The sequence below is a fragment of the Euleptes europaea genome, chromosome 1 (genome assembly GCF_029931775.1).
Source record: "Euleptes europaea isolate rEulEur1 chromosome 1, rEulEur1.hap1, whole genome shotgun sequence".
Taxonomy (NCBI): domain Eukaryota; kingdom Metazoa; phylum Chordata; class Lepidosauria; order Squamata; family Sphaerodactylidae; genus Euleptes; species Euleptes europaea.
This window is the reverse complement of record NC_079312.1, coordinates 12,673,706-12,744,185: the sequence shown is the minus strand read 5'-3', so window position 1 is coordinate 12,744,185 and position 70,480 is coordinate 12,673,706. Positions and strand designations below refer to the sequence as shown.

Sequence of the window (70,480 nt, the reverse complement as noted above, 5' to 3'; positions counted from 1 at the left end):
AGACCACCAAGGAGTACCAGGGTTGCTGTGCAGAGGAAGGCACTGGCAAACCACCTCTGTTAGTCTCTTGCCATGAAAACCCCAAAAGGGGTCGCCATAAGTTGGCTGCGACTTGACAGCACTTTAATATGCTTTCCATTTATCTTGAAATTCTGTGCCTGGTCTGTTATTCACACAACTTGTTAATTTTGCCAGTACTGCATACTCTGCTAGTTTACTTTCCTAGTCTTCCCGCCGTGGACAATCATCTGCTTTCCATTTTGTTGCAAATATAACTCTGGCTGCCATTATTATCTGAATAATTCTTCCAAAATTTTTGGAAGATTTCTAGGCAAGATGCATAACCATCGCTCTGGACAAAAGTCTACTGTTAGGACAGAATTTCGAGAAACAGAACGGCTTCCAATTTGCAAAGGTGTCAGACAAGGATGTATTTTATCTCCCTGTCTATTCATTCTCTATGGAGAACATATCATAAGGGAAAGTGGATTAGATTTAGATGAAGGTGGAAGTGAGAATTGGTGGAAGGAACATTAACAATTTGAGATATGAAGAAGAAGAGTTGGTTTTTCTATGCCGACTTTCTCTGCCACTTAAGGGAGAATCAAACCGGCTTACAATCACCTTCCCTTCCCCTCCCCACAACAGACACCCTGTGAGGTAGGTGGGGCTGAGAGAGCGTGACTAGCCCAAGGTCACCCAGCTGGCTTCGTGTGTAGGAGTGGGGAAACAAATCCAGTTCACCAGATTAGCCTCCGCTGCTCCAAACCACCGTTCTTAACCACTACACCACGCTGGCTCTCTATGCCAATGACACCACATTACTGGCAGAAAATAGTGAAGACTTGAAACGACTCCTGATGAAGGTTAAAGGGGAAAGTGCTAAAGCAGGATTACAGCTGAACATCAAGAGACAAAAGTAATGACTACTGAGGAATTATACAACTTTAAGGTAGATGATCAAGAAATTGAAATTGTTAAAAGATTTTCTATTCCTTGGCTCCATTATCAACCCAAAGGGAGACTGCAACCAAGAAATCAGGAGATTGAGACTGAGAAGGACAGCCATGAAGGAGCTAGAGGAGATTCTTAAGAATGTGTCACTGGTGACCACCAAGATCAACATAATCTGTGCCACAGTATTCCCTGTTATTATGTACGGGTGTGAAGTTGGACAGTGAAGAAAGCGGACAGGAAGAAAATAGATTCATTTGATACACGGTGTTGGAGGAGAGTGTTATGGATTCTGTGGCCTGCCAAAAAGACAAGTAAGTGGGATCTAGATCAAATCATGCCTGAACTCTCCCTAGAAGCTAAAATAACTAAACTGAGGCTATCATACTTTGGTCACATTATAAGAAGACAAGAGTCACTGGAAAAGACAATAATGCTAGGAAAAGGTGAAGGCAGCAGCAGGAGAGGAAGACCCAACCTAAGATGGATTGATTCTATAAAGGAAGCCACGGCCCTCACTTTGTAAGACCTGAGCAAGGCTGTTTATGATTTGATGTTTTTGAGGACATTAATTCATACGGTCACCATAAGTCGTAAGTGACTTGATGGCACTTAACACAGACACACAGGCATTGTAGTGGGGTCAAGGGATTCAACCCCCTTTCCTTTCTAGAGGCCTTCTGGCCCCACCTGCAGGTTGGCAACCCCACCAGGCAAGTAACATTCCTTTTCATAGGGTTGCCAACACCAAGATGGAACATTCCTGGAGTTTTGTGGTTGGACTCTGGGGAGGGTGGGGATTGCGGGAAGAGAGAGCTCATCAGGGCATTAATGCCATAAAGTCCACCCTTCAAAGCAATTCTTTTTTTCTTTTTTTTTTACAGAGAAACTTCTATGTAGTTTGGAGGTCATTTGTAATTGTGAAGTTCTCCAGGATGCACCTGGAGGTTGGCAACCCTACAAGACAAGAGACAGCACATCTCTCTCTCTCTCTCTCTCTCTCTCTCTCTCTCTCTCTCTCTCTCTCTCTCTCTCTCTCTCTCTCTCTCTCCAGGCAGTTAGCAACTATATTCCCAACCATTTCCCAACTCTTTCTCTTGCAACAACAAACCCAGGTTTGAATAGGGTTGCCAGCTCCCTCTTCGCTACTGGCGGGAGATTTTTTGGGGGGCGGAGCCTGAAGAGGGCGTGGTTTGGGGAGGGACTTCAAAGCCATAGAGTCCAATTGCCAAAGTGGCCATTCTCTCCAGGTGAACTGATCACCATTGGCTGGAGATCAGTTGTAAGAGCAGGAGATCTCCAGCTACTAACTGGAGGTTGGCAACCCTAGGTTCGAATCCCCGCTTGCCAAGAAAGGTGGTTTTGGGGTCAGTCGTCCTTTCTTTCTCATGAGTTCCCTTTGAGCTCCTTGATGGAAAAGCAAGGCGGGATGAACGTTTGCTTAAACAAACAATACAGACGTGCTATTTATGGGTGCAGTGGGACAGCAAAGAATAACTGGCAATGCCCAGGAACTTTGCAAAGCTATGATCCTAGCAGCACAAGCTACAATAGCAAAAGGCTGGAAAGAAGCAAACAAATGGACTTTTGAATGTTGGAATGATTATTTATATGAATATATACAATCAGATATTGTTGCACAATTGGCTAAAGATTCACCGTGGGATAGTAAAATAAGGGAAATAAAGGACAAGTGGTCTCTGTACCTGAATTGGATAAAATGCGAGGAAGTCAACCCTAATACAACTAAGAAATTTAGGAACTTGTGCTCCTGGTTAAAGATTTCGGTGTGAATATACATACATACATATATATACATATATATATATATACATATACATATATATATACACACACACATACATATATATATATATAAACACACACACACACATATATACATACACACACACACACACACATATATAAAAAATACTTCATATATATGAAGTATTGTATTGAATCAGAAATTAAATGCAAAGGTGACAATAAAGTTATCAAAAAGATAGAGGAGGAGAGAGGGGGAGTCAACGTAAATATATGAATTAATTACTTATATGGAATAGAGAAATATTGTTTATATCATATAATCATCTTAATGAATGATAGAAACTACTGTAATATAAAAAACAATAAAAAAAGTTATAAAAAAAGATTTCGGTGTGAAAATGTTGGGTGGGGGAAAAAAGGACAGCACAGTATGGATTTGAATAGAATGTATAACCTAATAAAGTTAATTAATTTTTTTTTACTTAAACAATGACAAAAATAATAAAATAAAACAGATCCGCCGAAGCATTTTGTCGCAAAGCAGCCTCTTCCAGCCCTCTGCTAGCCGCTCAGGTTCCCCGAGAAGACGCCTGCGGTCCGGAAAGGGTTAAAACCGACGGGGGCGGCTTGCAAACGCCTAGAGGAGCCCGTGGAGATTGGAGCAGGAGGGGGGAGGCAGGTAGGAGGAGGAGGGAGCTGCCTGGGTTGCTCTCCCTCCCTCCCTCCCTCCCTCCCTCGCCCATCCCCGGTGGAGGGGGGGGGATCAGCCTGGCAGATCGTGGCTTTCCCCGGGTCTCTTTGGCTCTGCTGGGTTCCCGCGTCGAGGTGCAGCTTTTGCAAGGTGAGCGGTGGGGATCCGGCTGTCCTTTGGAAAGTGGGGTGGGGGTGGGGTTCCTCCAAAAAGGAGGAAAGGAGGCAGGAAAGACCAGGCAGGCATCCTTCTGGCCTCGAGCCCCCCCCACCCGCGATTTTGGAAGGATGCTATTCCAATCGCCCTCCATTTAGACTCTCAGGCCATTTACTCCTGGAAGGTTTTGCATTGGATTTGTCCCTCTCTAGATGCACATTTCCCCCACCTGGATTCTCAAAACTCTGCATGGGGGCTTATTGTTGAGTTTTGAGAATATGGATGGGGGGGAAAGTGCATCGAAAGAGCGGCAGATCCAATGCAAAACCTTCCATGAATAAATGGCTTGAATAAGAAATGGTTCCATAAATGGTTCCATTTATTCGTGGAAGGGTTGGGTTTAAATAATATGGTTTAAATAATAAATGGTTCCATAAATGGTTCCATTTATTCATGGAAGGTTTTGCATTGGATCTGCCGCTCTTTCGATGCACTTTTCCCCCATCCATATTCTCAAAACTAAACAATAAGCCGCCATGCAGAGTTTTGAGAATTCAGATGGGGGAAATGTGCATCTATAGAATGACAAATCCAATGCATTGGTTTTGCATTGGATTTGTCACTCTATAGAAGCACATTTTCCCCATCTGAATTCTCAAAACTCTGCATGGCGGCTTATTGTTGAGTGTTGAGATTGGTTTTGCATTGGATTTGTCACTCTATAGAAGCACATTTTCCCCATCTGAATTCTCAAAACTGCATGGCGGCTTATTGTTTAGTTTTGAGAATATGAATGGGGAAAAAGTGCATCGAAAGAGTGGCAGATCCAAAGCAAAACCTTCCATGAATAAATGGTTTAAATGTTTTGCAACCCAGGAAGATGCAGGGATTCTTCTTCAGTGCAGGCGGCGTCTGTCAACAGGCAAAGCTTGGTGGTTCATCGAAAGCTCACTTTTGCTTCCCCACCTTCTCATTTCTCTGGGGCCATTTATTCATGGAAGGTTTTGCCTTGGAGTTGCCACTCTTTAGATGCACTTTCCCCCCATTCATATTCTCAAAATTCAACAATAAGCCCCCATGCAGAGTTTTGAGAATTCGGATGGGGGAAATGTGCCTCTAGAGAGTGGCAAATCCAAGGCAAAACCTTCCATGAATAAATGGCCTTAGTCATTCCTCCCCACCACCACCTCGCTGGCTCACCTGGATGCATGTTTCCGTATTTGGGGGGCATATTAAGAACATTAGAAAGGCCCTGCTGGGATCAGGCCAAAGGCCCATCAAGTCCAGCAGCCTGTTCCAGTGCTGGATTTACGTATAAGCTAAACAAGCTATCGCTTAGGGCCCCACTCTTGGGGCCCCCAAAAAGAATTTAAGGGGAAAAAAAATCTGGATGCACATTTCCAAAATATTAAGATAATTCACAGTAGGTAGCCGTGTTAGTCTGTCTGCAGTAGTAGAAAAGAGCAAGAGTCCAGTAGCACCTTAAAGACTTTTTTTTGTTAGTCTTTAAGGTGCTACTGTACTCTTGCTCTTTTCTACCAAAATATTAAGTTTGTTATGAATAAAAAATCATTTGCACTTAGAGCTTAATAATTATTTCACTATTAACATATTTCTTCTTAATTGTATTTCAGTTCAACAATTACTTTGATAAAATACGTATTTTGTTATGCGCAAATGGTTTTAGATACCTATTAGGTCCATAAATTACCATATAGCATATATTCAACACAAAAAAACAGCCACAATTTGTTGTTGACAAAGGACAGCTGGACATATAAAGGGCCCCATTACCTTCCATTGTCTCATCATAGGGTTTTCATAGGAATTGTCTCATCATAGGAAGCCCCAGCCTTCAATTTGCAAGATCTGAGCAAGGCTGTCAAAGATAGGACCTTTTGGAGGACTTTCATTCATAGGGCCGCCATGAGTTGGAGGCGACTTGACGGCACTTACACACACACATTAACTTCAAAAGCTTAGGGCCTCTTTGTTTGATTTTTGAGTATCTGACTGTAGTAGCTCTGTTAGATAAACGATCAAATTTTTTTTTTTTTTAGGAATTTATTAAAATTAGAAAACAGTACTAGATTCGTTTAAATGTTATGAAAATGATATTGGTGATTAAATACATTATGTTAAAAAATGATGACTAAGTAAACTATGTTAGGGGTTAACAAACGTATTTTCTTTATACTTCCCCTACCCTTTTTCCTTTCCTGTATCCCCAGATAATTTCAAAAATCAATAAAAATATCTATTAAAAAATAATAATAAAAAAAGCTTAGGGCCTCATCAAACCTAAATCCGGCCCTGGTCTGTTCACACAGTGGCCAGCCATGTGCCTCCAGGAAGCCCCCCCCCCCAAGATTACTGCAGCAGCACCATCCTGCGTCTGTTGCACAGCACCTAATAGATGTTTAGTTTCTAACGTTTTGTAGATTACCGTATACGGTAGCTGCGCTTTACGACGGCAGTGGTAGCGATGAGCCATCTTCTGGATGTGGAGTAGGGATCAATGGGGGCGAGGGGGGGAGGTAGTTGTGAATTTCCTGCATGGTGCAGGGGGTTGGGCTAGATCAGGGCCGAACATGGAGTTTCTCTGGAATGGCAACTGGCTGCAGATGGACCACAAATTTATCCAGTTCCCAAAGCGCTCTCTTGAATCGAAAGGAAAGCCTTTTTAAAGGCAAGTTAGTTTTGATTTGCACTGCTCATATTTCATGGTAGGCTGTAATATCTCCCCTGTTTTTTGCACTGCATGTGGGGTCGCGTAACTGAATGTGGGGGTCGCAAAAAAAATTAAATTTTAAAATCAATTTCCTTATGATTTATTATCAGTAAATGTTTAATTTGGATGCCTATTTCTACCCAGGGTCGTGTAAAAATTTCTTGGCCGAAAAGGGGTCACGAGTGGAGCCCTGATAGGGACCCAGCATGGTGTAGTGGTTAGGAGCGGTGGACTCTAATCTGGAGAAGCGGGTTCAATTCCCCACTCCTCCACGTGAAGCCTCCTGGGTGACCTTGGGCCAGTCACAGCTCTCTCCGAGCTCTCTCAGCCCCACCTACCTCACAAGGTGTCCGTTGTGGGGAGAGGAAGGGAGGGAGATTGTGAGCCGGTTTGATTCTCCTTTTAAAAGGTAGAGAAAATCTGCATATAAAAACCAACTCCTCCTCCTTCGATATTGGGTCTACCTTAACAGCATTACAAGAAGAGGAGAACATCTGTGAAGTGATACGAGCACTTGAGAAGTGCCACAAAAACAAAACGGGACTGGAGAGGAGGAGGGTGAGGGGGGGACATGATTGCTCTCTTAAAGTATTTGAAGGGCTGTCACTTAGACGAATCAAGCCTGAACTGAGCCTAGAAGCTAAAATGACTCAACTGCGGCTGTCGTATTTTGGCCACATCATGAGACGACAAGAGTCACTGGAAAAGACAGTCATGCTAGGAAAAGTGGAGGGCAGCAGGAAAAGAGGAAGACCCAACAAGAGATGGATGGACTCAATAAAAGAAGCCACAGCCTTCAATTTGCAAGATCTGAGCAAGGCTGTCAAAGATAGGACATTTTGGAGGACTTTCATTCATTCATAGGGTCGCCATGAGTCGGAAGCAACTTGACGGCACTTAACACACACACACACTTAGATGAGGGCAGGGCGCTGTTCCTGTTGGCAGCAGAGGATAGGATTTGCAATAATGGGTTTACATTGAGGGCGGAAGGGTACTGGCTGGATATTAGGAAAAACATTTTTTTACAGTAAGAGTCGTTCGATAATGGAATCGGCTGCCTAGGGAGGTGGTGAGCTCCCCCTCACTGGCAGTCTTTAAGCAGCGGCTGGACAAGCACTTCTCAGGGATGCTCTAGGCTGATCCTGCATTGAGCAGGGGGTTGGACTAGATGGCCTCTATGGCCCCTTCCAACTCTGGGATTCTATGATTGCTTTATAAGTTTGGGAATTTTAACTTTTTAAAAAGGCCAATGTGGGAGGGGGCATGCTGGGAAATGTAACATCTTCAAAACTTTTATGCTGGTCCGTTAATTCAGATACGAATGCTGTTTTCCACATTCTCAAAATCCAGTCATTTATAGGAGGTCACTGTTTCCACCGGGAAGCGATTCACTGCCACGCTTCTGTTAATAAACTATTTCTTCCTTGTCTGAGGTTAAGGACAGTATAACTATAGGTATGTGTGGCAATTTGTCCCCGTAGGCTTGTCAATAATATTTTTTTTAATTTTAACTGTTAAATTGTGTTTATTAGGCAATTTATAATTGACCCCCTTCCCCAAGCCCTGTTTAGGTGTTATTTTACTTATAGGACACCTCATGGTAAATCACACAGGCTATTTTAAAAACCAGCAGATAAATTACAATCATGAAATATTTGAAACTATAATAATATTAGAACTAAGAAGTTCCGAGAGCTATTGGTTTTAGTTAGGGTTGCCTGCTGTGGATTGGGAAATTCCTGGAGATTGGGGGGTGGAGCCCTAGGGAGGGTGGGGTTTGGGGAGGGGAGGGGAGGGACATTAGTGAGGTATAATGCTATATAGTCCACCCTCCAAAAGTGTCATTTTCTCCAGGGCAACTGATCTCTGTAGTCTGGAGATCAGCTGTAATTCCAGATCTCCAGGCCTCCCCTGGAGGATGGCACCCCTAGTTCTAGTGATTGTTGTAGCAATTTTTTTTCAGGAAATAAGTGAATGGTTGTGTTTTCCTTTCCTTCAGGGAGAAGCCCTTCCTGTGGGTCTTGAAAGTAACCAGCTCCTGTCTTAATGACTTCCAGTGGGATCTTTCGAACCCAAGCCTTTTAGTGAATGAGCTGACTTTTTGGGTCTGAAGCCAAAAGCTAAGGGGGTTATCGCACTTGTATTCCCAGCGATGCATTAAGAGTTTGAAAACGTTATAAAAAATACTGTTCGCACTCTGTTTGGCCCCTTTAGCTGTGAAGACGTCTTCCAACCATTTATAAGCCGTGGTGTCCAAAAACCCTTTTAAAGCGATGTTTTTTACAACATTTTCAAACTCTTAATACATCGCTGGGAATACTAAAGTGCGGTAACCCCCTACATCTTTTCCCCGCAGGAGGAGGCAGGAAACGAATCCACCCCCTTCAAGGCGGAAGTCATGTCTCAAGAAGGAGGCGCGGCGGCAGCCGTGGCCCCCCCGGTTCACAACATGTTTGCTCGCGAGTTGCCTGCAGGAATTAAGATGGAAGAGGCGCATCTCACGAGCAAGGAAGAAATGGAAAGCAGGGAGAAGGCCGCAACTTTTGAGCGGGCTGGGACTGCTGAAGAGAGAGCGCCGCGAGCAATTAAACAGGAACCAGAAGAAAGGTTGGCTCAGCACTGGGAAGCCCAATGGCAGGAATTTCTGAAGGCCCTGCAGCCCCATCCAGCAGGATGGGGCGACCCACAGGGGCCGTGGGATGATAACACTGCCGACGCGTTATCCTTGGTCACCTTGGAGAAAGATGGCGACGCCGGCCAGCCTCCTCAAGCGGAGGGGGCGGTCCAAATCTCCCCGACCCACGAGGGAGTCCTGGACGATGGACGTGGCAAGAAAGCGAAGGGGGGCGCGCCGGGTGACGGGAACGTCAGCGCAGAGATCCAGCGCAAGCGGTTCAGGCATTTCTGCTACCGGGAGGCCGAGGGGCCTCGGGAGGTTTGCAGCCGCCTCCGGGAGTTGTGTCACCGCTGGCTGAGGCCTGAGAGGTGCACCAAGGAGCAGATCCTGGAGCTGCTGATCCTGGAGCAGTTCCTCGCCGTCCTCCCTCTGGAAATGCAGAGCTGGGTCCGGGAAGGCGGGCCAGAGACCTGCGGCCAGGCGGTGGCCTTGGCGGAAGATTTCCTACTGAGTCAGGAGGAGCATTGGGAAGAAGGGGTGAGGACATTGTCGCGGGTTCCAATAGGGGGTGCCACTGGTGGGGGAGGCCTCGCGTCATAGCAGGAGACCTCCCAGCCTTAACCCCTATTCCTCGTCACCATTGGACAGGCTGGCGAGCGAAAATGGGGGTGAGGTGCCTTTGGGGTGGAACCAATGCACGATGTCGCTTCCGGCGCAAGCCCAGAGGTGACTCCGTGGCGTGAGATGCTCCGGTAGACACCCCCAAACGTTGTGGTTGAACCATAGAGTTCCGGTTGAGCTCTAGAGCGTTGCCTCGGCGCGATGATGTCACTTCCCGTTTTGCTCTGGAAGCGACCTCACGCGCTAGCGCGACGCTGAAGAGATTGGTCCTGCCCCCTACATGGTCGTGCCGGGCTGCCAGCTACGGTTGCCAATTCAAGCGACCCCAAGTTGTAACGGAGCCACTAAAATGCTTGTCATGTAGTCTGTTGTTTCTGCTGCTTCAGACCCTCAGAATTATTATCTGTTAGAGACTTCTGATTTGCTGTTACAACCCTGGGCTTAGGTGTATGGCCAGAAGCTACCTTGCTATGTCAAGCGATTGATCAATCTCAGTTTCAGTACCTTTATTGGCATACCAAGGACAATCAAAAAGAGTAAACCGAGCCACTATACATCATTTTACCTCGCCTCTTAATTACATCGCCAAGAAATTTGGCTGCAGATTCAATAATCTCAACTTCGGGAGGATAACAACAAGTTAATCTTACTATCGTCGGCTTGATTGGCATAGTTTGATAGAAAAGGATCTAAAAGGGCAGCACGAATTTCGCAATAAAATGGACAGTACAAAAGAATATGGTCAATATATTGTCGAAGGCTTTCCCGGTCCAATACAAGAACCAATATGGTCAATACTTTCTATCTCCCCCATAACACAGTTACACACTCTAGCGGAGTATGGAATTTGCTTGTATCTTCCAAACAGAATGGCAGAAGGGAGAACATTAAAACGGGCTAGCGTATAAACTCTCCGAAGATGGGGAGCAGTAAGACAGGAGAAGTACTCCGGGATTGATCAATCTAGCTCAGTATTGTCTCCTCTGATGGGTAGCAGCTCTCCTCATTCTCAAGTGAAGAAATATCTTTCCCAACATCTGAGCTCTTTTAATGTTTGCCATTGCCCCTGCGTAGCAACCCTTGGACTTCCTTGGTGGTCTCCCATCCAAGTACTAACCAGGGCCGACCCTGCTTAGCTTTTGAGATCTAGTGACACCAGGCTAGCCTGGGCCATCCAGGGCAGAGGATGTCATATCGGGGAGAGTAGATGGCATGTGTCTCCTTCCTTTTGGCCTCCATTCTGGTGTGCTGTCTTGAGTAACCAGAGTCTCTCTGGTGTTTCAGGTACTTCTTGGGTTACCTGAGGAGGAGCAGTGGGAAACCGCTATGGGTCCGCCATCCTCGGCCATCGAATTAGGTCAGCTTTGCCAAGGAGTCAAGGAGGAAGAGGACGAGGAGGATTCCAGCTTGTTCGGTAAGAGTCTGCGTTGGGTGGGGCATACCGGTGTTCCCCGCTCCACCTTACCTGCACTTTCTTCCACGTTTCCTTCCATTGTTGGAGGATGTACCTGTTGAATCGTAAGAAGACTCTTCTGCCCTTAGACAGGCCATCTTATCCATACCTCAATTTTTAAAAAATATACTTTTTATTAACATTTTCAAATTTAACATAAATATACCAATTCACAAACAGATTGGGCTTTTTCCAGGAAAACTAATTAACAATTTTAAATAATAGTATACATCACACCTTACTTCATCTATATGTATATAAGCTTTCTATTCTTTACACTTCTAGTCTTCTAATTATTCCAGATTCCAAAGCTCTGATTTCTAACATTATAAACCTTATCTGTTGCTTCTATTTTAATCTTATTTTTACCCCTCAGATAAAAATCTCTTATTCTATACTTTCAAGTTAGCATAATCAAGATAACATTTCAGTTTCCTTTGAAATTCTTCTATCATTTTCCCTTTCAGCATGTTGGTTAATTTGGCGTACTTCAATTTTATCTACCTTTTTTCATGCAAAAGACCCGAGGGATGTGATTCTGCAAACTTCTCTTAGCTGCGTGTGTGTTTTCTATGTAATTTCTTCTGTGTGCCTGATTCCCCTCTACATTTTTTCACACATGCCTCATTTTGCATTATATTCTTAGCCTGGAAAAAAGGGGTCAGAGTTACCAAAAAAATTGGGCTGGGTGTATAAAACGGTTTCCTATTTCTTACAGTTCTACACTTTGTTACAGGTTGAGTATCCCCTATCTGGACATCCGATATCCAGACTTGTCCGAAAACTGAACCTTTTGGGCCGGCTTGCAGGCAGATCCAGAAGGTCGGACCAGAACCAACGGGTTGAAATTAAATCAAAAGAGTTTCCGTCTAGACATTAGGAAGAATTTTCTAACCGTTAGAGCGGTTCCTCAGTGGAACAGGCTTCCTCGGGAGGTGGTAAGCGTTCCTTCCCTGGAGGTTTTTAAGAAGAGGCTAGATGGCCATCTGTCAGCAATGCTGATTCTATGTCCTTAGGCAGATCATGAGAGGGAGGGCACCTTGGCCATCTTCTGGGCATGGAGTAGGTTGTGTCACTGGGGGTGTGGTGGGGGAGGTTTTTTGGAATTTCCTGCATGGTGCAGGGGGTTGGACTAGATGAGCCTGGTGGTCCCTTCCAACTATGATTCTGTCTGCGCCACCTGGCCTCTCCTGACTTCCGAGTGGGTGGGCGGTATGGATCTGACTTGCATCTACCCCGCCCGGCCTCTTCGAAGTCTGATGAGATAGTTGCACCTTTGCTTTCTGGTGGTTCATTGTACACAAAATTATTTAAAATATTGTTTAAAATTACACGCAGGCTATGTGTATAAAGGGTATATAGAACATAAATGAATTTGGGTCCCATCCCCAAGGTGGGGATCTCATTATGTACATTGAAAAATTCCAAAAGATACCAAAATATGGAACGATCCAAAACACGGACCACTTCTGGTCCCAAGCGGTCCAGATAAGGGATACTCAGCCTGTATGTATTTATTTATTTACTTCATTTATACCCTGTCTTTCTCCTCCGTGGGGACCCAAAGCAGCATGTGACTGGCCCAAGGTCACCCAGCAAGCTTCTTTGGCAGATCTGGGATTTGAACCTAGGTTTCGCAGTTCTTTGCCTGACACTCTTTCCACTACACTGTACTGGCATTGCCAAAATTATATTTTCTCGCTGTCTTTGTGGCTGCTCTCTTCTTTTACAGCCCAAAGGAAATGTTTACTAAAAAGTTATGTCCCTCCCCCCCACCCCGGTATCTGGTGTCCGGCACAGTGCAATCCTACCAAGAGTTTTATGTCTGTGGTCTTTATGCATGGCTGTTTCCCTTGCTGTTACCCCTCCAACGACTTCAGGTCTTTGTGTTGATTATTCATGCTGTTTCTGACCGTTAGAGGTCACCTCGCCCTGCGTTTCCCTGTGTTTTCAAATTAGAGGTAAAACAGGTCTCTGAAAATGTGGGCAAAACGCGGGGAAACGCAGGGGGAGAGCGAAGGCGACCTCTGATGGTTGGAAATGGCATGCACAGTCAACACAAAGACCCAATGCCGTCAGTGGAGTGGTAGCGAGTGAAACAGCCATGCATAAAAGACTCGTGTCTTGCATTGGAGTAAGCGTGTCCCCTATATCGACTTAGTGAAATACTTTTGGGGAGGGGGCTCGTGTGGTGTAGTGGTTAAGAGTGGTGGCTTGGAGGGGTGGACTCTGATCTGGAGAACCGGGTTTGATTCCCCACTCCTCCACATGAGTGGCGGAGGCTAATCTGGTGAACTGGATTGGTTTCCCCACTCCTACACACGAAGCCAGCTGGGTGACCTTGGGTGAGTCATTCTCTCTCAGCCTCACCCACCTCACAGGGTGTCTGTTGTGGGGAGGGGGAGGGAATGTGACTGTAAGCCCGTTTGAGTTTCCCTTCAGTGGTAGAGAAAAGTCGGCATATAAAAACTCTTCTTCTTCTTCAGGGAAGGGCTAACTTCATAATAACTCTTTCTGTCATCTTTCTCTCCCGGGTAGTCAATGGAACAACACCCTTGAGGCTAGATTCTGATTCATCTCTTCTCTGCACCGCTCTGGATCCAGCTCAGGTAAGGATGGGGCCAAGGCAGAGAGAGGAGGTTGCCGAGGAGACAGAGGATGGCTTGTGATAAGCTTGGAAGTCACCGGATGATTTTTTTGGGGGGGATGCTGCTCCCTCAGTGTCCTAGGACAGGGGTCTCCATCCTGTGTGCCCATGGTGCCCCCACCTGTTGGCTTATAAGTGGCTGTACAGCTGCCATTTTGATTTTGCGGCTTTTGTCACCCCGTGCCCCCTGCTCCTTCTGACATGCCTGCTTAAAGGAGTGGCCGGACAGAGGGTTGAGGTCACTCGGGGGTAGAGAGCATTTCCCCCTTTGGCTCGTTCCTTGTGTTGGCCTGACCCCCAACTCTCTGGGTCTGCTGCCCCCAGTTCTGGCCTTGACACCAGTGAGTTCCTGTTCGGTCTCCCCTGACTTCCTGCCATGTGACGATGATGTCACCTGACTTCCTGGCCCATGCTTGCCGCTCAGTAGGTGTTATGCATCTGCCAGGGATGAAAGGTGGAATCCTGGGCGTGGAAGGGTTTGAAGACCATTGCCCAGGGAGATGAAATGATTCTGCTTGAAAAGATAAATCACATTTATTTTTTATTTCTTTCCTTATACTCTGCCTTTCTCCCCCACGGGGACCTAAAGCGGCTTACGTTGGTGCTGTTGGCCTGCTCTAGCAGCTTTGCCTGAGGGCCTCTCAGTCAGTGTAAAGGGAGGGGGATCAGTGGGTAAAGGGAGGGGGATCCTCCTTGCTCATATTCTTCATGACACGGCTGTGTCACGATCACACCCTAAGTAATAGCGCATTACTTGGGAAGGAGGTGGGCTCTCCCATCATTCCTGGGCAAGCCAGGAGAAGGTAATGGTTTCTCTGTTTTCAGGGCCGGGTGAGTTTCGAGGAGGTGGCCATTTGTTTCTTGGAGGAGGAATGGGCGCTGCTGGATCAAGGCCAGCGAGCTCTGTACAGAGAAGTCATGATGGAGAACTACGAAAACGTGGCCGCTCTGGGTAAGAATCCCTCTGCCCTTGCTTTGTAGATGCTGAAGGACGAGGCTTGAAATTCTCCATGACTTTCTCCACATTTTACATATCATGAAGCCTGAATAGTAAAGAAGAAGAGTTTGTTTTTATATGCTGACTTTCTCTACCGCTTAAGGAAGAATCAAACCAGATTACAATCACCTTCCCTTCCCCTCCCCACAACAGACACTCTGCGAGGTGGGTGGGGCTGAGAGACCGTGACTAGCCCAAGGTCCCCCAGCTGGCTTCGTGTGTAGGAGTGGGGAAACAAATCCAGTTCACCAGATTAGCCTCCGCCGCTCATGTGGAGGAGTGGGGAATCAAATCCTGTTCTCCAGATCCGAGTCCACCGCTTCAAACCGCCGCTCGTAACCACTACACCACACTGGCTTTATATGTGATGGTGGCCGCGGGTTCATCTGGTGGCCACAGACGCCATTTTTGAAACAGTTGTAGTTTAAAAAAAAAATTTTGCCAAGAGGCCCCAATCCAGATCGAGTGCGTGTCAGTCCCAGGAGCGCTTGTCTCCACCCACCTCGCACCTTTTCAAGTGCTAGAACAGACATGGGGGTTGGAGCAAAGGGGGCGGCCTGAAATTCTCTGTGACTTTCTCCGCAGTTTATATATCATGAAATGTGAATCGTAAACGTGATCATCTACGTAAGGGAATAGTTCTTCTCCCGGTCTTGATTACGGTGGTCAGGAAATCTCTTAACGTTTTTCTGGCCCTTCCTCCAAATAATTCAGAGATGAGTGTGCCGTTCTCCCCTCTCCATTTTAACCAGGATGTGTTTTTGGCTGAGAGAGTGTGTGTGACTGGCCCAAGGTCATCCACTGAGGTTCATGGCAGAGTGGGGATTTGAACCCAGATCTTCTCACTTTCAGTGTGACACAATAACTGCCACATCACCCTGGAAATCCCAGGGGGAACCTGACTGACAGAGGCTCCTGACCAATGATGGGGCCCTTCTGTTTCAGAACAAAACAGAAAAAGGGGGGATAAAGTTGAAGAGATTGATCTACATCTGGCTGCATCGCTTCAATTTGGGGTTGGCATGTGTCTGAGTACTCTTTTGTACAAAAACAGTTTCCTCTGCGTAGAAAACTAGATGAAGCAGTTGAGCCTAGCCTTCTCCCTCATATCCTAATTTTCTATATGCAAGGAATATATTGCGGGGGGAATCCCATGTGGAGGAAGGCAACAGCATACCACCTCCCAGGGCTCTTGTCTTGAAAACCCTACAGGGTCGCTGTACGTCAGCTGTGACTTGACGGCACTTCCCACCACCGATATGGAAGAATATTCCATTGTGTGTGCCGTCTTAAGCAGTATGGCAAAGACACAGGCTTACTACCTCTGTACAGGGCCTAACCAAATGTTGTTCCCCAGTAGGGTTGCCAGCTCCAGGTTGGGAAATACCTGGGATAATATGGGTGTGGAGCTTAAAGAGGGCGGGGTTTGGGGAGGGACTTCAACGGGTATAATGCCATAGAGTCCACCTTTCCAAAGTGGCCATTTTCTCCAAGGGAACTGATCTCTGTCACCTACAGTTCAGTTGTAATAGCAGGCCGTCTCCCGCCACCGCCGCCTGGAGGCTGGCAACCCTATTTCCCTGTCTGCCAAGAATCCTGCTGATCAGACATGTTTTTAAAATTCTGTGCTTGAAACTTGATTCTTAGGTATGTGTGGGCCTGATTTGGATCTGTGCCGCATCGCACAGGGATAGGGGGGTTTAAGGCTCCCTCACTGTTTTCCAGGCCTGAATTTGGCCCCGGTGTGCCCGGGAATCAAGTTTTGAACAGTGAACACATAAGCACATGAAGCTGCCTTATACTGAATCAGACCCCTTGGTCCATTAAAGTCAGTATTGCCTACTCAGACTGGCAGCGTCTCTCCAGTGTCTCAGGCAGAGGTCTTTCTCATCACCTACTTGCCTGGTCCTTTGAACTGGAGATGCCGGGGATTGAGCCTGGGACCTTCTGCATGCCAAGCAGGTGCTTTACCACTGAGCCACGGCCACTGAACTCCCAGTGTATGTCTGGATGACAGGATTTGAGGTGGGCCCGTGAGGTTGGAGCTCGTTTTTATCCATTTTTTTAAATTTGTTTGAAAGTACCAGGATTATCTCTTTGTGTTTCCATTTCCTCCAAAAAGGATTTTGGATTCCCAAACCAGATCTCATCTCTTGGCTGGAAGGAGGAGAAGATGCGTTCATCCATGATTCCAAGGAAATAGAAAATTTTGCAGGTGGGTTAATTCATGTTTGAGAAATATGGAATCTTCTCTGGGGACTAGTGGATTTTTTGTTTCATGCCCTTGATAAATTGACTTAATCATTTTTGAGGAAAGCATTTCTACAGTTGTTTTATCTGTCAAAATGCCCACGTGTATGCACACCATTTCGCCAATTTTTCAGTGATCTATTTCAGATGTTTTCAAAAGGGTTTGTCTGTTCATGAATATTGCCCTTTCTGAGCAATGTCATTTATTCCCAGAGACATCAGCACAAAGTCAAATCCGATTGCCTGTGCAGTATTGCGACATCATCCAATGTCATTCCGTGATCTCTGATTGGTCAGGATCAGCCATGTGACTGACCCAGGAAACTCTGTCCTCCCTCTCAAATGGCTTAATTTGCTTATGTGGCATTATGAATGACATCACAGCTACTAGATTATATCTGATTGGCTAGGAAAATCTACCAAGTGTTTCTTCACCCTTCATGGGGAAGGCCAGGAGCTCCTCTCCCCTGCCGGCTCCTGAAATGTCCCAGCAGTCAGTGCAACATGGCCTTACTACTGCTAGAAGGCTCTTTGTATACCCACTTCTCTTCCAGCCATTTGTCCCAGCAGTTTTCTCAGTCTTGCTTCTGTGGCCATGAGGACTAGAAATGTCTCTACCCCTTTTTAAAGAAAGAACATTCAGAGTTTTGGTTTTGTGACATTCAGGACCTGGTATCGCATGGTTCTCCGATGGTACAATTTAATAACAGTCATGGACTGCCTACTCGAGGGAGAGGAGAGGCCTTTCATTTTCCTAGTTTTTCCCTCTATCTCTTGACAGACGATGCAATTGTGAGTGAGATCAAAGAGGAGGATCTGAAACTAGAAATCTTTAGGCCAGAAGAATCATCGGAGATTTTCCCAGGAGGATTTCAAGAGGGTGTTCCCTTGCCAGCTCTGCAGCACTGTGAGAGTGAGTGGCCCATTCTGGAGCGGGGCCACAGTGGTAAAGTCCCTGCTTTAATAAGAGCCCTGTTGAATCAAACCGGTGGTCCATCTACGCCAGCATCCTGTCTCAACACAGGAGCCAGCCAGTTATTCTGGAGGGCCAGCAACGGGCCACAGAGGCCAATGCCTTCCCCGGATGTTGTCTCTTGGTGCTGGGATTCAGAGACTGGCTGTCTGTGTATATGGAGGTTCCTTTTAGACACCAAGGCCACTGATAGACTTGTCCGCCACAAATCCGACACTGGTACCTGGCTTTAGAAAGCTTTTAAAATAAAGGGTGAGGCATGCTGAACACACAAGCAGCTGCCTTATACTGAATCAGACCTTGGTCCATCAAAATCAGTATTGTCTACTGAGACTGGCAGCTGCTCCAAGGTTCTTTCAGGGACCTTCCGTATGCCAAGGAGATTCTCTACCACTGAGCTATGACATATGAGAGCTAAATGGAGGTTCAAAAGCAAAATACCTGAGTATTACAGCATAGAAAATGGGTGTATTGGCCAATATAGTCACTGGGACTTTCCCCAGTGGGCTGGGGGCCTGCCCCCTCCCGAGGTGGGTTAGCACAGGGGAGCTGTGCATGGATGGCTGGGTAGACAAGGAGCTGGCTTTCCCCCCCTTTCTCCTCTGGGAGGGTGGGACTGGGGCTGGCCAGGGGGCAGGACCCTTTCCCAGGGCCCGTTCCCCCCCCCCCTGGGCTGCACAAAAACATCCAAATTGGGCTGCAGAAAACATCCAGATGAAAGGAGAAGGCCTTCCAACATCTCAGCAATTGGTTCTTGTAGGTTGTTCGGGCTGTGTAACTGTGGTCTTGGTAAGACAGCCCGGATAACCAACAAGAACCAATGAACTCTGACCGTGAAAGCCTTCGACGATCTCAGCAATTATTTCTGCTAACAATTTATCTTCTTTCTCTCAGTCACATGACATGACCCCTGTCCATTTCCCCCCTCTCATCCCAATAAGGTGACGGGACAACCAGTGAGAACGAGGAGGGGACGACTTGCCAGGATGTCTCTAAGTCAGCAGGATCACCGGAGATGTTCTCAGGAGGATCCCGAGGGGACGTTTCTGTGAAGTCAGAGCCTTGCGATCAGGGCTACGAGTCTGACAGGCAGCAGTGGCAGCAGGCCGTAAAGATGTGGGGCATATCCATCCAGAAAGTGGAGAACGTCACAGCAGATCACCCGACCGTCATTCCAATGGGGGAGGAGAGCCACATGTGCCGCAAATGTGGGCAGACATTTGAACACCAGTCGGGACTTATCGTACACCAAATGATACATACGGCAGAGAGGCCCTACGAGTGTCTCGAGTGCGGGAAGAGCTTCTGCCAGAGGGAGAACCTGCTTGCACACCAGAGAATCCACTTGGGAGTGAGGCCTTACGAATGCCTCCAGTGCGGGAAACACTTCAGCACTAGGTCCCACCTCATTACCCACCAGAGAATCCACACAGGTGAAAAGCCCTACGGCTGCCTCCACTGTGCGAAAAGCTTCAGCAACAAGTCATCTCTCGTCACCCACCAGAGGATCCATACGGGAGAGAAGCCCTACGAATGCCCTGAATGTGGGAAAAGCTTTTGCCAGAGTGGCCAACTGATCAGGCACCAAAGAATCCACACGGGGGAGAAGCCCTATGCCTGCCCACAGTGCGGGAAAAGTTTCTGCCAGAGGGGACAGCTGATCAGGCACCAGAGGATGCACACAGGGGAGAAACCTTACGAATGCCTCCAGTGCGGGAAGAACTTCAGCCGGAAATCATACCTTGACATCCATCTCCGCATGCACACCGGGGAGAAGCCATACGGGTGCCTGGAGTGTGGGAAGAATTTCTGCCAGAGTGCCCAGTTGATCCGGCATCAAAGAATCCACACAGGGGAAAAGCCTTTTCAGTGCTCTGAGTGCGGGAAAAGCTTCTTCCAGAAGGAAAAGTTGGTAAGACATCAGAGGACCCATGTGGAAGCTAAACCATATGAGTGCTCTGTGTGTCAGAAAACCTTTGTGCGGCAAGATAAACTCTTTAATCACCAGAAAACTCATACAGGGCTCGAAATGTTATGAGTTATTCATTTTTTTAAAAAAATCTTGCAGGTCTGGTGAAATGCATCTTGTTCCTCATTTGAGACATGTTAGAAAATCCTTGCTGTAGCTTGGGCCCTTTCCAAATATAAGAAAAATGATACAAGAATGCAGTTTAAGAATTGGATTACAGAGTCCAGGAGGGGAAGGAAAAAAGTACTGTGGGAAAATATGTTTTAATTACAGTTATTGATCCCTATGTGTTTCTCACACTACTTTGTCAGGGGAATCTGTAAAGTAGCTGTCTCTCTGTGTGTTCCTGCTGTGATATTATTATGGATTGGTGCCTCCAGACATTCACAAACAGAGCAGAAAGACAACGGCTATCACTGTTACTTGGTTGGAGAATATCCTGCTACATCTCAGATTTCACCTGTTCAATAATCCACATGGATGCAGAAATCTTGTCACTGTTACTGTCTTAGTCAATGTGGGATTAGGGCGGTCTTTCCAGCTTGAATGAAAAGATACAGAAGCATCTGACAAATCATTCATGAGACCATTCAAATAGTTGTGAATATGACCTTCAGTGATTTTTAATGCAGGGAACCCATTCTGGGTTGGATATAAACTAGAGATCTCTTTTCAGCCTTTGAATTTGCGGTTCTTTCTCAGCACCACTCCTATATACATTAATCCATTGCAGTGCAATATTTGTGCCAACTTTCAAACACGGGAATAACTTCTGTGTCTATAAGCAGTAACCAGTGCTGAAATGTAACTTCGTTTGGTATCAGGAAGTTGTGAATGGAAAAGCCGTTTACAAGGAAAAGATATGTTAAATGGAATTTTGGATGTTCCATTTAATGCCATTTGTTAGTCTCAAAGTCGCTAGCCCCACTTCCACTCCTAGTGCCGATCCCACCGCTGCCACCATCTCCTCTTCTGCTGACATCATCACACCCCATGCATCTGTGGCTGTGCTTTCAAAGCAGCAGCAGCCCCAGCACTTTCAGAACTGACTGGCAGTTTGGAGAACAAACTCAGGATCTGATCAGGAGGCTCGTTTTGGTGAAGAATTAAAATCAGTTTGAAGCTGTAGCTTTTGACTCAAACTCCGTTGGTGCAGAAGAAAGGTCTGTCCGGAACGATTGCTCGCTTCAGTTTTCTGTGTCCCCACAACTGTGCTCTTAGGCCTAAAGTCAAAAGTCGAGAGAAGGGACTGGGTGGCTGTTGTCTGTGTAGCCCAAGTATATTGCACTGGAAGTGAGAAAACCAACCAGTTATAATGGCAGCCTGCCATGAGGATTTTCAGAAAACACAGCTCAAGATCCTTACCTACATGTTTTTCTGTAGCATATGACATAATTTCTGAACACTGGGAATAGCAGGACATTGTAAGATTTCCTCCTCCGACCTTGAACTTCCTCAGTACAGCAACTGGAACCCTGGCCACACACAGCTAGTATCACACATAAAGCTGCCTTATACAGAATCAGACCTTTGGTCCATTAAGGTCAGTATTGTCCTCTCAGACTGGCAGCAGCTCTTCAGGGTCTCAGGTTAAGTTCTGTCCCATCATCTACTGCCTGGTCCTTTCTACTGGAAATGATTGACCCTGCGACCTTCTGTGTGCCAAGGAGATGCTCTACCACTGAGCTATGGCCCCTTCCATAAGCTCCTCCAGGTATCTGGTTGTAAAGACCCTTTTTAATTAAGGCAGCGGAGAGCATGTGGCTGACCTTGCCAGACTTTGCTGCAAAACTAGAAGGCAGCTCCAGAATCGAAGATTCAACATATTTCTGAATGGTATCACGGCTCAGGGTTTTTTTTGCAGGCTGCGAGGGAGCTATATGAGGATGCTACATGGTTTGTAAGGTGATATACACACCGAAGGAGTGGGTCGCGACCTAGGAATGAACCAAATGAACAATGAGGGTGTATTCTGAAGCACATTGGCTAGTACATTTGCCAGAGGGGGCACGTCATCCACGCATGCCCGTTATTTGTTGCTGTATAGATTTAGGGAGGAAATTGGATCCATCCTACACAATGAGCCTCCTGTGTTTATGCACCTGTGTACATGCTAGCTGTCTTCTTCAGAAGTGTGGGGATGCTCCCTGTCATTAATAGCTTTGCTTCGTCCAACTGCCTGTGTACGTGTTCGCTGTCTTTTTTGGAAGTGCTGGGATGCTCCCAGTCATGGATAACTTTTCTTCGTCCAACCACCAAGTGGAGAAAAATCAGTGTTTTCAGAAGACCATTTTGGGCTTCCTTCCTTAACTCCTGCCCGATTCTAATTCTGCACAGGACAGTGTTCATGGTGTGTGACTTGGGCAGAACATAAGAAAGTCCCTGCTGGATCAGACCAAGGCCCATCAAGTCCAGCAGTCTGTTCACACAGTGGCCAACCAGGTGCCTCTAGGAAGCCCACAAACAAGACGACTGCAGCAGCATCCTGCTTGTGTTCCACAGCACCTAATATAATAGGCATGCTCCTCTGATCCTGGAGAGAATAGGTATGCATCATGACTAGTGTCCAATGACTAGCGTTTCTGATACAAGTGGGAGGAATTGTAGTAGCTGGTACAACGCTCTCTCATATACATACACCCCTTTGCAAACACTACCTGTGTTATGGAATGCACAGAAGTGCAGGTAGCTCTGTTGGAGGGCATCCTGCCAATTCCGCGAACTGTAGCAACCTAGAGACAGCAAGTAAAAAATGTCTCCCAAGACAGGAAGAAGAAGAGTTGGTTTTTAAATGTCGACTTTCTCTACCACTTAAGGGAGACTCAAACCGGCTTACAATCACCTTCCCTTCCCCTCAACAGACACTCTGTGAGGTAGGTGAGGCTGTACATAGCTGTAACTTGCCCAAGGTCACCCAGCTGGCTTCGTGTGAAGGAGTGGGGAAACTAATCCAGTTCACCAGATTAGCCTCCGCCGCTCATGTAGAGGAGTGGGGAATCAAACCCGGTTCTCTAGATCAGACTCCAGCTCTCCAAACCACCGTTCTTAACCACTACATCACGCTGTAAATATGTTATTTTTGCATTTATTTATTTCTATCCTGCTTTTCTCCCCAGTTGGGACACAAAGCGGCTTAGAACATTGTTTTCCCCTCCTCTGTTCTCTCACAAGAACAACCCTGTGAGGTAGGCCTGGCTGACTGTGATGGGCCAAGGGTCACCAAGTGAGATTCCATGGTAGAAGTGGGGATTTGAACCTGGGTTGCCCAGGGTCCTAGTGCACCACTAAATGCACCACACCACGCCGGCTCTCTTTTGTCCTGTACTACAAACCTAATTGAACCAGGTTGGCAGAAAGGTTCCAGATGACAAGCAGTAATCTCTGATCCCACTGTACTTCAGACAAGCCATAAAATTCTTCCTTTGGCTAGCCTCGTGATGCTGGGTGATTGCCAAAATCATAGCTCAGTGTGCAAGAATACTTAAAAGATATTCATCTTCTATTTTCTAACTCTCCGCCAACACCTGCTGAGGCTGCAGATGAAGAAAAAAATATATTCTACAGATCATAAAAAGGTGTGCCTGAGAGCAGAATGTCCTTCAGACATTCCCAAGAGGTCTGGCACACCCAATGGATGACTGACTCTTCCATATGTCACACCATTTACTACTTCTGAAAGTTTTAAAAATAACTTTGCTGTGTGGTATATAGGGCTGCTAGTCAAGAAATACCAGCTCAAGAATGGGATCCTGGCCCATGTCAAAATGTGGACAAGCTACCAAAAACACCTTTTAGACACCCCTGTCCTTTAACCTGTTTCTTCTCCCCCATCAAAAGTTCAGCATCAGCGCTTAAGCAGGGAATGATTTCATGCTTTCCTAGCAGTATGAACTCTACTGTTTATTGCCAAATTGATCCCCTTTTGTACTTGTTTGCTCTTCTACTTTAGAAGACCATATTTGGACATCCACTTCCTCTAGGCTAAGCATACTATTTCTCAAATAGTCAGTGTTGAGTTTTGTTTATACATTGTATAACCAATTTTATCATCATTCTCATCTCTATAACCATACGATGAATTAAATCTATTCATTAACTTCTAGCATTCTGCTTTCATGTTTAAATCATAAAATACAATATATTGTTTTCATTACATCATGTCATCATGAGTCAACATTGAATATCCTTGAAGTACAGAGGAAAAATATTTCTGCTCTTGGAGTCATTGAAAAGACAGGAGGGCAGAACATGCTGTTCGGTAGCTGAAAAATTAGGAAAAGGGCTACCAGGGATTCTGCTCTTCTCCATTGAAATGGCTGGGGAAGGTCACGAAAAAATAGGAAAAGTGCAGCACTGTATCCCAGCACTGACACTGAAATATCTGCCAGTATAATTCAGAAACATAAGCCTCTGGTTTAATATATCCAGGCTTTCTTTCCTTTTATAAAGATAATTAAAACCCCTACTATATAGTTTGCAATTTATATAAATAGTTTGGGTTTTACAGTGAATATTTCTGCATATGTACAACACAATATCATAATTCATGAGCTGTAATATGTCAGTGCCTATAACAGCTCCACCAACGTTCCTCCAGGGTAAAGCATAAAGAGACAACTGCTCATTGAGTAAAAGCCAGTTGTCTGAATCTGCTTGCTTCTTTTGATTAGTAAAAGCCAATCCACCAGCAAGATAAATTTGTGTGGGTTCATGGGGCTGGATATGGATTCTTGTACTCAAGATGACATAAGGACCTGCATCTTTCCATCATGAGCTCTGAAACCCGTTCTACCCTACCCACCGCTGATTGTCCTCACGCTCTCAGCGGTTCCAGTGGTGATATCTTTCTGCTGATCTTTGTGCGACTGAACAACTGCCGTGGATTTGCTACAACCCGCTGACCCTGTCCGGTGAATCAACCCAAAGCGGGTCGGTGGAAAGCGGCCCCTGAATTGAATCGGGAAACTCAATGGAGGGGACGGCCTTCTGCCTCTGAGGAACTGTGTTTCCGGGGGAAAGGACGGTGGCCGTTGTATTCCCCCCCCCCCTTGTACTGAAGCAAAAAAAAAAGTTTAAACCTTTCACTGTGATTGGATCACAGCGCCAAGAAAACTTGTCCAAGTTGCCGCCTCCTTGCTTGTCAAGTTGGGCCCGTTGTTACTGATTCCTTGCTGTTGTTTTGGCTCTGTAATTACCATTCCCTTCCGCGTCAAAGTCTAGGCATAATTACTTGTTCATACTCAAAAGAAGACCTGTAATTTGTTGCTTAATTCATTGACACCTGCCGTTTTTCTCAATGGGGACTCACAACAGGTTACATCATTCCTCCTGCCCTCCGTTTTATACTCCCCACAACCTGAGAGGTAAATTAGGCCAGTGGCTGGCTGGCCCAAGGTCACCCAGCGAGCTTCCCTGGCAGAGTGGGGGATTCAAACCCGGGTGCCCCAGATCCGTGCCTGACGCTCTTAACCACTGCGCCAAACTGGAATTGGGTCCTTGATAAAACAGGGCCTGTCACTGACCATCTTGAATAGTTTTTGATCCTTGCCCACAAATGTTAAGGTTTCATATCCTTTTTTCTCTGTCTCTCCTAATACCAGAACGCTGGGTCATCTGCTGAAGCTGGAGGGGGAGAGATTCAAAACAGATAAAAGGAAGTATTTCTTCACACAACGCATAGTTAAATTGTGGAACTCCCTGCCCCAGGATGTGGTGATGGCTGCCACCTTGGAGGGCTTTAAGAGGGGAGTGGACATGTTCATGGAGGAAAGGGGTATTCATGGCTATTAGTTGGAATGGATGCTGGTCATGCTGCATACCTGTTCTCTCCTACTAGTAAAAATGGCTACTAGTCATGATGCATACCTATTCTCTCCAGGATCAGAGGAGCATGCCTACTATGTTGGGTGCGGTGGAACGCAGGCAGGATGGTGCTGCTGCAGTCGTCTTGTTTGTGGCTTCCTAGAGGCACCTGGTTGGCCACTGTGTGAACAGACTGCTGGACTTGATGGGCCTTGGTCTGATCCAGCAGGGCCTTTCTTATGTTCTTATGGACCACCAGCAGGTGGGTGCGGAATCTGTACAAGTTTGGTAAATCTTGAGGTGTGGGGAGGGGAGGCCAAGAAATCATAAATAGGGCTGGACCTATTTGTTGCCCGAAGTGGAGAAACGAAACGACGCTCCTCCTTCACGCCAATCCGCAAAGAGATGCCGTCCCTTTGCGCTAGCCCCGCCGAAATGAATGAGTGCAGTGCTTTTTGTACGAGGCTTGTACAGAAGGTGTCTCCTCCTGTTTGTGCCCCACATGCTAGGTCTTTTTGTCCCTCACTCTGTTCCCCCTCCCGCCACAGCCTAAAAGCACCCAGCGTTTAATGCTTGAGGCGATTGCTTCCCCTTGCCTCAGGGTACCGCTATCTCTTCTCCGGGCACCGGTCCATTTTCACAAAGGGAAAATGTACGTCCCAATGTGTGTTAATGGTTTCTGATTCGTCACTAGATTTCTTTTTCTTAATCGATGTGATTAGCGATGTGCCTTGCTCTTGAGTCTGCGCTTGAATCACTGCGCGTTCTGATTCTAGCGAAGGATGGATGTCCTCCACACCTACATGCACCTGTAGAAAAATAATAAAGTTGTTCCATCTGTTTCTCCCCTCGCCTCATTGTGGGAACTCCTAGATGAGCATATCAGATGTGTGCATCATAATGAAGTAAAACGTTATTTTGCTTGACCAGTATTTGTATGTGATATTTGTTTAGTGGCCCAGTGCCGCAACGGCATTCGACGCTCTTGGTATTATTTTCTTCAATAAATGATCTGAGCTTTAAGAGTGGTCGATTATTGAAACACGAGGCGGGTACTTTTCCTCAATGTCTGGAGAAGGATTGAACTTTTAAGTTAGAAACAAAAGGCAGTCTAATATCGATTTCCTTCATTTATACCCCACCTTTTTCCCTAATGAGGCCCCAAAGTGGTTTACGTTGCTCTCCTCTCCTCCATTGTATCCTGACAACCCCCCTGTGAGGTAGGTTAGGTGGACAGTGTGCGACTGGCACAAGGGCACCCAGTTTATTAAGAAGAAGAGTTGGATTTTATATGCCGACTTTCTCTACCACTTAAGGAAGAATCAAACCGGCTTACAATCTCCTTCCCTTCCCCACAACAGACACCAAGGCCCCCACGGGATCTGGGGCTGTTCTGCAGGGCCTGCAAGACTGAGTAGTCCCACCAGGCCTATGGTTGAGGACAGCAACGGTTTCCATATTGCTTCTCAGTTATATCAATTATTCCATATTGCTTCTCAGTTATTCTCAATTATATCATCAACCTTGATCCCTCTTTGCTGGGATTGTTTCTATCCTTACTCGGCTGGCACCCACTGGGATGTTGAAGGGCACCGTTAGAAACTTTTAAGATGTTGGCATTTTTAACCAGAACGTATGTTTTAACGTGCTGTGATACGTTGTGAGCCGCCCTGAGCCCAGTGTTGCCAGAGAGCAGCGGGATATAAATAAGTATGTTAGCGGTCTTGACTTCTGTCAAGAGACAAAATGGCTTCTGTACTAGGGTTGCCAATCTCCAGATGAGGCCCCGAAGATCTGGAATTACAACGTTATCTCCAGACTACAGAGATCAGTTACCCAGGAGGAAATGTAGTAGAAAAGAGCAAGAGTCCAGTAACACCTTAAGGACTAACAAAATTTCTGGGAGGGTATGAGCTTTCGTGAGCCTCAGCTCACTTCTTCAGATACCAGGAGGAAATGGCTAGTTTGAAGGATGGAGTCTGTGGCGTTATACTCTGCTGAGGTTCTTGCCCTCCCCGGATCCCAATTTCCCAAGGCTCCCAAATCTCCAGCAATTTCCCACCCCAGCGTTGACAACCCTGTTCAGTACCCATCTCTTGGGCATGTACCGAGTGCCTTCACGTCAAGAAAAACAACTAGGGGAAAAGTTTTTTTTGGTTTTTTTACATACACCATGCTGTTCATATGGGAGAAGCTACGGCCCAGATAAAAGCTCACGGCAGTCAGGGAAGACAAGACGAAGAAAAAGAATTGGTTTTTATACGTTGACTTTCTCTACCACTTTAGGAAGAATCAAACTGACTTAAAACCACCTTCCCTCCCCATCCCCACAACAGACATCCTGTGAGGTAGGTGGGGCTGAGAGAGCTGTGACTAGCCCAAGGTCACCCAGCTGGCTTCGTGTGTAGGAGCTGGGAAACAAACCCAGTTCACCAGATTAGTGTCCGCCACTCATGTGGAGGGAGTGGGGAATCAAACCCGGTTCTCCAGATCAGACTCCACCACACTAAACCACCGCTCTTAACCACTACACCACACACCAAGGACTGAACTTGATGGACCAATGGAAGCTTTGGGAGACTCAGAGCCACTGAGTCACGTCTATACCTGAATGCAGAGGGACTGACTGTACGACTGGGTGAACTGACTCGCCTTTGAGGTGAATGGGGAGTAGTGTGTATAAAGTGCCTTCAAGTCGCAGCCGACTTATGGTGACCCCTTTTGGGGTTTTCATGGCAAGAGACTAACAGGTGGTTTGCCAGTGCCTTCCTCTGCACAGCAACCCTGGTATTCCTTGGTGGTCTCCCATCCAAATACTAACCAGGGCTGACCCTGCTTAGCTTCTGAGATCTGACTAGATCAGGCTAGCCTGGGCCATCCAGGTCAGGGCCTGTTTATTCAGGTAGACCACCATTTGATTGATAAACATGAACATGGGAACCTGCCCTAATGGTTCAGTAAGTGGGTGAAGAGAAACCACATGCTGTAGCTAGAGGGGCTGTGGCTCAGGGGAAGAGGTCCCAGGTTCAAATCTCGACATCTCCAATTGAATACGGTCAGGTAGCAGGTGAGCTAGGAGACCCCAGAGAGCCACAACCCATCAGAGGAGACCACGGTTAGCTTGACAGGCCAAGGGCCTGCCTCTGTATGACTAGGTCAACTGACTCACCTTTCAGGTAAAGTTTGTCCTGAAAGCGATGGGAGTAGTGAGGGCCTGTTCATTCAGGTAGACGGGGTCAGGTGCAACTTTTGCCCAGCAAGGCTGTGCAGATTTAAAAAAAATGTTACTTTGACAGCAGCTGCCACCTCAGCACAAGAATTTTCACTGCGTGACTGAAGGTAAGCCAGGGCGATCATTTCGTAGCTGGCTCCACCTCCTGCATAGGGGTTGCCAACCTCCAGGTGGTGGCTGGAGATCTCCTGGGATTACAACTGCTCTCCAGGCGATAGCGGTAATTTCACCTGGAGAAAAGGGCCACTTTGCAAGGTGTACTCGATTTTTACCCCACTGAAGTCCCTCCCCTTTCCAAACCCCACCCTCCTCAGGCTCCATCCCAAAATCTCCAGGTATTTCCCAACCCAGAGGTGGCAACCCTATTTCTGCAGCAGCCATTTTGTGGCTGAGCTCACCATGCTCTGTCAGAACTCCAAATGTGCCCGTGGGCTCAAAAAGGTTTGGGACAGCTGCTATTATATTTGTTTATTCTGTTATTTATATTATATTTATTTACTATCGAAATATAATATTTATATAGTTAAGAATCTTACAGATTCTTAGCTATATAGTTAAGAATCTTTGTATGTCTTATTTACACAGGACTAAACCGGAGACAAGAATCTAACTGGCTATTTCGAATCGTGCCCAAGTGTCAAAGAACCCCCTTCTCCCTCCGCTATCCCCAGTGATTCTCCCCGTTCGCACAAGCAACCCTTTTTCAAGGCCCATGCCTTCCACCCCCCTGGCCCATTTCTTTCTGGACCTTTTGTAAAGGTGGCTTCACCCATGGATTAAGTGGTTTCCTTCAGATCTGGCCGTCTGTGGGTTGCATGATGCTTGTATAAGCTCGAGGTGGTACTGAACCGCCTCCCGCAGTCCAGGCACTCAAAAGGTTTTTCACCCGTGTGGATTCGCTGGTGCCGAACGACGTCCGCTTTGTCCCGAAAGCCCTTCCCGCATGTGATGCACCAGTAGTTCTTTTGTCCCCGGCGGTTCAGATTTTTTTTCACGGGCCTGTTGACTCCCACTTTTGGCACGGGATCCCCGTCTGGTTTCTTCACAGGCTGATGTTCTACTTTGCACCCATTCGTAAAGGTACTGGAGGCATTTGCTTGGGATGTTCCGGACGACGTCTGTGCTGATCCCAGTGGGTTAAAGCATGCGTTCTCTTGATTCACACACAGTTCCCCGTTGCCTGCTGAAAGAAAGGAAATTCCAGTAGGAATCATACCATGTATTGTGGGCAGGGTTATCAGCGGAAGCAAAACTGTGAAGGGAAAATCAAAATGCTGGGGGAGGGGGCTTGCCACGTCATAAGAACATAAAAAAGGCCATACTGAATCAGACCAAGGCCCATCAAATCCAACAGTCTGTTCGCACAGCGGCCAACCAGGTGCCTCTAGGAAGCCCACAAACAAGGACTGCAGCATCATTATCCTGCAGCAGCATTATCCAAAGCACCTAATGTAATAGGCATGTTCCTCTGTTCCTGGAGAGAATAGGTATGCATCATGACTAGTAACGATTCTTACTAGCAGCCACGAATACCTCTCTCCTCCATAAACGTGTCCACTTGCCTCTTAAAGCCTTCCAAGTTGGCAGCCTGTTTCTGTATGACATTTAGGTTCGGTTTGGTGGTGTAGGGCAGACCCAGGAGGAGTCTTTGTCTGGGGGCAACTCTTCGAAGAAGACATAAGAAATGATCGACACAATATATGGCTCATTTTATTTTATACTGGGAGCTATAGAAAGTACTGCCCTGACTTGGATGGCCCAGGCTAGACTGATCTCGTCACATCTTAGAAGCTAAGCAGGGTCAACCGTGGTTAGTACTTGGATGGGAAACCACTAAGGAAATCCAGGGTTGCTCCACAGAGGCAGGCGATGGCAAACCACCTCTGTTCGTCTCTTGCCTTGAAAACCCCACGGGGTCGCTCTAAGTCGACTGCGGCTTGACGGCACTTCCCACCACCATAGAAAGAATTGGGATGGTAATTACAGCACCTTTGGGAGCCAGCAAATAGTTTCATAGCCTATCAGTTTTAATGGTAGGTTAATATTTATTGTGTGTTTTTAATGTGTTTTACAAGAGGTAGGATAACTGTGCCCTTTATTTGCCTTCTTGAGTCCTCCTTTGAGTCTTCTCTTCAGTACGGGATGTGAGTTTCTGAGTGCAGCTAATGAATGACAGCCTGTGCATAGAGTGGCGATTCATGCTGAGACACAACAGGCAACCTCCTCCAACAGCTGGAAATTCCACTCTGCCTAGGAATGAATGCTCCAGTCATGCTCGATGCAGATGGAGCAGAATTACCAGACACTGGGAGAGTCTGGTTTGAAAGAGGCAAGGCCAAAGACTCGACTCCTGTAATGAACCCTCCATGGGGCTGCCCTTGAAGACAGTTTGGAAACCTCCACTGATATGACCTCATAAAAGCCAAAAGCACCAGCTGCAAATTTGCTTCTGAGCTCAATGCAAGGTGCTGAGTTTAACCTTTAAAACCCTAAATGGTTCAGGTTCAGAATACCTAAGGGTTGGCCTACACCTGAATCAACTTGCCTGGGCCTTGAATAGCATTGCCAGGTCCCTCTTTGCCACCAGCGGGAGGTTTTTGGGGCAGAGCCTGAGGCCAGGGTTTGGGGAGGGACTTCAATGCCATAGAGTCCAATTGCCAAAGCGGTCATTTTCTCCAGGTGAACTTATCTCTATCAGCTGGAGATCAGTTGTAATAGAAGGAGATCTCCAGCTAGAACCTGGAAGTTGGCAACCCTAGCCTTGAGACCTACTATGGATTTACTGGTCTCCTGTGAGAACAGGGCTCAAGAGAAGTTGGGTTGGACTGAACCTGTGAAAGGTCTTTATCAGTGCCCCCCTACCTGGGCTGAGGAATTATCCCAAGAGGCCAAGATGGTGCTCTCCCTTCTAGGCCTTCCAGTCTAAACTGAAAACTTTTATTTTTTGGGGGAGGGACTTTGAACTAGATTAAGCAGAGATGGTGAAACTGACTTCTACGTTGCCATTTCATGACCTCGAGCCTGGTTCATATTATTTTGTTTTATTTTTCTTCACTTATACGGAGACCCCTAAAGTGGCCTACAATATCCTCCCTGCCTCCATATTATCCTTACAACAACCACCTTGTGAGGTAGTTTAAGCTGAGAAGGTGTGACTGGCCCAACGTCGCCCTGCGAGCTTCCGTGGCAGAGTGGGGGATTTGAACCTGGGTCTCCTACATCCCAGCCCTACCTTACCGCTACACTTTACAAGGCAGTCCTAAGAGAGTTTCACTCTTCTGAGTCCATTGAAATCAGTGGGTTTAGAAGGGTGTAACTCTGCCTAGGATCACACGGTAGTGATTTTTTTAAAATCTGCGTTTTTAATTATAAACAGCCTCAAAAGGCAGATTGGAGACATATCCAAAACCAGAGATCCTCAATCTTTTTGAGCCATGTGAGAACTTTTGGAATTTTGACACAATGCAGTGGGCACAGCTACAAAAAACCGCCTTAGTGCAGTGGAGAAGAAGGGTAATTTTCAAAAATACACTGGGCAAAAAAGAGCGAGAGAGAATAAAACCTGACCGGCAGCACCTAGTCAAGCCCGATCTTGCCAGATCTCGGAAGCTAAGCAGAGTCTGCCCTGGTTAGTATTCGGATGGGAGACCACCGAGGAAGTCCAGGACCGTTACGTGGAGTTAGGCAATGGCAAACCACCTGTGAATGCCTCTTGCTTTGAAAACCTCATGGAGTTGACATAGGTCAGCCGTCACTTGACAGCACTTTTCCACCACCACACAACCAATGAGATCTCCAGTGGCCAATCAGAAGCCCTGCTGGATGAGAGCCTGACATGGGCCCATCTCATTTCTCAACACAGATGGTGGGCGCCAGGAAAAGAAGAAGAAGAAGAAGAAGAGAAAGAAGAAGAGGAGGAGGAGGAGGAGGAGGGGGTCACTGGGGGTGTGTGGGGGAGGTAGTTGTGAATTTCCTGCATTGTGCAGGGGGTTGGACTTGATGATCCTGGTGGTCCCTTCCAACTCTGATTCTAGGAGGAGGAAGAGGAGGAGTTGGGTTTTTATATGCCGACTTTCTCTACCACTTAAAGAAGAATCAAACTGGCTTACAATCACCTTCCCTTCCCCTCCCCACAACAGACACCCTATGAGGTAGGTGGGGCCGAGAGACTAGCCCAAGGTCACCCAGCTGGCTTCATGTGCAGGAGTGGGGAAACAAATCCAGTTCGCCAGACTAGCGTCTGCCGCTCATGTGTAGGAGTGGGGAATCAAACTCTGATCTCCACCACTCTAAACCACTGCACTCCACCATGATGGGGATTCCTGTCCTAAATAAACAACGCTGAATTCTACCACTTTTTACACCAAATTTCCTCTAGTCCATTCATACCTGTGTAGGGCTGGGATTCCAGATGTTTTTGCTGGTGCCTGCTAAGGGCTGGTTTTTGGGTAAAGCCTTGTCCACAATCCGGGCACCTATACGGTTTCTCACCCGTGTGGACTGTCTGGTGCCGGAGGACGTGCGAAAGGTCTCGGAAGCTCTTCCCGCACTCCTGGCACTTGGGGCGCTTACAAACTGCATGGGTCCTCTGGCGTTGAGTATCCCTTTCAAAACCTGTTGGAACGGAAGCAGAAGAAGAGGAAGAAGAAAAGGAAGAGGAGGAAGAGGAAGAAGAGGAGTTGGTTTTTGTATGCCAACTTTCTCTACCACTTAAGGAAGACTCACACCGGCTTACAATCTCCTTTCTTTCCCCTCCCCACAACAGACACCTGGGAAGTAGGTGGGGCCAAGAGAGCTCTAAGAGAGCTGTGACTAGCCCAAGGTCACCCAGCTGGCTTCATGTGGTAGAGTGGAGAAACCAACCCAGTTCACCAGATTAGTGTCCACCACTCATGTGGAGGAGTGGGGAATCAAACCTAGCTCTTCAGATCAGAGTCCACTGCTCCAAACCACCGCTCTTAACCACTACACCACTCAGGAGGAAAAAGGGGGCGAATGTTCACACCACCCGCAAAGATCCCGCTGTCCTGATGCAGCTCTGCATCAAGGCTACCAAAAAGATACAATCGTACACAGCCTGTTAGATGCTAAGGGGGGAAAGGCAAGACCAGAGCAGTGACTCCTGCAGAGATACAACAAGCAGCCTTGCTGGCAAGTTCTGCTGCGCCAGAGCGACAGGACAACCCAATCGCACTCGATGTAGAAATATTAGAACCGAGAGTGCAGTTATGCTGAATTACATCAGAGAACCTCGTCTGCGGACAAAGAGTTGGGCTCACAAAGAACTTTCAGTTGAAGAAGAAGGAGGAGGAGTTTTATATGCCGATTTTCTCTACTTTTTTTAAAGGAGAATCAAACCGGCTCACAATCTCCTTCCCTTCCTCTCCCCACAACAGAAACCTTGTGAGGCAGGGGAGGCTGAGAGCGCTCGAAGAGGACTGTAACTCGCCCAAGGTCGCCCAGCTGGCTTCATATGTAGGAGTAGGGAAATGAACCCGGTTCACCAGATTAGAGTTTGCTGCTTATGTGGAGGAGTGAGGAATCAACCCAGTTTTCCAGATTAGAGTCCACCGCTCCTAACCACGGTGGCTCTCCCACCACGCTGGTGTGACAATGATCTGATTTGTACAGCGTGCAAGAGTTTTTACCATAGATGACACCTTGCTTGGCCCGTACCTGAGTATGGCTCATCTTCCTGATGTTTCTGCTGGTGCTTAATGAGGGCTGGTTTCTGGGTGAAACTTTGCCCGCACTCAAAACAGCTGTACGGCTTCTCTCCTGAGTGGACCGTCTGGTGCCGGAGGACCTGCGAAACATCTCGGAAGCTCTTCCTGCATTTTGGGCACTCCGGGCGCTTGGGCCGCGGGTGCATCTTCTGGTGCTCGGTGAGTTGTGAAGCGTCCGGGAAGCTTTCGCCGCATTCAAGGCACCAGTGTTTGTGCTCCTCCAAGCGAACCACCGTTTCGTACATGCCTTCGCTGCAGCGAGTGATTTCCTCCCAGGTCGGGGGCGGCTCTGTCCCGTGTCCCTGCTGAGGCCCACAACGGCCGTCAAGCAACCCAGATTGTCCCGAGAGTATCCCAAATGGCACCAGCCGCTCAGAACCTCCCTGCTGAGAAGGACCCAAATTATTCCAGTTCAGAGTTCCCTCGCCTGGTGAAATGGGATAAACATGCAGGCATCTGTCTTTCCCTGGACCGGAGAAAGAGAGAGAATCAAGTCGGCTTCTGGTAGCCAAGATAAGTGTATCAGAAGAGTCTTCCAGGGTTAGGCCAAGGGTCCATCTAGTCCAATATCCCATTCCCCAGAATGGTCAGCCAGAAGATTTTGGAAAGCCCCAAGTGGAGAACGAAGGCAACAGTTCTCCCCTGATGTTTGCCTCAAGCACCTACTATTTAAAAGTATAGTGCCGGGGTCTCCAACCTTTTTGAGACTGTGGATACCTTTGGAATTCTGACAAAGGGTGGTGGGTGCAACCACAAAATGGCTGCCATAGGATGCAGAGCCAGCCAAAAAATGGTTGCTGTAGGAGGCAGTGCCAGCCACAAAATGGCTGCCGCCAGAGGCAGAGCCAGCCACAAAATAGCTGCCATCGCGCCAGCCACAAAATGGCTGATATAGTGCCTCTGAACATGGAGATTCTATTTCACTCTCATGCCTAATAGTAATTGGTGGACTTCTCCATAAATATATCGGATCTCCTTCTAAAGCCTTTTGAGGCTCTTCTACAGATGATGATGATGAAGAGTTGGTTTTTATATACCAACTTTCTCTACCACTTAAGGAAGAATCAAACCGGCTTACGATCGCCTTCCCTCCCCCTCCCCACAGCAGACACCCTGTGAGGTAGGTGGGGCTGAGTGTGACTAGCCCAAGGTCACCCAGCTGGCAGGAGTGGGGAAACCAACCCGGTTCACCAGACTAGCCTCCGCCACTCACGTGGAGGAGTGGGGTATCAAACCTGGTTCTCCTGATCAAAGTCCACCACTCCAAACCACCACTCTTAACCACTACACCACACTGGCTCTCTTGGAACCATCTGCAGTGACTGATGGCAGCATCTACAGCATCTTGGGCAGAGAGGGCTCTTCCCCAGCTTCTGATGTTCATTTAGGTGGCAACGCCAAGGGTTGAATCTAGAACCTTCTTCCTGCAAACCATGGGCTCTGCTCTTCAGCTACGCAGCTGTTCCCCATGAACACAGCAAATAGATACCTGGTAAATTGGAATCCCGCCCGTTTTCCAGCTGAGTTTCCCCACAGAAATATCCTGGTCCAGAGCTCAATGGAGACCACTCTGAGTCGGAGGAGACCACAACCATATCCTCACATGGTGCCGTCATCTGTAAGAGCAAGAACTATTTCCAGTAGGGTTGCCAACCTCCAGCTACACTTTGAAGAGTATCCTACGTGGAACTGAATACTGTGTGTGATATATATTTTACAACTGAACATGGAACTTTAAATGGGGCTGAAGAAAAGAATCTGAAACGGCCGTCCCCCATCTTTTCCCCAAGAAAAAAGGCATCTTTTGGGGAATATTCATGGACTTGTTGAAGATCAATTAAGAAATATATACCCAGAAGATTTCAACACCAATTTGAATTGCATAGAGACTGCATCAAACTCACACGTGTATATATTGTATATATTCTCTAAAATTTATGTTTATGTATCCCACTGTGTCCTGTAGATGTTATATGTTTAAACACCAATAAGCATTTTGATACTTTTGTACTTGGAGACTCCTGTGCAATTTTTTCCTAACCTACGGTACTAGCATGGAGGTGCCTTCTTTTTGGATTGCAACCTCCAGGTACTAGCTGGAGACCTCCTGCTATTACAACTGATCTCCAGCCGACAGAGATCAGTTCACCTGGAGAAAATGGCAGCTTTGGCAATTGGACTCTATGACATTGAAGTCCTTCCCCTCCCCAAACTCTGCTCTCCTTAGGCTCCGCCCCAAAAGCCTCCTGCCGGTGGCAAAGAGGGACCTGGCAACCCTACTCAAGACGTGCACAGGGAGTTCCACGTCGAAATCAAATTCTCGTGTGTGGGGAGGGGGATGGCTGATAGTGATGCACTGTAAGCGGGGGCTTAAGCCTTCCCTCACACCATTTTCCTGACTGAACTGGCCCCAGGATGCTGACGCTTTCCCCACTGGAGAAAAATTATGTGAACTGATGGGCTATACATAAGATTCCTCAATCGTAATCATGAAGATTTAACTATATAACCATATTAGAAATAGTATGGTAAATTACTGGTTTATCTTCTCTAATCTTAAAAAAGGTAAGCAAGCACCGGGTCATTCCTGACCCATGGGGTGACGTCACATCCCGACGTTTTCTAGGCAGAGGTTGTTTTACGGGGTGGTTTGCCAGTGCCTTCCCCAGTCATCTTCCCTTTAACCCCAGCAAGCTGGGTCCTCATTTGACTGACCTCAGAAGGATGGAAGGCTGAGTCGACCTTGAGCCGGCTACCTGAAACCAACTTCCGTCGGGATTGAACTCAGGTCGTGAGCAGAGCTTGGACTGCAGTACTGCAGCTTACCACTCTGCGCCACGGGGCTCTTTCTCTAATCTTAAACTCTATTTTTTATGATGAAATACTGATAAAGAAAGGGGTATTAGTATATCAACACAACATAATATCAAATAAGTTTTGTAGTGCATAGATTGTGTGTAGGTTTGAGTATAAATGTTTATACTGTTGCTCAATTAAAAAATTAACTGTTGATAAAGACTGAAAGATTAGTACTAGATGGTTTGGAATGAATTAGTTCCGCTCTAATTGGTATTCGATGAGGATCTTGTTGTATGGAGTACTGATTATGTATGAAGAGTGTATGTTGTAAGTGTGTTTTACGTGTTTTAAAAAATAAGAAATTAATAAAAAAAAAAGATTCCTCAAAGGGGGCTAACAACAGCTCTCTGGGACGGTTTCAGGCCAGGAAGGCTTGACACTCCTCTCTCTGTGCATCACACTCCCGACCTGAATCGGACGTCTTCTCAGACACAAACTAGCACAACTCCCACCATACTTCTTGCTTGACAAGACACAGGGCCAGCCCATAACTGTGTAACTGACAGATGGAGCCAAATTCAGACTTATCTGGGCAGCCGCAGAGCTTGCAAGGACCCTGGGTGCCTGAGGAGGGGGCAGACGCCCTACCGCTGAAGAAGGGGTATAGTCAGGCCCACAGGGTCAGGTAGAAAATAAGCGAAACTAAATTCATCTTTCAACCCTCTCTCTCACCTGGGTCTCTCGTTGCTGGCCCCGCAGGAAATCCTCCGCTAGCACTACCGCATGAGAGCAAGCCTGGGGGCAACAGTCCCGGAGCCAGCTCTGGATTTCCTGCGGCAGGATGGCCAGGAGCTGCTCCAGGACCACCAGCTCCAGGATCTGCTCCTTGGTGTGCCTCTCGGGCCTCAGCCACCGGCGGCAGAGCTCCTGGAGCCGCCTGCAAACCTTGCGGGGACCCTCCGCCTCCCGGTAGTTCAGCTGCCGAAAGCGCCGCCGCTGCATCTCTGCGTCCCGGGCCTCCTTTCTCATCGGCTCTTCCTCCCCTGTCCCGTTTTCTCCATCGTCCGGATGGCTCAAAGCCGGCAGACCGCCTCCGTCGTCCTCTGCCAGGAGCCGAGTGCACCCTTCTCCGCTTGGCCACTGGCCGGTATCAGAAGTTGCCTCGGATAAGGCCTTTGTATCGTCCCATGCCAAGGTTTTCGACCGCTGCGGGGCTTCCTGCCCAGAAGTGAGGGGCTGCACAGCCTTCAAGACCTCCTGCCACTGGGCTTCCCAGCGCTGGGCCAAGCCTTCCTCGGGTCCCTGAGTCAACTTCTGGGGCCCCGCCGAGCCGAGAAACTCCCCGATCGTCCCCACCTGGATGACACGAGGGACCACGCTTTCCTCTTCGGCAGGCCTCGCTTGGGGTGGCCCCTCTGTTTTCATGCTGGGGTTGACTTCCTGTTGTAGTACAATCTGGAAAGGCCAATTCAAGGCCATTTTGTCTGCCGATGCTTAACAGGAGGCCACACAGGGAGGAGGAGAGGCCCTTCTTTTTAAGCTTGCAGGTCCATGAGAGCAAGGATTCTTAAATGTTACTGTGGCAAGTCCCTCAAGATGAACAAAACAAAGTTTGCTATACAGGGACAAACTTTTGTTCTCTGTTATACAAAGTGAAAAGACTTGCACCTTCAAGAGTGTACCAGAGGAGGAACATGTGCTTCTCCTAACAACCAATCACACCTCCTTATATAGGCACGTCTCACCCTTTGACAGGCCCGGTTTGTTTGAGAGACACAACAGGTTCGGAAGGTTTTCAGTCAAAGGAGTGGTTTCTGCAGAAATGGAATAAATATCTGAGAAAGGGGCTTCTTTTTCCTGAAAGAAAGAAACACAAACAGCAGTTACCCGGCGAAGGAAGCTTTGACTCTCGAAAGCTTATACCTGAAAATCTTGTTCGTCTCTAAAGGGCTACTAGACTCGAATCCAGCTCTTCTGCTGAAGACCAATGTGGCTACCTTCCTGAAACTATCACATTCAAAGAGAAACCTGTTTCAAAGCTTTCCCCGAAAAATTTTCTTGAAACAAAACAAAACAAAATATTACGGGTGAAAAAAACTAGCACGGCAGGGCGGAGTCTGAACTAGAACTCGTGTCCCGACTCTAACATTCTCCTTTTCTACAAGCAGAGAATCTTTTTTGCATGGTGGAGCCTTCAAGCATACATGAAGCTGCCTTTTACCTGACCGGTCTGACAAGGTTAATCTTGTCTACTCTGACTGGCAGCTGCTCTCCCGAGTTTCAGTTGGAGATCTTTCTCCCCTCCTACAACCGATCGGTTTAATTGGAGATGCCAGGGGATTGAACCTGGCATCTATCGTATCCCAAGCAGATGCTCTGCCGCTCAGCCATGGCCCGTTCCTAACTGCCTTCTACCGACTCTTCATCTATCAAGGTCAAGTCAGCAGCTCTCCAGGGTCTTCCACATCGCTTAATATCAGAACCTTTTAAGTGGAGGTGCTGGGGACTGAACTGGAGACCTTCTGGGCACTAAGCGGGTAGTCTACCACTGATGCGATCTCTTCAGGGTAAGGACTTCTATAAAATGCCATGTACATTTATGTTTGAGCAGGGTATTCGAACTCTCTAACCACCGAACCACACTCGGTTGGCATGAGAAATGCTAATTCCACACTAACGAAAGCGAACAACTGGGCATGTCAATGAATTTAATTATACCTTGATGAAGTCGCTGTGGGGGGAAACGCATGGTCGCTTTATCCTCCTTTAATCCCTGTTTTAGCCAGGATCGCACATTAGGTGAAACGCATGCGTCCGATCCTGGCTGAAACAGGGGTTAAAGGAGGATAAAGTGACCATGCGTTTTTCGCCCACAGTGTGTTGTCCTAACTCAGGGGTGGGGAACGTCAGGCCCGGGGGCCGTATAAGGCCCGCAAAATCATTTGGTCTGGCCCTTCGTGGGTCGTGGCAGATCTCTAGCTCTAAAGATCTATTCAAGGTGGATGTTTGTTTTGCCGAGAAAAGGAATCTTCTTTCCCCCTTGCAGAAGAGTCATTAGCTATGGAGCTGCTAGGACCACCCAAGAAACTATGTTAACCCTTTCCCACCTGGGCTGTGGAGAAACGTATTTCCTCTGCACTACAAGAGGGCTGGGGACAGAAGTGGCGACAATGGAGGGGTTAAAGGGGGCAGGGCCAGAATGTGCGGCCCACGAATGATGTTATAAATATCCAAATGGCCCTTGGCAGAAAAAAGGTTCCCCACCCCTGTCCTAACTGGATCTGCTTTTTCATACCTTTCTCGATTAGATCTTATTCTATGCTAAACCAGTTCTGTCCCTGAATCTTCGGACTGGTCCTCAGCTGCTGTGAATGGATTAATTTAGCTTTGATTATGGTTTCAAAACCACCCTCTCTTTGTAAGCTCTGCCTTTCTGTTGACTTTACTGTTTAGCTTTATATCCGCTATGGATGCTCACTTCGTTGATCTGATGAAGTGAGCGCCGTCTCCCAAACATTGACGTTAGAATACATTTTGTTAAGTCTTTAAGGCAAGGACCCCCAACCTTCGTGAGCCTGCGGGCACCTTTGGAACGCTGATACGGTGGGGTAGGCACAACCACGACACGGCTGCCGCAGGAGGCGGGGCCAGCCACAAAACGGCTGCTCCAGCTTACTTTTAAGCCACGCGGCAAAGGTCCTTGTGCTGTGGTGGCAGCTGCAGCCAAAGCAACATCTTGAAAAACCTGCAGAGCCAACGGTATCCCCAGTGATCAATCTAGGAGCCTCGCTGGGCCAAAGCCCCGCCTGGCCCTGACCACTTTCTAAAGACACTCGGTGGGTGCCATAGCACCCACGGACACCCCGTTGGGGGCGCCTACTTTACGGTGTCGCCGGACTCCTGTTTCATTCCGTATCGATGGGCAACACAGTAACCGCCACGACACAAATGCCCCTTCTTCTATTAATCAGAAACTACAAGTACAGTGGTCAGAGTGCAGGATAATGATCTAGGAAACCCAGGTTCGAACCCCTGCTGTGCCGTGACACTTGCCGGCTGGCCTTGGGCCAGTCACTCTGCCTTAGCTTACTCGACCTCGCAGGGTTGTTGTGATGGTAAAACGGGGGGAGGGGAGACCAACCGATATTGCCGAAGGACAGGATAAAAATGTAAGAGAGAGGTGGGTGACCCGTCTCTGTGCCCATTCACTCTTTGTTAATTTCAACAGCTAAAATTTCCCGCTGTCAAATTTTTTAAAAAAATAATCCCATCTGAAGATTCAAGCCCTGCCCATCTCGGCAAATGCATCCAGGATGTAAAGGCCTGGAAAAATTGGAGGTGGGGGAAGAAAAATTCTGGCAAACAAAGATTCACCCTCTCCCGTTTTTTTCCAAGGACTTCTGGGGAAAAATGGAAAATCTGGGGGAGCACTGAATAAAATCCTCCTATGAAATCTTTTCTGTTAGAATGACAGAAATGCTTCTTAAGGCAAGACCTTAATATGTAGTATGAAAATGTCTGAGGATTTTCTCAATTTCTGCAATGGGAAAAACTGGGACATTTGGGGGAACATTGGGAAAACCTCATACTGTAGACATATACATCATTTCCAAGATTTCCCCCCACCGTTTGTTTAAATGTAAATAATTTTGGCAACAATTAATATGCTACTGTGTGTTTGGTGATAAGTCACGGTGAAAGAGATCAGTGTTTTCAATGTTATAAAGTTTAGCTTAACATCCAGACATGCTGGCCATCCTACTTATCGTGATCCAAATAATACTTTTTAAAATTTTGTTTACTACAGAATTCTGTTTGTTCCCTTCAACTATGTTTTCCTACCCCTCAGCTGTCAAAAATTAAAGATGATGGTAGCATAGGGTGGAGCAATTTGCGATGTCCTTCTAAGTGCTGGGTATCCTCTGAAATTTTTCTTATAGAAAATGAAGATATTTATAGTATACTTTTCAGTTCCGTTAATACACTAACTAGTTCACGTTGACGTGATAACTGAGTTCTCAACGACACATTTTATGTTGCTAAATCAGCAACAGAAGTAGAAAAGAGCCAGAGTCCAGTAGCACTTTAAAGACTAACAAAATTTCTGACAGGGTATGAGCTTTCCGAAGAAGTGAGCTGTGACTCACGAAAGCTAATGCCCTGCCAGAAATTTTGTTAGTCTTTAAGGTGCTACTGGACTCTTGCTTTTCTTCTGCTATAGACAGACTAACACGACTACCCATGGTGATCTATCTCCAGTAAAATAAGTTTGGTTTTGGCAGGAAAGTATTACATACATTTCAATCCCCTCTGCAAATTATTTTGTCCCCTCTCCCCCAAAAAATCCAGGAAAAAGTGTAAGCTAGGTCCTCCCCCTCTCATGTTAAATCAGCAACAGAAGTAGAAAAGAGCAAGAGTCCAGTAGCACCTTAAAGACTGACAAAATTTCTGGCAGGGTAGGAGCTTTCCGAAGTAGTGCTCTGTGACTCACAAAAGCTCCTACCCTGCCAGAAATTTTGTTAGTCTTTAAGGTGCTACTGGATTCTTGCTCTTTTCTTCGGCTACAGACAGACTAACACGGCTACCCATCCTGATCTACCTCCAGGAAAAGAAGTTTGGTTTTGGTAGGAAAGCATTACATAGAAGAAGAGTTGGCACTTTCACACAGCCCAAATAATGCACTTTCAATCCACTTTCAGTGCACTTTGAAGGTGGATTTTACTGTGTGAACTGGCAAAATCCACTTGCAAACAATCGTTAAGGTGCACTGAAAGTGCATTATTTGGGCTGCGTGAAAGTGCGATATGCTGACTTTCTCTACTACTTAAGGTAGAGACCTGCTTACAATCAAACCGGCTTACAATTCCCTTCCCCTCCCCACAGCAGACAGCTGTTACTCAGGGCCGGATTTAGGTTTGATGAGGCCCTTAGCTATTGAAGGTAATGGGGCCCTTTATATGTCCAGCTGTCCTTTTTCAACAACAAATTGTTGCTGTTTTTTGTGTTGAATATATGCGATATGGTAATTTATGGACCTAATAGGTATCTAAAGCCATTTGCACATAACAAAATATGTATTTTATCAAAGTAATTGTTGAACCAAAATACAATTAAGAAGAAGTATATTAATAATGAAATAATTATTATTTCCTTTTAAAAAAATTTTTGGGGGGCCAAGGGAGTGGGGCCCTAAGCTATAGCTTGTTTAGCTTATACGTAAATCCGGCACTGCTGTTACTGCACTAGGTGTTCCAGTGATGTATTAAGATTGGTTCTCATAGGTTATCCGGGCTGTGTGACCGTGGTCTTGGTATTTTCTTTCCTGACGTTTCGCCAGCAGCTGTGGCCGGCATCTTCAGAGGAGTAACACTCTGAAGATGCCGGCCACAGCTGCTGGCGAAACGTCAGGAAAGAAAATACCAAGACCACGGTTACACAGCCTGGATAACCTACGAGAACCAATGAACTCTGACCGTGAAAGCCTTCGACGATGTATTAAGAGTTTGAAAAAACACTGTTCGCACTTTGTTTGGCCCCTATAGCTGCGAAGATGTCTTCCAACCATTTTTTAGCCGTGGCATCCTAAGACCCTTTTAAAGCGATGTATTTTTTATAACATTTCCAAACTCTTGATACATCGCTGGGAATACCTAGTGTGGTCACAGCCCCTGCGAAGTAGGAGCTCATACGTTTCCACCCCCCCCCCAAATTTTTTGTCTCCCCCTCCCACCCCCCAAATTCAGGGAAAAGCTGGGTTCCCCCCACCCAATCCCATGGATTCAGAATTGCTGGGAAGTGAACATCTTTGGTTCTTAAGAACATAAGAACGGCCCTGCTGGATCAGACCAAGGCCCATTAAGTCCAGCAGTCTGTTCACACAGTGGCCAGCCAGGTGCCTCTGGGAAGCCACAAACAAGACGACTGCAGCAGCACCATCCTGCCTGTGTTCCACCGTACCCAATATAATAGGCCTGCTCCTCTGATCCTGGAGAGAACAGGTATGCAGCATGACCAGCATCCATTCCAACTAATAGCCATGAATACCCCTTTCCTCCATGAACATGTCCACTCCCCTCTTAAAGCCCTCCAAGCTGGCAGCCATCACCCCATCCTGGGGCAGGGAGTTCCACAATTTAACTATGCATTGTGTGATAAAATACTTTGTTTTATCTGTTTTGAATCTTTCACCCTCCAGCTTTAGCAGATGACCCCGCTTTCTAGTATTATGAGGGAGGGAGAAAAGCTTCTCCCTGTCCACTCTCTCCAAACCATGCATAATTGTATAGACCTCTATCATGTCTCCCCTTAGCCGCCTTCTTTCCAAGCTAAACAGCCCTAAGCGTCTTAACCACTCCCCATAGGACAGTTGCTCCAGTCCCCTAATCATTTTGGTTGCTCTTTTCTGCACAGAACATACCGGGAGTCTGGCGTGTATTATGGGGTGGGGGTGATTTCCAGCATTGCAACTTCGCCAGGATGCCTCGCCCCTCCCCTCACCCTCCCCTGCCCATCTGAGCCAGCGGGCATGCGCGCACATGAGCCGACAGGCGATCTGAGCTGATAGGCATGCCAATCTGCCAATCTGGCAAACAAAATAGGCTCTATGCTGTGGGGTATTGCTGAAACACAAAACCAGCACACACAATTCAATGCGACTATATTAAAGTGCAAATTATCAAGTGAAATACTTGACTAAGGACACTAATATCTGCAATATATACAAATACGCAAGGAGCAACATCAATTCTATATGTTCTTTTGATCCAGGTAAGTATTTCTGATATAGTTCATATGTTAATAGTATTGCATATGTGTAGCAATGCTACAGGTAAGTGGTTACAGTCCACGACAGGCATGTGCGCACATGAGCCGACAGGCGATCTGAGCTGATCTGAGCCGACAAGCATGCCGATCTGCCAATCTGGCAAACAAAATGGGCTCTATGCTGTGGGGGTATTGCTGAAACACAAAACCAGCACACACAATTCAATGCAATACGACTATATTAAAGTGCAAATTATCAAGTGAAATACTTGACTAAGGACACTAATATTTGCAATATATACAAATATGCCAAAGCGCAAGGAGCAACATCAATTCTATACGTTCTTTTGATCCAGGTAAGTACTTCCGATATAGTTCATATGCTAATAGTATTGCAAATGTGTAGCAATGCTACAGGTAAGTGGTTACAGTCCGCGACAGGCATGCGCGCCCATGAGCCGAAAGGCGATCTGAGCCGACAGGCATGCCGATCTGCCAATCTGGCAAACAAAATAGGCTCTATGCTGTGGGGTATTGCTGCAACACAAAACCAGCACACCCAATTCAATGCAATACGACTATATTAAAGTGCAAATTATCAAGTGAAATACTGGACTGACACTAATATTTGCAATATATACAAATACGCAAGGAGCGACATCAATCCTATACGTTCTTTTGATCCAGGTAAGTATTTCCGATATAGTTCATATGTTAATAGTATTGCATATGCGTAGCAATGCTACAGGTAAGCGGTTACGGTCCGCGACAGGCATGCGCGCCCAGGAGCCGACAGGCACGCCGATCTGCCAATCTGAGCCGACGGGCATGCGCGCGCAGGACAACTGCAGCGGTACCTCCAGGAAGTGCGCCGGGGAATCCGCCCAGGGACGGATCTGGGTCAGGAGCCAGGCGAGCCGGGGGGACGACGAGCCGGAAGCCGCCGGTTCCCAAAGGAGAGCCCCTCCCTCCTCAGCCCTTCCCCACCCCCACCGGGGCTCTTCCAAGGGTCCTGCCGCGCGCAGGGCTCTCCGCGAAGGAGCGGCTCGCTTCGGTCCCGCCGCTTCCTGCGCGGGAGGGAGGCGGGACCACAACAGGAAGAGGCCGGGCCGTATTTACATCTCGATCCCCGCCTCCCGACGCCCGCCAGGACTCGTGAGCTTAACCTTTAGAGCGCCTGCGCGAAAAGGCCGGGAGGGAGGCGGGACCACAACAGGAAGAGGCCGGGCCGTATTTACATCTCAATCCCCGCCTCCCGACGCCCGCCAGGACTCGTGAGCTTAACCTTTACAGCGCCTGCGCGAAAAGGCCGGGAGGGAGGCGGGACCACAACAGGAAGAGGCCGGGCCGTATTTACATCTCGATCCCCGCCTCCCGACGCCCGCCAGGACTCGTGAGCTTAACCTTTACAGCGCCTGCGCGAAAAGGCCGGGAGGGAGGCGGGACCACAACAGGAAGAGGCCGGGCCGTATTTACATCTCGATCCCCGCCTCCCGCCAGGACTCGTGAGCTTAACCTTTAGAGCGCCTGCGCGAAAAGGCCCGGGACCGTTTGCGCGCGGGCGCGTCTCCAGGAGAGACGTTGGATTTTCGCATGAGCTCAACAAGCTGGAGCTTAGAGGCCCTCTTTCTTGGCCCCCCCAAAAACAAAATTTAAAGGGGAAAAAAAAGAAAGAAAATGGATGTACAAAATATTGTCGAAGGCTTTCACGGTCAGAGTGAAAGACCACGGTTACACAGCCCGGATAACCGGCAAGAACCAGTACACTGGATGTACATCTCCAAGGTTGACAATGAGGAAATTGAAATTGTTCAAGACTTTCTATTCCTTGGCTCCGCCATCAACCAAAAGGGAGACTGCAGCCAAGAAATCAGAAGGAGATTGAGACTGGGAAGGGCCGCCATGAAGGAGCTAGAAAAGATTTTGGAGTGTAAGGATGTGTCCCTGGCCACCAAGACTAGTTTAATTCATGCCATCGTATTCCCTATTACTATGAATGGGTGTGAAAGCTGGACAGTGAAGAAAGCTGATAGGAAGAAAATAGATTCCTTTGAAATGTGGTGTTGGAGGAGAGGGTTACCGATTCCGTGGACTGCCAAAAAAACAAATCAGTGGGTTCTAGATCAAATCAAGCCTGAACTGACCCTAGAAGCTAAAATGACTAAACTGCGGCTGTCGTATTTTGGTCATGTCATGAGACGACAAGAGTCACTGGAAAAGACAGTCATGCTAGGAAAGGTTGAGGGCAGCAGGAAAAGAGGAAGACCCAACAAGAGATGGACTGACTCAATAAAGGAAGCCACAGCCTTCAATTTGCAAGATCTGAGCAAGGCTGTCAAAGATAGGACATTTTGGAGGACTTTCGTTTATAGGGTCACCATGAGTCGGAAGCGACTGGACGGCACTTAACACACACACATAGAGGCGCGTCTCCCGGGGAGACGCCGGATTTACATATAAGCTAAACAAGCTATAGCTTAGGGCCCCACTCTCTTGGCCCCCCAAAAAAAATTTAAAGGAAAAAAACTGGATGTACATTTCCAAAATATAAGATAAAAAACAAATAAAACCTACATACAGCAACTCTTGGTAAGGATGTGTCACTGGCACAGCAACAGTGTTTTGTGTTGTGTAGACTCCTATCATGTGTTTCTAAAGGAACTTTTGTTTTTGCCAGACGCCAATGTGTTTGCATTATTTAAAATAGCCCATGTCAGAGTCAATAAAGAGGGGAGCAATACTCCCCCTGATGGCGCTAAAATCACAAAAGGTTGCCTGCAGTATGATTGATAGAACTGACCTCCCCCCAGAAGGGGTGTATGTGTGTGTTTATACCCTGCTTTGCTCCCCAACAAGAACACAAAGAATCAGAGAATCACAGAGTTGGAAGGGACCAACCAGGGTCATCTAGTCCAACCCCCTGCACAATGCAGGAACTTCACAACTACCTCCCCCCCCCCAGTGACCTCCTCAACGTGATATATTTCATGTGCAAGATGCCCCGAACTTGGAAGGCGATCAACTTGTTTTTGCTTCTAATTTTATGGGACGGGGGGCGGGGGAGGCCAGTCCTATGGCTGCCTTATCGCGGTGAAGTTACAATCCCCGATTTCGCCTTTTGCCTCCTACTACAGCCGCGGTTTCTTCCCACTTTGAAGGAAGGCAGGCTAGCCGAGACACCTTCAAAAACTAACCCGGAAGGCTGGCTTGCGGACGAAATAACCGCCCCCCTAGGACGTTATAAAGAAGCCCTAGAGAGGCGGGCTCTTTCGACAGCAGCCTTATCTTCTGGGTTGTTTTTTCGAAGCGTCGGCTAAGGTCTCTTTGATTGAGCGGCATGAACGGCGGCTCGTCGGGGACATTCCGCGCTCCCTCTGCCACTCTCAACATGGCCGCCCGCTTAATTTATTCCCTCTTTGACTGGCATGAACGGTGGCTCGTCGGGGACACTCCGCGCTCCCTCTGCCACTCTCAACATGGCCGCCCGCTTAATTTATTCCCTCTCTTTGAGCGGCATGAACGGCGGCTCGTCGGGGACATTCCGCGCTCCCTCTGCCACTCGCAACATGGCCGCCCGCTTAATTTATTCCCTCTTTGACTGGCATGAACGGTGGCTCGTCGGGGACACTCCGCGCTCCCTCTGCCACTCTCAACATGGCCGCCCGCTTAATTTATTCCCTCTCTTTGAGCGGCATGAACGGCGGCTCGTCGGGGACATTCCGCGCTCCCTCTGCCACTCGCAACATGGCCGCCCGCTTAATTTATTCCCTCCTATCGCGTCGAAGCGGCCGCTGGCTTCCAACGTGCCCGAATCCTTCAGTCCCTCCCTGGTTTACCTGGCAGTAGAGGTTGCCGCTCTCAACATGGCGGACCGCGTGCCCTTTTCTTGGAGTGGCCACTCCTAAGATGGCGTCCCCCCGAGCCCCTCCCTTTCTGAGGACGTCATTGGGGCCGCCTGTCCAATCCCGGACCAAGCCGGTCCTTCAGCCCCTCTTGTCTCCTCCTCCGGAATCAGGCGTCACAAGACGAAAAATGGCGGCGGCCGTGACCGTGGGGAGGGCGGGATTCGTGTCCTTCAGAGGCGGCCCTCTGGGGGTGCAGGTGAGGGGGCGGGAAAAAGAGAACTGGGATGTACTTAATATTATAATAATAATTCGTATGTATTGACTGATGACCGTTTAATCTTTCAAGGAGCGCAGGGCGACCTATATGACTCTCCCCTCCGCCAAGTAGTCCAAACAACAACCCTGCGCGGTAGGCCAGGCTGAGAGGCTCAAAGTCGCTCAAGAAACTTCATGGCAAAGGGATGATTCGAACCCGGATCTCCCCGGTCCTAGTCTGACCACCACAATCCAGATTGGGATATTAGATGTACCCCTATATGGACGGAATTGTCATGTTTATTATTAATATATTAATAGTAATATTAATAGTAAACCAATATATTACTAGTAAACAAATATGCCAATGAATGCTTAATGAATTAAATAAAACCTCAGTGAAAGGCAGCATTGTGAAGTGATTAGAGCAAGGGGGGAATCTAGAGCCAAATATCGTTCAGTAAGGAGTGAAATATGACATCCGCTTGATGTCGTGTGCCAAGTATGGCTCTTTAAAGAAAAAAAATTGAAATCTTTTTTTAATTAGGGTGTATTGAAGAAGCAGGTAGGAAACTGGAATAACCAGTACATGAAAGGGAATGGCTGGCAAAGATTTTGGTTTTTAATGGGACTGAACGGCTTCTTAGAGATGCTTGAAAGAGGGAGAGAGATGAACAGGTGCCAGGAATCCAAGTGTGAGCCATGTGCAGATGTGTGCTAAAACAATCATGCTGGGTGTGTGTGTGTGACCTTGAGTGTGCCGCTTTCTAAGGGACTCGCAGTGACCAGTGTTGGAGCAGCAAAAACTTTTATGGACCATTCATCAACGTGTTGATTCCCATTACGATAACTTGTGTAATTTCAGTTATGCCAATGGGCTTTCTGTCATCCTGGCTCTTTGTGCTTCTTTTTTTGCAAGCTTTCACATAGTTTGGCTCTTTAATTATAGGAAGGCTGCTGCTCAGGTTACTTGCTTCCAGGTGGAGAACCGGGTCTCTGATCTGGAGAACTGGGTTTGATTCCCCACTCCTCCACATGAGCAGCGGAGGCTAATCTGGTGAACTGGATGGGTTTCCCCACTCCTACACCTGAAGCCAGCTGGGTGATCTTGGGCTAGTCACAGCTCTCTCAGCCCCCCCCCCCATCTCACAGGGTGTCTGTTGTGGGGAGGTGAAGGGAAAGTGACTGTAAACCGGTTTGATTTTTCCTTAAGTGGTAGAGAAAGTCGGCATATAAAAACCTCCTCTTCCTCCTTTTAAGGATAATCAAACTGGCTTACCATCGCCTTCCCTTCCTCTTGCCACAGCAGACCCCTTGTGAGGTAGGTGGGGCTGAGAGAGTTCGGAGAGAACTGTGACTGGCTCCATGTGAAGGAGTGGGGAAACCAACCTGATTCACTGGATTAGAGTCCGCTGCTCATGTGGAGGAGTGGGTGTAGCATTCGGCTTTTCCGATCCCAACACTTAGGAAGATTATGAGCTGAGAATTCTCCAAAGCTCTGCTTTTGAAACAATTTGCAGCTTTCTAACAATTCTTGCTTTACCTTGCCAGAAAAAGTTATTATCCTTTCCAGCTTTTGATAATACAACATCATCTTTTGGACCATGAGTCCTATTTTTTCTCTTATTTGAGTAACCAGCAATTGACCCAGTTCACCAGATTCGAGTCTGTCGCTCATGTGGAGGAGTAGTCTCCAGTCCACCGCTCTTAACCACTACACCATGCCAGCAATATCCTAAATGCCATTTCCTCTATGAATCCTGGTCTCTCAGCATCTCCGGCTGGGAGAAATTCGCGAACAATATCCATTTGTTGGTTTTCAGATCTGTCGCAGAGCGCATGCGGCAGCCGCAGCTGCCCCCAGCACACAGGCGTCGGCGCGCATCAAGAAGTTCGCCATATACCGGTGGAACCCGGATAATCCCGGTGAGAAGCCTCGCATGCAGACCTACGAGATAGACCTGAACAAGTGAGTCAGCTCTTGTCTCTTCCCTCTGGGGGAGGCTCTGTGTGCTCGGGGCGGGGCATCCTTGCAGGGAGAGGAGTTTGCGCCAGGACCATGTTCTCCCAGAGGGCCCGATCCCCGTCTTCAGAAGTCTGTGATTTCTCCCACCGCCAGAAGTAAGATGATATGGCCTTGGTTTCTTTGCGGCTGTTTTCCAGCGGAAGGGTGTGGTTTCATTGGAGGCTATGACTGGCCCAAGCTCACCCAGCAGGTTTCTGTGGCAGAGGAATAGAGAATAAAACTGCTGATATCATACTGCCCTTGTACAAATCTATGGTGAGACCACACTTGGAATACTGTGTACAGTTCTGGTCACCACACCTAAAAAAGGATATTACAGAGCTTGAGAAGGTGCAGAAAAGAGCAACCAAAATGATTAGGGGACTAGAGCAACTGTCCTATGGGGAGCGGTTAAGACGCTTAGGGCTGTTGAGCTTGGAAAGAAGGCTGCTGAGGGGAGACATGATAGAGGTCTATAAAAGTATGCACGGTTTGGAGAGAGTGGACAGGGAGAAGTTTTTCTCCCTCTCCCATAATACTAGAACACGGGGTCATCTGCTAAAGCAGGAGGGTGAGAGATTCAAAACAGATAAAAGGAAGTATTTTTTCACACAACGCATAGTTAAATTGTGGAACTCCCTGCCCCAGGATGTGGTGATGGCTGCCAGCTTGGAGGGCTTTAAGAGGGGAGTGGACATATTCATGGAGGAGAGGGGTATTCATGGCTGTTAGTTAGAATGGATACTAGTCATGCTGCAATATCTATTCTCTCTAGTATCAGAGGAACATGCCTATTATTTTCGGTGCGGTGGAACACAGGCAGGATGGTGCTGCTGCACTCGTCTTGTTGGTGGCTTCCTAGAGGCACCTTGTTGGCCACTGTGTGAACAGACTGCTGGACTTGATGGGCCTGGGTCTGATCCAGCAGGGCCTTTCTTATGTTCTTATGTAGTGGGGATTTGAACCTGGGTTTCCCAGATCCTAGTCCGGCACCTTAAGCACTACACCACGCTGGCTCTTTAGAGCCGTACATAGGGTGCAGTGTATTGGGGAAGCCGCTTAGGGCCTTGCTCTGTGGGAGTCCCACACTTCCCCGAAGAAGCCACTGCTCTTTGGGGCCTGTTGGCCAGATGGTCAGTTGGTGGCTTGGGGCTTAAAGAAGCAATTCTTCCTGGAAATGAGATGCAGTCATCACAGATCTGATACTAGTGATTTTTTTAAAAAATAAAATCCACATTGGCTTTACTAGCCCTCCTTTTTTCAGAAAATGGGGAAAAAAACAGGATGCTGATTCTGTGACCTTAGGCAGATGATGAGAGGGAGGGCATCTTGGCCCTCTTCTGGTCACTAGGGATGTGGCGGGGGAGAGGTAGTTGTGAATTTCCTGCATTGTGCAGGGGGTTGGACTAGATGACCCTGGTGGTCCCTTCCAACTCCATGATTCTAGGAAAGAGAAAAGCCTCAAGGAGCATAGCAAGCACTGATCAGTTGGGCTTATCTTTTCAGATGTGGGCCCATGGTCCTTGACGCCTTAATCAAAATCAAAAACGAAATGGACTCCACGTTGACTTTCCGCAGGTCCTGCAGAGAAGGTGAGCTTGGTTGTCGCCCTCTGTTTATCTGTGTGTGTGTGTGTGTGTGTGTTAAGCGCCGTCAAGTCACTTCCGACTTATGGCGACCCTGTGAATTAATGTCCTCCAAAATGTACTATTGCGAATGGCCTTGGTCAGGTCGCGTGAACACATGAAGCTGCCTTCTACTGAATCAGACCCTCGGTCCATCAAAGTCAGTATTGTCTACTCAGACTGGCAGCTGCTCTCCAGGGTCTCAGGCAGAGGTCTTTCCCATCGCCTAGTCCCTTGCATGCCAAGCAGATGCTCTACCACTGAGCCACGGCCCCTCCCTCTTGCAGACGGAGGGCCCTGGCTTCCCTGATTGAGTCACGCCATCTCATATTGGGTCTTCCTCTTTTCTTGCTGCCTTCAACTTTTCCTAGCCTTTTCCTGTGAGCTTTCCCATAATGTGACCAAAATACGATAGCCTCAGTTTAGTCATTTTAGCTTCTAGGGAGAGTTCAGGCTTGATCTAGAACCCACCGATTTGTCTTTTTGGCTGTCCACAGTATCTGTTTCTGGGGAGATTGGGAGAAGGGTTGAGGCTTCCCAGCTGGGAGTCCCAGCTTCTTCTTTTGGCTGCCACACCACACTGGCAGGTGAAACCGTCTGTGCTCTCCTCTCATATTTAAGCAAGCTTAGCTATGTTTGAAGCAGCGTTCCCAGAAAGGAAGAAGCGGCGTCTCTTATTTTTTCACCCCACTGGTGTGGTGTAGCGGTAACAGCATCAGGCTGGGCTCCGGGAGACCCGGGTTACAATTCCCACACACGCTGTAGACACTGGTTGGATGGCCTTGGGCTGGCCACTCTTTTGTCCAGCTTGGCATATCTCACAGGGCTGCTGTGAGGATAAAGGGAAGGCTGGGGGAACCTATACCACCCCTGGACATCTTGGAGGAATATAAATGGAGTAAATTAGACTGGATGTTGGAAAAAGACGGAGACCCCTCCAAGGAGCTGAGCGCCCTTCCAACCTCTGGTTCCGAAAAGCCTCTCCTTCTCCTCCCTCCTGCAGGCATCTGCGGCTCGTGTGCCATGAATATTAATGGGGGGAACACTTTGGCCTGCACCAATAGGATCGACACCAACCTCAGCAAGGTCTCCAAGATCTACCCTCTCCCTCACATGTACGTGGTGAAAGACCTGGTCCCGGTAAGTCCCTAGCTTTTGCCGTCGTGGCTTTGGCAAAAGGGGGTGTTCTTGAAACCTTGAGAAAGGTGATGCAGTTTGGAGGCTGGTAAAGGATATGGAAAACTCACCTTGTACGCCTCTGATTATGACCTGCCCAGGACCATGGAGGAAGAATGCATTTTTAATAACAACAACAACAGTAATAAAATTTATTTGTACCCCACCCTCCCTCGGCAAGCCATACTCAGTATAGCTAACGTCATGTAAGTATACATAGTATAATATAAAAATTAAAACAATCTAGAAGACAAAGGAGAGTTAGTTTTTATATGCCAACTTTCTCTACCACTTAACCGGCTTACAATCCCCTTCCCCTCCCCACAACAGACTCCTTGTGAGGTAGGTGAGGCTGAGAGAGTTCTGAGAGAGCTGTGACTAGCCCATGGTCACCCAGCTGGCTTCATGTGGAGAAGTGGGGGAACCAACCCAGCCCACCGGATTAGAGTCCGCCGCTCTTGTGGAGGAGTGGGGAATCAAACCCGGTTCTCTGGATTAGAGTCCACCGCTCCAAGCCACCGCTCTTAACCACGACATCGCGCTGGCTCTAAAATCACAGCTAAACTAATAATCCTATACCGATGGCACCCAGGCTCCTCCACCTTAGGGAGGGTGTTACTGCAAGGTGGCCGTGTGTCAGTGCCTACTGTCAATGTCACTCAGTCCGGGGGGTGGGGGGGAAGAGAAAGGATGGAGATGGAAGGACTCCATTCCGGTGAACTGGATTTGTTTGCCCACTCCTCCACATGAAGCCTGGTGGGAGACCTTGGGCCATTCACAACAGTTCTCTCCGAACTCTCTCAGCCCCACCTACCTCGCAAGGTTGTCTGTATTGGAAAAATCCAAGAACACCGACTAAAAGAGAATGGTCGAAGGCTTTCATGGTCAGAGTTCATTGGTTCTTGTAGGTTATCCGGGTTGTGTGACCGTGGTCTTGGTGTTTTCTTTCCTGACGTTTCGCCAGCAGCTGTGGCAGGCATCTTCAGAGGAGTAACACTGAAGGACAGTGTCTCTCATCTGTCTCTCAGTGTCTGTCCTTCAGTGTTATTCCTCTGAAGATGCCTGCCACAGCTGCTGGCGAAACGTCAGGAAAGAAAACACGGTCACACAGCCCGGATAACCTACAAGAACCAAAAGAGAATGGATTCAGAAACTTATGGATTTCGCAACGATGTCCAAACTAACCTTTTTAATAAAGAAACAACCTCTGGAAGTTTTTTGGGACAAGTTGCAACCCTTTTATGATAAGTTTGGATAGAGAAATAATTTGTAGTTAAACTAATATTGTGTTTTGGGTTCAATATAGAATTTTTAACAAAATGAATTAGCTATATTGAATGGATAAGATATTTAATGGTTGACAATGAAATTTAATGCAGTCTGATTATAATATACAATATAGTATTATAGAGTTTTGTAATAGAAGACAAGAAAAAATATAGAGATTAACATTTTAGATAAATACAATGTGGGGGTTATTATTAATATAAATTTTAGAAGAACTATAATGAACATTTTAATTTTTATTTAGAAGTGTAATGTATTATTGCGTCAAGTATCAGATGTGGTGGACTGTCACAAGAGTATATGTTTATTTTTATTTTTCCCTCCCTATCCCCTCCTGTTTTATTTTGTACCCTAAAAATCCAATAATTTTTTTTTTTTTTAAAAAAGGTTGTCCGTTGTGGGGAGGGGAAGGGAAGGCGATTGTAATCCCACATGTCTAACTCTTGCAGGTCAACTATTTTGGGAGCGGAGATGGGTCTCCTGTGGTCTAATCCTGTATGGTCTTGTTTTTTTAAAAAAAGGATTTGAGCAACTTCTATGCCCAGTACAAAGCTATCCAGCCGTACTTGAAAAAGAAGGATGAATCCCAGCAGGGCAAAGAGCAATACCTCCAGTCCATAGAAGACCGGGATAAGTTGGTAATTTCTTCCTTATTTCTCCCACTTCCATTTTTTTCTCAGTTAGTTGTCCTCTGACTCAGCCCGTGTCTGTGGGTTGGACTCCCTGTCCCCTAACCTGCTGTCTCCTCTCTCCTTTTGCTAAGCTGCTTCTGCTGCTGGGACCGCCGTAATTGCTTCCCAAAGGTCTGGCTGGCCAGCACACTCCACAGCACCTCTCAAGTTTTTAGTCCTCATTCTGATCGCTATTCACCCTGGACTGTGTCTCCTCCTCCCTCTTGATATCTCTGCACTCTTTCTCAGCTCTGCTGCGGGCCCCTTTTTGCTGGCCAACTGCCTCTGCCCGGTCTTATTTGCTGTGATCTATCATGGCTCTCCAGAGTCTCAGACAGAGAAACACCCGGGATACTTTAACCTGGAGATGCCGAGGTCTGAACTTGGGACCTTCTGCATGGAAGGCCAGGTCTCTGCTGCCCGGTTACATCCTGACACAGGCCTTGCATGGAGTCAGACCCTTGGCCCAGCTCGCTTGGTGTTGTACGCTCTGGCTGGCAGCTGCTATGGGCAGAAAGGGGTCTTTCCCAACATGTTACCTGACAGGGAATTTGCGCATGGAAATCTGGTGTCTTATCACATGTTATGTGTGAAGCTATCATATATGGCGGAGCCAGTCCATTGGTAGCTTAGTATCGCCTGCTCTGGCTGGCAACAGCTCTCTGAAGAAACACCTTTCTTGACAGATGCAACCTGAAATCTCTTAGCTGAATGTGCTGGGGCTTGAACCGGTAACCTTCTGCATGCAGAGGATGGGCTCTGCTACTGAGCCGTGGCCTCTTCCCAACTGTAACCTAGTATGAACCTGTGACGTTGTTGAGCCATCGGTCCCTGGGGCCCAGGATTGTCTGACTGGCAGCTGCTGCCCAGGCAGAGGAAGATGTTTCCCAGGGACCTCCTACCTGAAAGACCTCTACCTGAGACCCTGGAGAGCTGCTGCCAGTCTGAGTAGACAATACTTAGTCCATCAAAGTCAGTATTGTGTACTCAGACCTGATTCAGTATACGGAAGCTTCATGCACTCAGTATTTTCGGGCTTGCTGTCCTTTAGGGAGGGGAGCTGTGGCTCAGTGGAAGAGCCTTTGCATGGCATGCAGAAGGTCCCAGGTTTGATCCCCGCCATTTCCAGTTAAGAGGACCAAAGTGATAGGCAAGGTGATGTGATGTGAAAGCAGAGGTTCGGTTGCCCAAGTCTTTCCTTTTTTTCTCTCAACCGGCTTTCCTGTTCTGCTGCCACCAGCGGGCTTCTTGAATCAGCCTTGCGACTCGGCCCGTGCTGACGGCTAACTGCCAGCCCCCTGGGGAGGGGAGGGGGGCATCTCACTTTCCTTTTTAGGGCACCACAGCAGTTTCAGCTGGCCTCCTGGTTCTTTGTTACCGATCGCCCCCTTCTCTTCCGCCCCCTGCCAGGACGGCCTGTACGAATGCATCCTGTGTGCCTGCTGCAGCACCAGCTGCCCCAGTTACTGGTGGAATGGAGACAAGTACCTGGGCCCTGCCGTGCTCATGCAGGTAAGAAGAATTGCGGAGGGGAGGGAGGAAGGGACGCCTGTTCTCTCCCCATTGCTGCAGTCCCTGCTTACGCTCTGCTGCAAGCAACCTTCAGAAGAGGGATCACGATGGGTAGCCATGTTAGTCTATAAATAGCTATAGAAAAGAGCACGAGTCCAGAAGGACAATGCACAGTTTTTGGGGGAATGGGAGGCATGGAGGATACACTGTGAAAATGAATTTCAAATAGGGATGTTTAATCTAATCCCTTTCTTATGACTTTTTTCTTATAATCACATATAGATTTATTTGTTATAATGAAATATATGTTCTAATGAAATGTACTTATAACCTAAATGATATTAAGTGAAGTGATTATATTTCTAGGATATAAAATAATATCGGGATTAGTAATTTTATGCAAAAGAGATTACAATTTATTATTGGATGGAGGTGGGTGAGGGGGGGTCAAGATTTGTTAATTCTAAGTAATAAGATAAGATCAACAACAATATTTGTTTTTATTTGTTAAAAAATCTTTTTTGATTGTTGAAATAACTTTGTGTAAGAATATAGAAAACAATTTAAAACATTTTTAAAAAAGGAGAAAAAAGGAGCAAGAGTCCAGTATCACCCACCTCACAGGGTGTCTGTTGTGGGGAGGGGAAGGGAACGGTGACTATAAGCTGGTTTGATTCTTCCTTAAGTGGTAGAGAAAGTCAGAATATAAAAACCAGCTCTTCTTCTTCTAAAGACTAACAACATTTCTGGCAGGGTATTGAGCTTTCGTGAGCCGCAGCTCACTTCTTCAGTTACAGCTAGAATGTGAGTCCATCTATCCTTCAGTAGAGACGCTTTACAAGGTTGATGGGTTTCCATTCGGTACCGCTAAATGCGGTGCCTTCTATGGAGACAGATCACGATGGGTAGCCGTGCTAGTCTGTCACTAGCAGTAGAAAAGAGTAGGAGTCCGGTAGCACCTTAAAGGCTAACAACATTTAGTGCGCCACAGCTCTCTTTTTCAGATACAGCTTTCGTGAGCCACAGCTCACTTCTTCGGATACAGCTAAAATGTGATCCCATCTATCCTTAAATAAAGAAGGATACTCAAGGATAGATGGACTCGCTTTCTAGCTGTTATCTGAAGAAGTGAGGCGCGGCTCACAAAAGCTCAATACTCTGCCAGAAATTTTGTTAATCTTCAAGGTGCAATTGGGCTCTTTCTACTTCCCAGAAGAGGGAATGGCCAAATTGAATTTGGTTTTTTAAAAATTGCACTGATAACCGCACTTTCCTTCCATCATGGAAATCTGGGCGGTGGTGCTTGGCGTCCCAGGAGGGAGTCTCTTGTTGGGACTAGCGACCGAACCTGGCCCAGCTTAGTTTTGGGAAGGCGGCTGTGTCAAGTGCCTTCTGACCACATCCCCGGGAGGCGCCGGTGCTCAGCAGCCTTGGCCCAGGGGCAGGTTATATGGTGCCATCGACATGCCAGGCATCACAGGGAGGAGGAAGGCAAGAGGGAAGTGGACCGTGCCTGAACGATTCCGGCATCCATTGTTCAGTTCAGTTTATTTACAGTCACTTGACCAGAAAGTAACAGTACAAAACTACAATTTAAAAACCCCAACTGAGGACCTCCGTATCTTACTGCCTACATAACAGAACTTTGCCACTGAATAAGAGATAAAAGAATCTTTATCTTCTAATAGCCATTCGGATGATTTTATTGTTAAATTTCTAACGTTTCTAAAATTTCGAGTCAACACAGGTAAGATCAGCTTATTTGTAACCTCCCGATAAAATTCACAGTGTAATAAAATATGTGTCATTGACTCAACTGAATTAAAATTACAGGGGCATAATCTGGCCCCTCAATCCATTATTGAGATGGATTGACTCAATAAAGGAAGCCACACCCTTCAATTTGCAAGATCTGATCAAGGCTGTCAAAGATTGGACATTTTGGAGGACTTTCATTCATAGGGTCGCCATGAGTTGGAAACAACTTGACGGCACTTAACACACACACAGTCTGGCCTCTACAGGTATATGCTGAAATCTCCCGCTGAGTGGGGTCCCAAGGAAATCCCATTGTTTGTTGCTTAACACGGGGATTCTTCATGAGCTGCCTAGAAAGCGGGGATAAGGACATCCCTGCTGGGAATCAGACCATGGCTCCATCTAGCCCAGCATGCTGTCTCACGCAGTGGCCAAACCAGTTACTCCAGAGGGCCAACAACAGGACAGAGAAGCTGTGGCCTTCTTCTGATGTTGCCTCCTAGCACGGGGATTCAGAGGTTTGCTGCCGAACCTCTGAACCATGGCTAGTAGCTACTGACAGACCTCTCTTCCATGAATCGATCTAATCCCCTTTTAAAGCCGTCTATGCCTGTGGCCCTCACTACGTCCACTGGCCGCGAATCCCACATTTTAGTCACTCAATCTGTAAAGACGTATTCCCTTTTGTCCATTGTGAATCTATTGTCTTCGTTGGACTCTAAGGATAATTGGGTCACAACAACCCAAATGCAGGAGTGGAGGAATATGGGAGGAGATCTTAAGGACTCTCATGCTCAGAACCTGCAGATGGTGCTCCAGGTCACACCTGTGGAGGTGGCAAAGGAGCAGGAATCTGTGTGCAAAGTGCTGTCAATTTACAGCCAGCTTATGGCAACACTGTAGGGTTTTCAAGGCAGGAGACTTAACAGAGGTGGTTTGCCATTGCCTTCCTCTGCACAACAACCCTGCCATTCCTTGGTGGTCTCCCATCCAATTACTAACCAGGATTGATCCTGCTTAGCTTCTGAGATCTGGCAAGAGCAGGCTAGCCTGGGCCAGACCACCCTGAACCCCAAGACCAGCTCTTTCAGGGGGAGGGTGTGACAGTCAGCCTCTAGTTCTGCCCTCCAGGCATCCTGGCAAATCCCTGCCTACCAGGGTAGGCAGACACTAAATGTAGTGGGAATTGTGGCGCTCCCTGCCCCAGGATGTGGTGACGGCTGCCAACTTGGAAGGCTTTAAGAGGGGAGTGGACATGTTCATGGAGGAGAGGGGTATCCATGGCTATTAGTCAAAATGGCTACTAGTCATGATGCATCCCTATTCTCTCCAGGATCAGAGGAGCATGCCGAATATATTAGGAACACAGGCAGGATGGTGCTGCTGCAGTCATCTTGTTTGTGGGCTTCCTAGAGGCACCTGTTTGGCCACCGTGTGAACAGACTGCTGGACTCGATGGGCCTTTGGTCTGATCCAGCGTGGTCTTTCTTACGTTCTGATGTACTGCCCATCAGCTTCATGGGATCCCCCTGAGTTCTAGCATTTTGGGAGAGAGGGAAAAAACGCAGGGCTGTCCCCGTCTAGATCCCTGAAGCTCAGCCCTGTCCCGTTTTCCCCAGGCCTACCGCTGGATGATCGACTCCCGGGACGACTACACGGAAGAGCGGCTGGCCCAGCTGGAGGACCCCTTCTCCCTCTACCGCTGCCACACCATCATGAACTGCACCAAGTCCTGCCCCAAGGTGGGTGTGCCCTTCTCTGTCCGCTGGTTCCTCGAGTGCCATTCCGGTGCCCTCTTGTTTCCTCTTCACGTGCCAGGTTGTGTCAGATTGCAGCCTCCAGCGGTTTAATGAATACATGTACCTGTTATAGTCACACAACAAACAGAAATCCAAAAGCGTGTATCAAACTTAAAATATGTCCCATCGACACTTCAAAATGTAACGAATGGCTAAAATAATACCCGTACCATTTACATAAATTCAGAAATCTGAAGGTTGCATCAGTTGCATAAGATGAGCTCCCAGGTACCCCTTGTTTCGAAAAGTGGTCTTCTTCATTTTGTTTTAAACCTTCTCATTAGAGACAAAACAAGCTGTTCATTTAGTGCCGCATCGATCTCGACTAGGAATTTTCTAACAGTTAAAGTGATTCCTCAGTGGAACAAACTTCCTCGGGAGGTGGTAAGCTCTCCTTCCCTGGAGGTTTTTAAAAAGAGGTTAGATGGCCATCTGTCAGCAATGCTGATTCTATGACCTTAAGCAGATGATGAGAGGGAGGGCATCTTGGCCATTTCTGGGCATGTGGTAGGGGTCACTGGGCATGTAGTAGGGGTCACTAGGGGGAAGGTAGTTGTGAATTTCCTGCATTGTGCAGGGGGTTGGACTAGATGACCCTGGTGGTCTCTTCCAACTCTATGATTCTGTGAATTAATCAAAAGCCTTTGTAGCATTGGGGAAAGAGATAACAATGACCCATCTGAGCAGATAACCTTTTCTCAAGCAAGTTGCCTTCAGTGCATGAGATGGTCACGATATAACCTGAAAATGTGTATTTAAGTGCTATTTTTGACATAGTCACATGGTTGTTATTTAGCTATTCGCTATATTACATTCATTATATTTTGAAGTGTTGATGGGACATATTTTATGATATTTGATTAATCCTTTTGGATTTTTGTGTTTGTCGCATGAATATGTACGGGCTTTTCCCCATTCTGTGCTTTGTTTCTGACAACCTGTTTCTTCAAGGGTTCCCCCACCCCTAGTTTTGCATGCATTTTGCTTCCTCTAGTGGTCTATTTGAGATCCAGCAGCTTTATATTTTTTGTATTCTATGTTGTTATATTGTATAGTTTGTATGCTGTGAGCCGCCTGGGCCCCGTTTTGGCAGGGAAAGGGCGGGATAAAAAGCTAATTTAATAATACTAATAACAACAACAATAATAACAACAATAATAAATGAAGCATATTTCCCTGCTGATTTTTATCCTTCATTTAAAGCTGTGTAATATTGAATTGTTAAACATCAAGAAGGCAAAAGTCATGACTACAGGAGAATTACTCAACTTTAAGGTTGACAGTGAGGAAACTGAAATTGTTCAAGACTTTCTATTCCTTGGCTCCATCATCAACTAAAAGGGAGACTGCAGCCAAGAAATCAGAAGGAGATTGAGACTGGGAAGCGCAGCCATGAAGGAGATTGAGACTGGGAAGGGCAGCCATCAAGTAGCTTGAGACTGGGAAGGGCAGCCCGCTGTGGGCTTACCAGCTGAAATCGGGGGGGGGATTGGCCTCAATGGGCTCAGCAATGGGGGGAGGGATTTCCCCCCCCCGCTAGTTTTGCGGGGCCCCACTTGTAAACATCTATTTTATTGTGTGCCCCACCATGTTGTCACCTTTTCTCTAAAGCAAAAAGTCCCGCACTCTTCAGCCTTTCCTTGTAGGGAAAGTGCTCCAACTCTGTGAACCTCTCCAATATCCTTTTTAAGATGAGTGAGCAGAATCGTACACTGCCTTTGAAAGGTGGCCGCACTAGAGATCTCTACCAGGTCATTATGATATAGCCAGTGGGGTGTGCTAGTTAGGGTGTCACGCTAGGGCCTGGGCGACCCTGGGTTTGAATCCCCACTTTGCCATGGAAGCTTGCTAGATGACCTTGGTGTAGTAGTTAAGAGCGGGAGACTAATCTGGTTTCCCCACTCCTGCACATGAAGCCTGCTGGGTGACCTTGGGCCAGTTCTCTTAGAGCTCTCTCAGCCCCACCTACCTCACAAGGTGTCTGTTGTGGGGAGAGGAAGGGAAGAAGATTGCAAACCAGTTTGATTCTCCTTAAAAGGTAGAGGAAGTTGACATATAAAAACCAGCTCCTCTTCTTCTTCACCCTCTCTCAGTCTTAACCTAGCTCATAGGGTTGTGGTGATTAAATGTAGGGGAACGACGTAAGCAGCATTAAGTTCGGTTGGGGAGAAGGGTGGGGTATAAATGAAGTGAATACAGTTTTTGTTTTCCAGTCTCTTTCCTAATTATCCCCACCGCAGAATTTACTTGATGTATCCCACCAGCCAAAAATGCCGCTGGTGTCTGTCCCTTTGGCAGCTCCTAAATCTGCTTCTCTCTTCCAGGGGCTGAACCCCGGAAAAGCCATTGCTGAAATCAAGAAGATGATGGCCACCTACAAGGAGAAGGCAGCCAGCGCTTAAGTCTGCGAGGGGGCCTCTGCTCCATCATGCTCACGTACCCTCTTGCTGGAAGTAACTTATATCTGATATTATAACTTGGCTGGGGGTGGGCAGACCCTGCCCTTCTCGTGTGGTTTTTTTCTCTCCGTCGGCAGACTTGCATGTTGGATGTTGTAATGGACTAATAAAAGTGCTACTTCGATTAGCAGAATTGGACCAAGATCACTCTGTCACACCGTCATGCCCTCCTCCCTCTTTTCTGCTCTGAATCTGATACATTAACAGCGAGATTTGAGTGCGGTTATAGACCGCCAAGATTTTGTGGGGAAGGGTGTGAGCTTTCAAGAGTCAAAGCTTCCTTCGTCAGATATGAGTTGGAATGGCGATCCCTGAGTCTTTATATCCCAGTCAGAAGGTGGGAGAGGTGTTGCACAAAAAGGGACTCAGGATACAAAGGTACAATATGCATGGTAATAATCTAGATTAGAGCAGAAAAGAAATGCTTAGGGGCAGGAAATTAACATCAGTTGTGAGGTAAGAATTCTGTGTCCCTATTCAGCCTGGGGCGGGGGGAAGGTTTCCATTGTTCTGAATTTGTGAATGAACTCAAGTTCAGCAATCTCACATTGTAATCTCCCCTTGAAGCTTCTCTGTTTGAGATTGCCACTCTTAGGTCAGCAGTGGAATGGCCTGGAGGATTAAAATGTTATCCCACGGGTTTTTTGAGTGTTGTGGTTTTTAACAGACATTAACAGACAGTGCGGCAGATCCTAGTGAAGACAGCTTCTTCAGTCGTCAGGGAAGCCCACCCAGTGTGTGTCTGGTTCTTTGGGAAGGTTGCTTTTAATGTGATTCTTGTTGATATTTCTTTTTTACTGTCTTTAATCTGTTTGGAGGGAACGGGATCTATAAATAAAACACGAAGGCTGCCAGTTGCCCCCTGTGACATTGCGAGAGATGGCAGGGTTTGGTTGGGCAAAACCAAATCCACCAACCCAAAGAGTAATTAATGTTTGGATTTCTGTACCTCCCACGGGGCTATGAAGAAGAAGAGTTTGTTTTTATACCCCAATTTTCCTTACCTTTTTAAGGAGAATCAAACCGTCTTACAATCTCCTTCCCTTCCTTTCCCCACAACAGACATCTTGTAAGGTAGGTGAGGCTGAGAGAGTTCTGAGATAACTGTGACTGGCCCAAGGTCACCCAGCTGGCTTCATGTGGAAACAAACCCGGTTCTCCAGATTAGAGTCTGCCGCTCGTGTGGAGGAGTGGGGTTCAAACCTGGTGTCTGCGAGTTATACACCAAAGGGCCTGAAATCAAATAAATAAATAGGGGTGTTCCCTCAGCTTCCTTCAGGTTGCCAGAGAAGAGTTAGGCTAAATTCCTGTGAGAATGAAATGGAGCCTTGGCATGTCGTCTGGGCCACATGAGCAGTAAACAAATGCATTTCCTTCCATTCCCCCCTTTTTAGCTGCTTCCCTTCCCTCTCATGTTCTTCCTGTGTCATAATTTCCAGTTGTACATTCTTGTAATTTCCTTGGGGCCAGGACCTCGATGCTGAATTCTGTAAGGGGCCAGGCATCTGGATAGCGTAATAATAAGTTGTACTGTTGTGGAAATCGGCCTATTCAGGTTTGCAGAGCTGGAGGCAAATGAAAGTAAGAGTGAAATTCATTTTACCCGGGCAGGAGAGGTCAAAAGAAATGTCGTCTCTCTTAGGCGGAGGAAAAATCAGCACGTATATGGTTCTACAAGGATTCGTGTCACTTCGTTATAAGCTTAGAAGAATGACATGAATATACGATGTGATTATATGACGATTACGTTGGCATAAAATTCCCCTCCAAATATCAGGGGGGTTTCCATTATTTAATTTGATGAGTTGGAAGTTTCAGAGTTCTGTTTTTCTGTCACTCAGTTCCCCTAATGATTATCCTCCAAACATGCAGCAGCTTCTTCTCCGCGCTAATTTTGCACCTGATTCCTAAATCCATTCGCTAAACCGTCATTTAATTTCTTTAATTAAACTAATTCTACATCAGTACATAGTCCTAATTTGTACGTAGTACTTCCCAGGTGCTGCGCTGTGTTGGAAAGTTCCGTTGAGTCGCAGCCAACGTATGCTGACCCTGTAGGGTTTTCAAGCCAAGAGGTGTTCAGGGGGTGGTTTGCCCATTGCCTGCCTCTGTGTAGCAACCCAGGACTTCCTTGGTGGCCTCCTGTCCAAGTGCTAACCAGGGCTGACTCTGCGTAGCTTCTGAGCTCCGAAGAGGTCGGTCGAGCCAGAGCTATTCAGGTTAGAGCTGTGCTACGGCTGCTCAATCCTGATCCGTTGATGTGATTCATGGAGCCATTACGGGACATATTGGGAAAATTCTGTGTTGAGCTGGAAGGAACTTCTGTAGGTATCTAAATCAACCCAACCCCTCAACGCCTTCCCTTTGTGTTCTACTTGTACAAATCTATGGTGAGACCACACTTGGAATACTGTGTACAGTTCTGGTCACCACACCTAAAAAAGGATATTACAGAGCTTGAGAAGGTGCAGAAAAGAGCAACCAAAATGATTAGGGGACTAGAGCAACTGTCCTATGGGGAGCGGTTAGGACGCTTAGGGCTGTTTAGCTTGGAAAGAAGGTGGCTGAGGGGAGACATGATAGAGGTCTATAAAATGATGCATGGTTTGGAGAGAGGACAGGGAGAAGTTTTTCTCCCTCTCATAATACTAGAACACGGGGTCATCTGCTAAAGCTGGAGGGCGAGAGATTCAAAACTCATAAAAGGAAGTGTTTTTTCACACAACGCATAATTAAATTGTGGAACTCCCTGCCCCAGGATGTGGTGATGGCTGCCAGCTTGGAGGGCTTTAAGAGGGGAGTGGACATATTCATGGAGGAGAGGGGTATTCATGGCTGTTAGTTAGAATGGATACTAGTCATGCTGCATACCTATTCTCTCTAGTATCAGAGGAGCATGCCTGTTATTTTGGGTGCGGTGGAACACAGGCAGGATGGTGCTGCTCAAGAACAGCCCCCCCCCCGAACTTTCTTTGCAAGAAAGAACTCCCTCATGTCTCCTCTTCGCTCAGCAACATGTTGGGTATTACTTTAGTGATGGGGAACTCCCGGCTGGTGTCCGGACATTTCAGCACACCCTCCATCTCCATCAGCACATGATGTACTTTTTGAAGAAAATCCTCATTACTCTCATAGTCAGGGATGTGCTCAGAGGGCAGATCAGACCAGTGACCCAAGCTCTCTGCTGCCTCCACTAAGGCCCCCCACTCAACTTTAGGCACCATCCGTGCGGTGAACTGCTGTTCACCTTCACCTCTGTGGCCTCGATACGAAGGAGGGGAATCCCCACCGGGCCAGACACCCCACACGTGCGAAGGGAGCATATTGTGCGTTGAGAGGCGTGCGTCTTTTCGGGATGCCGGTAACCGGAAATAGAAAAGGGGTGCGAATGTGCGTCTCTCTCGCGACTTTGAGGCTTTCCCTTTGGAGGAGCAAACGAATATCATCGAGAGTTTTGAGCAACTCCAAGCTCTCCTGATTAAAGCTCAACAGAAGACTACGCCCAAATCTACAACCACATCTGATCTGTGTTGTATGAAGGTCAGTTGTAATTCCATGAGGTCCCAAGGCCCCACCTAGAGGATGCTTAACTCCAGGCATAGCGGCTAACTCAGCATTCCATCTACTGCTAAATATCATGATTGAATAGAGGGGGCATGCCTCTAGTCCACTGGTTCCCAACCAGGGGTCCGTGGACCCCCAGGGGTCCGCGAGAACTAAATTAAGGTCTGCAAAACAAAGTTATAAACCCATAATAAATTAATATTTTCAATTAAAAGTTCTCTATTATAAAAATATACATTCAAATATTATTCTAAGTTTAATGTTTAACTAACAGTTATGATTAAAGTTTATTTTCAAATTCTCTGAATTTTTATTTTGAACCTTGGGGTCCCTGCACTGAACAAAAAAGTCCTAGTGGTCCCTGGTCAAAAAAAGGTTGGGAACCACTGCTCTAGTCTAAAATAATAAAATGACCCACCATGCCATTCATCTGTGGCAGGCGTTACTCCACTAGTTACTACAAGTTGGCAACTGTCTTGAGATATGATTGTGATAGTTGCAGTGCAAAACATGAAGGGAACTGGAACATATTGGTTCACACAAATCACAGACACCCCTCTACCACACACACACACACATATTTTGCCTGTCTCTGTGCCAGGCATAACTCATCAGAAAATAACTCCAGGAGTCTCACCATTGGCCAGAATCTTCAGGTTGATCATGGGGGTTTCAGTCCCCCAAATGAAGGGCACTGGAACACCCTTGCCCAGGTTAACTTCAAATGTCCCCCCTCCCATGATGTTTCTGCTCACTAAAAGATATGTTATCTTAGATTGCACCTAGAATACTGTCAGATCACAATCCGATTGAATTGACTCTGTTAAAAGGCAGACTAGGGATTAGAAGATGGCGTTTAAATGACCAAATACTGCGCAGAAAACAAATACTCGAACAATGTAAACGAGATGTGGAGGAATTTTTCATACTAAATAAGACCGCAGGAATGTCGGATTTTGTTATATGGGATGCAAGTAAAGCTTTTATCAGAGGGAAAATGATTGCCTTGAACTCCAAAATTAAAAAAGACAAACAGAAAAAATTCAAAGATCTCCAAGATCAACTAAGAAAATTGGAAAAAAAAGCTCAAATTACGCCAGACAAAAATACCCTACATGCTATCAAGATGACCAAACATCAAATTGAGGTGCTAGAAACAGAGGAAATCCAAACAAAAATCAGATATTCCAAGCAAAGACTTTTTGAAAGAGCAAACAAACCTGGTCGTTTTTTAGCTAATCAACTTCGACAACAAGAGAAGGCAAGAAAGATAATTGGCGCTAAAGTTAACGGAAAAATTTATAACAAACAAGAAGAAATTGAAAGAATATTTGTGGATTATTATAAGCAACTGTATGCGAAGGATGATTTGAATGAAGCTGAACTAGAAACCTATTTATCAGATGCACAATTACCCAAGTTATCAAAAGAAGACCAAGAGAGTCTTAATCAAAAGATAACAACACAAGAAATTGTGGATGCTATTCGTAACCTAAAATTAGACAAGGCGCCCGGCCCAGACGGTATAACACCACAATTTTACAAGCTGTTAGAACAACAATTGACTCCGGTCTTACTTTCTCTTTATAGTGAAGTACTTCAATACGGAAAGATTCCCTCGTCTTGGCAAGAGGCACACATTTCTTTGATTCCAAAAGAAGGTACAGATCAACATCTCCCACAAGCTTATAGACCAATTTCATTGTTAAACATAGACTACAAAATTTTTGTTTCTATAATTACCAAAAGGTTTCAAAAATTTATTGGTAAATTGGTACATCCAGACCAAACTGGCTTTATCCCGAAGAGACTTATGAGAGATAATGTACGGCTGATCCTCAGCGCAATTAAATACACAAAGTCAAAATCACTGAAGACTGCAATGATTTTCTTAGATGCAGAGAAAGCCTTTGATAATGTCTCTTGGCATTTCATTTCCAAAACGTTACAACAAATGAACTGTGGAAACACTCTTTTAACGATTTTTAGCGCAATTTATTCTGCTCAGAAAGCACGTCTTTTGATTAATGGTTCACTGTCATCAGAATTCGCTATCATGAAAGGAACAAGGCAAGGTTGTCCATTATCTCCACTTCTCTTTGACTTATCAATGGAAGTTCTTTCGAACTACATAAGAAATGATCCAAAGATTCAAGGCTTCACAATAGCAAATGAAGAACATAAAATTAAAAGCTACGCAGATGATGTTGTTTTAATCTGTCAAAACCCCAGACAAACAATACCACAGGTTTACAACCACATTATGGAATACGCAAAATACTCTGGCTATAAACTGAACAAGACAAAGACGAATTATGACCTTCAACACCACAACAGACGAAGACAAGTATATTAAAGAAGCCTTTGGATGTCAAATTGTTAAAGACTCTGTCAAATACTTAGGTGTACACATATCTCCCCAAAATAAGACTCTTCTAAGGTCAAACTATTTGAAAATCTGGGGGAAAATCGAAAGGGACTTGACTTTATGGTCTAAAATGAACATTTCATGGCTGGGAAGGATCTCGGCGATAAAGATGAACGTACTTCCTAGACTAAATTTTTTATTTCAATTTTTGCCGATTGATATTCCAGACAGAACAATAGAAAGTTGGCAAAAACAAATCAACCGATTTGTTTGGAATGGGAAAAAACCTAGAATCAGATTTAAGGTGCTACAAGACGAAAAGAAAAGAGGAGGACTGGCGTTACCTAATCTCAAATTATATTATCATGCTGCTTGTCTAACTTGGATCACAGAATGGATAAAATACCCCGATGCTAGGCATGTCATTTTAGAACGAGCGGATCTTAGGCAAGGTTTCCACAAAGTCTTGTGGGACTCTACAACAAAAATTCAAAAGGATAAAATACCAGAAGATTGCGATATCAAAATAGCGCTTATGAAAATATGGAAAAAATATCAAAAGAGAATAAGTCCTTCTCCACCATCTATAATGTCCCCAGTTGAGGCTTACCATGATAACGTCAAACTAAAACCAGGTGTCCTTTTTACCTACAATCAAATGATAGAGCCTACCGGAGAAATTAAGACTCTGACCAAACTCCAAGAAAAATTCCAAAAACTGAATTGGCTGACCTATCTACAACTGAGGTCCAATTTACAAAAAGACTGTTTTTATCCTCAGCCATTTCGTGAACTAACAGAATTTGAGCAGATAATATCTAAAGATGATTCACATTTATTAGGTAAAATCTATAGACTTCTTTTGAAATATGAAACAGAAGAGGAACAAGTGAAAACTAATATGATAAAATGGATGCAAAATTTCGGAGAAATGATTAACATGGATATATGGGAAAAACTCTGTACTCTTGAACTGAAATATACTGTGTCGCAAGAAGTGA

The 70,480-nt window shown here is 46.8% G+C and overlaps 4 protein-coding genes across 4 annotated transcripts; 3 read left to right on the top strand and 1 right to left on the bottom strand.

The window, feature by feature from the left end:
• The first annotated feature begins 14,027 nt into the window (after positions 1-14,027).
• On the top strand, positions 14,028-18,765 carry LOC130493362 (zinc finger protein 557-like). Its single transcript, XM_056867082.1, has 5 exons — positions 14,028-14,066; positions 14,469-14,595; positions 16,763-16,855; positions 17,672-17,836; positions 18,758-18,765. Exons 1-5 carry the CDS (start codon positions 14,028-14,030, stop codon positions 18,763-18,765), a joined length of 432 nt encoding a protein of 143 aa, XP_056723060.1.
• Positions 18,766-18,878: 113 nt separating this feature from the next.
• LOC130493353 (zinc finger protein 239-like) lies at positions 18,879-19,901 on the top strand. The gene has a single exon (XM_056867071.1). The coding sequence runs from the start codon at positions 18,879-18,881 to the stop codon at positions 19,899-19,901; it is 1,023 nt and encodes a 340-aa protein (XP_056723049.1).
• Positions 19,902-29,642: 9,741 nt separating this feature from the next.
• LOC130493342 (zinc finger and SCAN domain-containing protein 12-like) lies at positions 29,643-38,870 on the bottom strand. Its single transcript, XM_056867060.1, has 5 exons — positions 38,124-38,870; positions 36,135-36,208; positions 34,543-35,096; positions 33,256-33,480; positions 29,643-30,049 (listed from the first exon to the last, which is right to left on the bottom strand). The coding sequence occupies exons 1-5, from the start codon at positions 38,868-38,870 to the stop codon at positions 29,643-29,645; spliced, it is 2,007 nt and encodes a 668-aa protein (XP_056723038.1).
• A 10,308-nt stretch (positions 38,871-49,178) lies between these two features.
• SDHB (succinate dehydrogenase complex iron sulfur subunit B) lies at positions 49,179-63,517 on the top strand. The gene is made up of 8 exons (XM_056852195.1): positions 49,179-49,256; positions 51,079-51,224; positions 52,767-52,852; positions 53,889-54,025; positions 55,870-55,986; positions 57,430-57,531; positions 60,909-61,031; positions 63,413-63,517. Exons 1-8 carry the CDS (start codon positions 49,188-49,190, stop codon positions 63,488-63,490), a joined length of 858 nt encoding a protein of 285 aa, XP_056708173.1. The 5' UTR covers positions 49,179-49,187; the 3' UTR covers positions 63,491-63,517.
• Positions 63,518-70,480: the final 6,963 nt, after the last annotated feature.

Bases quoted from the DNA above. Each gene is read 5' to 3' on its own strand.
- LOC130493362 (XM_056867082.1), top strand. From the start codon at position 14,028: ATGATGTCACCTGACTTCCTGGCCCATGCTTGCCGCTCA. The intron at 14,067-14,468 runs GTAGGTGTTATG...CTCTGTTTTCAG, and splicing joins TGGCCCATGCTTGCCGCTCA to GGCCGGGTGAGTTTCGAGGA. The intron at 16,856-17,671 runs GTGGGTTAATTC...ATCTCTTGACAG, and splicing joins GGAAATAGAAAATTTTGCAG to ACGATGCAATTGTGAGTGAG.
- LOC130493342 (XM_056867060.1), bottom strand. From the start codon at position 38,870: ATGGCCTTGAATTGGCCTTTCCAGATTGTACTACAACAGGAAGTCAAC. The intron at 36,209-38,123 runs GTGAGAGAGAGG...TTGCTCTTACAG, and splicing joins GCCAGCAACGAGAGACCCAG to ATGACGGCACCATGTGAGGA. The intron at 30,050-33,255 runs GTATGAATGGAC...CCTTTCTTTCAG, and splicing joins GGAATCCCAGCCCTACACAG to CAGGCAACGGGGAACTGTGT.
- SDHB (XM_056852195.1), top strand. From the start codon at position 49,188: ATGGCGGCGGCCGTGACCGTGGGGAGGGCGGGATTCGTGTCCTTCAGA. The intron at 49,257-51,078 runs GTGAGGGGGCGG...GTTGGTTTTCAG, and splicing joins GCGGCCCTCTGGGGGTGCAG to ATCTGTCGCAGAGCGCATGC. The intron at 54,026-55,869 runs GTAAGTCCCTAG...TTTTAAAAAAAG, and splicing joins TGGTGAAAGACCTGGTCCCG to GATTTGAGCAACTTCTATGC.
- LOC130493353 (XM_056867071.1), top strand. From the start codon at position 18,879: ATGTTCTCAGGAGGATCCCGAGGGGACGTTTCTGTGAAGTCAGAGCCT.